The sequence below is a fragment of the Cynocephalus volans genome, chromosome 13 (genome assembly GCF_027409185.1).
Source record: "Cynocephalus volans isolate mCynVol1 chromosome 13, mCynVol1.pri, whole genome shotgun sequence".
Taxonomy (NCBI): Eukaryota; Metazoa; Chordata; class Mammalia; order Dermoptera; family Cynocephalidae; genus Cynocephalus; species Cynocephalus volans.
This window is the reverse complement of record NC_084472.1, coordinates 13,577,632-13,649,720: the sequence shown is the minus strand read 5'-3', so window position 1 is coordinate 13,649,720 and position 72,089 is coordinate 13,577,632.

The following is a 72,089-nucleotide window of genomic DNA, read 5'->3' as shown; positions in this document are numbered from 1 at the left end:
CTGATCCATTCGTTTTTTGGGATAATGTTGTTTCATTTTTATATACTTGTGAGTTTTCTAAGATTCCTCCTTATTGATTTCCAGTTTCATGTCATTGTTTGGTGGTCTAAAATAATACTAGATATGATTTTAGTCTTCTTAAATTTGTTAAGACTTACTTTTGGCTTAACATATGGTCTATCCTGGAGAACATTCCATCTGCACCAAAGAATGTGTATTATGCTGCTGTTGGATGAAAAGTTCTGTATATGTCTGTTAGGTCTATTTGGTCAAATGAGCAATTAAAGTCCAATTTTTCCTTATTAATTTTCTGTCTGGTTGATATATGAAAGTTGGGTATTAAAGTCTCATACTATTATTGTATTGCCATCTATTTTTCCATTCATGTCCATTAGTATTTCCTTGATGTATTCAGGTGCTCCAATGTTGGACACATATATGTTTACAATGATTATGTACTCTCTTGATGATTGACCACTTTATCAATAAATAATGACCTTCTTTATTTCTTGATACAGCTTTCGACTCAAAGTCTATTTTATCAGATATAAGTATAGGCACTCTGCTCTCTTTTGGTTACTGTTTGCATGAAATATCACTTTCAGCCTATGTGTGTCCTTAAAGCATAAGTGGGTCTCTTATAGGCATCATATAGTTTTATGCTGTATTTTAATCCGTTCAGTCGCTTTACATCCTTTGGTTAGAGAATATACTTCATTAATAGTTAAGATTATTTTTGATAGGTATAGACTTACTAATGCCATTTTGTTATTTGTTTTCTGATTATTTTTTAGCTCCTTTGTTTCTTTTTTTCCCTCTTGTCTACCTCTGTGATTTGATAATTTTCTGTAGTGCTAAGCTTTGATTCCTTTCTCTTTATTATTTGTATATCTGTTGCAGTTTTTTGTTTTGTGGTTACCATGACACTTACATAAAACACCATCGACTCTTTTAAGCTGATAACGACTTAACTTCTGTTACATACAAAAATTCTAGACTTTTATTCTTTTTTTCATGAGTTATGTTTTTGATGTCACAATTTGCATCTTTTCATTTTTTGTATTAACAACTTATTGTAGCTTTCATTGTTTTTTATCATTGTGACTTTTAACCTTGATTTACACCCCACCATTCTGGATTAATTCTGCAATATTCAATATACCTCTACCAGTGAGTTTTATACTTTCATATATATTTATGATAGTAATTATCTTCTTTTCATTTCTACTTGAAGACCTCCCTTAGACATTTCTTGTAAGGCAGGTCTAGTGGTGATGAATTCCTTCAGCTTTTGATGGTCTGGGAAAAGCTTCATTTCTCTTTCATTTATGAAGGACATCTTTGCCAGGTATAGTTTTTTGGAAGGTTTGTTTTGTTTTGTTTTGTTTTTCTTGTTTGTTTTTTGTTTTTCCCAGCTCTTGAATATATAATCCCATTTTCTTCTAGCCTACAAGATTTCTGCTGAGAAATCTGCTGATAGTCAATAGAGATTCCCCCTCATATGTGACCTGATGCTTTTCCTTGCTACTTTTCATATTTTTTACTTATTTAATTTTTTTTATTGAATCATAATTGATTATATATATTTTGGGGGTTCAACATTGACATATGTTGATCAAATCAATATTATTACCATATATATTATTACAGATCATACTTATTCTTTATGCTCCTTGTCCAATCGCTCTCTGTCCCCCTCGCCTTCCCCCATCCCACCAGTGATAAACCTACATTTCTTCTCTCCTTCTGAAAGAGTAACTGTTACTCTGTTGATTTGCTGCCTAGATGATCTGTCCAGTGCTGAGTGAGGTGTGTTCAGGTCCCCCACTATTATCATAGAGCAGATGCTTCTTCTGTCACTCTGGAATGAGCTTTGTGGAGAGAGACGTCCTCTTCTTTTCCTTGTTCTCTGCTGGTGACTGTCCTTGTGTTAATGCACTCAAGTGGTTGGCAGGCCATCTGCGCAGTGGTTGTGGCATCTAGCCACATTTGAGGCAGCTGTGGATATTATAGTGGCTGTGATGGGCCACCCACATGGAAGTGGTGTTTTTGGTGTGCTCCTTGCCTGGTTGTGGGAGGAAAGGTAGGTCCCTGGCTCCATACCTCAGGACCCTGGGGGGCAGGGGGGCCCTGTGGCAGTAGCAACATGCCTGGTTGTAGGAGGAAGGGTTGGTCCTGGGATCTGTGTATTAGGACCCTGGGCAGGACCCATGGCAGCAGTGGCATGCCAGGTTGCAGGAGGAGGGATCGGTCCCTGGCTCCATCTGTTTTTACATTCTAAGTTGTTGTGGAGCAGTTGGGTGGGAGGTGGAGAGAGGAAGTGGGTAGGAAATAGGGTGTGAGAATGAGGAAGAAGGGTGCATGGTTGAGGCCCGTGGCATCTCCCTCATTCCTGCAAGGGAGACCAGGAATGCTGTGGTCTATGCTAAAGGAGTTTGTGACAGTGGCTAGTTTGTGGCTGCATAGGTAATTAGGGCAAGGGCTTTAGGGATCCTACTGACACAGTGGGGAGTCTTAGCTGGAGAGATCTCTCTTGGTGTTGGGTCTGACACAGTCCACAGGCAGCAACAGCAGCACTTAGATCCAGGGCACAGGTGTTTGGTCTCCGAGTCTTGTGAAATTACTATAGCACTTGGAACTAGAGGTGAAGCTTTGCTTTCCACGGCATGAGTGGATAGAATTCTCTCACTAAGCTGGTATCTGGTGTGCTCAGGTACACCCCAGCAGCTTGGGCCCAGGGGGCTGGGATATAGCTGTGGTTCTAACCATGGGAAGCAGGGAAGAGCACTGCAACAGTTCTGGATTAAAGGGGGTGTTCCAGAGGATTGGATCCTATGGAGCAAGGCAGAGCTGCAATTTAGAACCCAGAACAAATAGGGCACAGTGGCTGCTCATACTCCAAGTGAAGGAAGTACCACACAGTGGTGAATCTGGACCCTGGGGTGGTGGGATATGGAAGCAGTGCAGGCTCTGTGAGGTCAGGTGCAGAAGCGGCAAGGACCCAGGAATGGTAAGGTGTCACCCTTGATTGGGACCCAAGGGCAGAGAGCAGTGCAGCAGTGACTCCACTTCCCAGAGTGGTGTGACACCAGAGTGGCTTGGACTATGGGGGTTTAGTTCAGTTCCAGGTAGGTGGGGCAGTGTGGCTATTTAGGCTGGAGGGGAGGATAGCATAGCTTAGCCAAGGCTCTGATTTCCTGGACATAATGTACTGCATGTGCTTAGCCTCAGAAAGTGTGGGGCTGCATTTGTCAGTGGAGCCTCTAGATCCCTGGGTACAAAGACACTGTATCACCTGTGGTTCTGGGGGATGCTACTGCTCCAGTGTGCTGGATGCTTGGAGTCCCTGGGGAGTGGGTTGTTACCTCACCTGTGATGTGGTGGGGGGTTGACTGCTCTGGTGTGCAGGAGGCCTGAGGTCCCTAGGGGGCACAGAGCCAATTTAATTCAGCCCTAAGGGAAGGATGCATTAGCGACTAGAATCAGGAGAATGGAGAAGCTCAGTGCTAGCTCGGCCCTAGGGGTAGGGCATAGCAGTAGCTTGGATCAGGGATGGTATGCTACCAGATGGGCATGGTACAGTGGTGGCTAAGCCTCAGGGATGGAGGGGTGCAGTGGCTACTGAACCCTGGAGAAGAATGTACTCTAGCAGTGACTGCAGTTCCAAAATAGTGCAGCACAGTAGTAGCACAGACCACGGGATCCAGGACACAGTGCCTGCACCTTCTCTGGGGTAGCTCAGTGTGTGGACTCCCAGGAGCTCCCTCAACTGGGCTCAGAGCCTGTGAGGGATGCAGGAGCCTCCAGTAGTGAAGACTGCAGGTGTCCTCAGTCACAATGGGGCTGCTACGGTCCACTTGCTTACATTTGTCTTGCACAAAGGAGCCCCTCCTGGTTTGGGCTGATCCCCACTGGGGGGCTGGAGGTGACAGAGGCAAGGTGTTTCCTTTCCTTCCATATGAGGCCATGCTGAGTGTCTGTGCTCCACAGGATTTCTGCTCCTTCTTTGCTGTTATCAGGAGTTCTCCTTTAGTTATTTTGATCAAGATATAGTTGTTTCTTCATTGTTTTGTCTTTTTTGAAATGGAGAAGAGTGCTGGGAGCTTCTAGTCAGCCATCTGGCTGATGTCACTCCTCCAGTAGTTTATTCTTTTCTTTAATTCTTAACAAATCAGTTTGATTGAAGAACAATTTCCCTGCATTTTTCAGTGCTCTTGTATAAAAGGCCAGTCTCCTGTATAGGAATGCATACAATATAAAGATAAGGAATGTTTGCTTTTCCTTCCCCTAGAAACATTTTAGTCTTCAATTACCTAGAGAAGAGTATGTAGCCATATGTATAGTTAACTGCTCTATCCAAAAGGACAATTCAACTTTTTTTTTTTTTTTAAATCTCCCTGAGAGGGCCAAATGGTTACAGCTCAAAAGAGATCCAAAAGCCCCCAAGGTGCCAGGAAATCTGAGTCCCTTCTCCCATGTATTCACATGTCAAAAGAGATGAGGCCCAGACCTTGGAGATATTTCTAGGTCAAAAAAGCCAAGACACATTGGGCTATCTGGCTTCCGGAAAGATTTTATTGACATTTCAGAAGGTTAAAGTCAGAACGCAGGATCTTTTCCATTCTGTTTCCAAGGAGCAAAAGTTTTTCTCTTTGTTTTTGGGAGAGGAGAGGAAGGTGGCTGCTTCTTTATTGTGTATAAATGAAGAGAAACCACTGTATTTTGCCTTTAGTCTACAAGGTGTAGCCCACATGTTGCATAAAAAGTTTAAGGGATTTGAATATAAGGAATTCAAGTATATATGCTTAATCATTTTTTGCCTGTGGTAATCTGTTACAGCAACAAGAGAAAACTAATACAATTCCTCTGTGAGCAGAGTTAGTTGAGTCCTCCTCTGTAATTTCTCTGACACTCATATGATGACGGCATTGCACTTAAGGTGCTGTAATTTTGTTTCTTATCTTAGAAAGCTCATTATTTCTAAGGCCATGTCCCACCTATATTTGGGACCCAGTGCTCTATTCCCAGTAGGAAACTAAGTGTATAGTGAATGAATAAATGAGGTTGGAGAGAATATTGTATATTGGTCATTGCCACCTTTAAGGTTTGATGTCCCCTAGGTCTAAGTCATCACAATAGTGGGCAATGCCACTAACTCTAACCACCCTTATGATTCTCAGCCTCATGTGTCATGATTTTCATCACTTCTAAACTGCTTTGAAACAATGTGGTGGATTGAAAAATATCTTCACAGGCAACATCTTAAGAACACATGCTACATGCATTTATTTTCAAAAGCAGATTTTTTTTCCAGCTAGAAAAGTGTGAACTTCTTTCATTTTTCAGTAGAAGTTAATTTTTAAGTAGAGGATTAGGAATTCAAATACACATGTTTAGTAACTTAAGAACAACTTAATCACGTGTTGAAGAATAAACCCTGACAATTTCACTGTGCAGTTTTTCTATACTACCCCCCAAATATTTTTCAACACCCTATATTAAAAATATTAAGTTAAAAATATACTTATAGCACCCAATACTAACAAGGTTGCAGTAAAACTGCAGTAGACACATACATTGCTGAGGCATTGTTGATTGGTAACAGACTTTGATTAATTCAATAGTCCCAGATTAAGTAATCTGTAGAAAATAAATCAAAATATGTATAACAAGTTACCCTGAGTGGGTATGACCATATCAGTAAGTATTATCTCCTCTTATATGTCATCTACATTCTAGAAAATCTGATACTTCTACAGCTGGAGTTTAGTTATGTACATGTATTTATAATAAATCATGACAGCACGATTTACACTGTAGATTGGTGGGGCCTCTCCAGTAAACCCAGAATACAGAAAGGTAAACCATGGTTCTGGAGATAACTATTTTTGATTACAAATGTCATCCTCAAGGCTAGGTGGCACATGCAGTGATAATTTTGAATCTAAAGGGATGCTGTTCATGGCCCCAATATCCCTAGAAAACCTCTGTGATCTATGAGAGAAAGATATTGTAGAAATAAGGTAACTACATCATTAGAAGCCCAAAGAAAACTCCTAAAACTTTAAGCATTCTCAGAAATATTTGGGAATGGAAAAAAAAAACACCCTAATATTAGTTAAGCCAATGAAATGAGAGAGATTAAAGGACTCAGACATTTTTAGGAGTATTATTAAAAATGTGTTCCATATACAAAAATGTTTATTGTGGTGTTATCTGTAATTAATAGCAATATTCTATTTTGCTGGTACCTTATATCCTTCCTTTGTGTTTTCATGGCATCTTATATATGTCTCTATTTTAGCATTTTTCACTATGTTTCTTGCTTTTTCCCTCACCAGCTGTGAGCTGTCTGAGAACAAGGTGGATGTCATGAGGACACATCAATAAAGTCCCTTCCTTGGATACCCTCTCAACTTCTGTGCTCGTCTATCACTATGCGATCCTAACTTGTCAAAACCACAACCCTGGTTAAAGCTAACTTTGAACCAACTTCACATGCTAAAAATGGCTGTAGGAAAAAAAAAATCACCACCACACAGAGTGCTGTCACTTTTCCTGACCACAAACTTCCAGTGGGCTTTTCACCCTCCCAGCAATTGCCCAATACTTTCCTGGACCGTGCACTGGCCTAACCACCATTTCACATGGTCTCTTCTCTCCTCAAACCTCCACCACCTTCTCCTACATCCCCATTTTCCCCAAGTCCCTTTGCTCTCTACTTTTCTACAGTTATTGAGAAAATTAAAGCAATCAGAGGACAACTCCCACACTCTTCCTCCACCACATCTACCCATCTTCCATTCTGTCCTGTATATTCTGCCTTATGCCTACACTTGCACTCAATTCTTTCTCTCCCACTTGTGCCAGGACATCCTTCCAGCAAATCTCTTCTCTCTCTCTTTTTCTTTCTCTCTCTGTCTCTAACATCATAAGTATTTCTCTTTCTACTGGATCATTTCCATAAGCATACAAATATGTCTTTTCCTTGGAATTAAAACAAAAAAGAAATAGCTCCTCTTGACCCTATTTCCTCTTCCATTCCTTCGTTCAATCTTTTTCACGTAGATTGAATAAATCTTAGCTTCCCTGTTGCTTCCATGGTTCTTAGCACATTAAACCCCCTTGATAAGTATTTTGCAAGACCTAATTGTATAGTTATATAAAATGATAGCTGTGAAACTATGTAGTAATTTAAGAAAATGTATGTACTATTATACTGAATAAAAAATGAGCAAACACATATGCCCACCATCTATGTAAAATGTGAACATATTTTGACAAGAACAGATGCTGTTACACAAAAATGAAATAGTTTTGTCACATTAGAGGGATTAATGATGACCGATTGCTATTCTGTGAAAAGTCCTTCAATTCTTCTTTTTTACATTTACAAAGTTGAGCAAAAGGAAACAGCTCCCTCCTCATGATGACTTTTGGAGAATGAACCCATCAGTGCTTGGTAGAGCCATGTGCAGGGAGGCAGCCTCCCTGAGTCAGGGCAACCAGACACAGCTCACAACCTCAGGCCGGACCCAGGGCTTGCTGGAACTTAGCCCTCAATCTATTTTCCACAAGCTTTTTATTGAGCTCCTGTTAGAAGCCCAGTACTATGTTAGGTGCTGGGGATACAAGAGGGGAGCATAAGTATGCATGACATTTGAAAGATGAATGGAAGAGTCTTGAGCTGCCCTGGGAAGGCCATAGGATAACTCCATGGTCACAGCCAGGAGGTGGTGCCGCATGATTCGGCACCCACGCAGTTTGATTCTAAAGCTCACTATTTGCTATGCTTTGAATGTGTCCCCCAAAAAGCATGTGTTGGAAACTTAATCCCCTGCTGGGCCTCCCCAAGGCTTCTTGAGAGATGACAGCCAGTGCAGGAGAGAGTCGCTGCCTCAGTGGACATCCTTCTTAACCTCCCTTTGCTGTGCTTCCTCCCTCCCCAATAATGCATCAGGGCTTTAATCGTCACCTTGGGCTCCATTTTCTAGAGAAAGCAGGTTAAGAGAGCTCTTCAAAGTCAATGTTTTTAAAAAGAAAAGCAACATTTTTTTCATCACTCAAAGTAGCTCCTGTTTCTGTTAAAAATAACACTATCACTTAAAATGAAAATCCAGTGGTCATTCAGCATCACTCATCCTTTGTTCTGTTGATAAAATTCAGACTCTCAAACCCCGGTGGTTCTTGCTTCATGCTGAGACATCTCTTCAGCAGGGCACCAGGAATACCACTTCGGTCCAGGCCCACACTGATTATACCTTAATTACTGCACAGAAATCCTGCTTTCTCAACTGGATTGTCTGACTCAAGTCTTTTTCCTGTAGATCGTCTTGCACAGTCTACCAATGTACAAGATTGCTCTTCCTTAAATATCACTTTCATGTCATTTCTTCAGAAACACATGCACACAACACACACAACATAACCTTCAATGATGTTTCATGGCCTGTTATAAAAGCCTGAAGCTCTGGATTTGGAGTACTCTCAATCACCCAACATTCCAATCCATTCCTCTATTTCCGGTGCAGTCACAAGCCAGTTTGATTTTAACCTCTGCACTTTTGCTCGTTTTTTTTCTTTGGCCTGAAGCACCTTTTCCTTCTCTTATATAAATCTTCCCTGCCTTCTAAATTCTAGCTTAAAACAATCTCCTTCGTGAGCTTTATAATAAGAACTCTAGAAGGCACTGTCATATACCTCTCCTTGAGTTCCTTTAGCATTAATCATCTGTGAAATGTAATTGCTTAATTGCATATAGCTTTATGCTGCTCACAGCTTGGTTTTATAGTTCTGTTCTCTGAACTAGATCACATTTTGGACTATAGAAACTGTGTATATTTTTTTTAAATGTGGCCTTAATTATATAGAGCACAGAATAGGTGCTCAAGCACTGCTTTATTGATTGTGTTTTTGAAAATGGATAATCCTTAGCTAAAAGCCCATCACTAGAAGTGCCTTGGTTAGTTGAAGGCTAGGTGACATTGCCTGATAACAGTAATCAGTAATGGGGACAGTACAATTTAATGAGCAAGGTGGATATCAGATGTCCACCATACATTCTTGTTTGGATTTCATTCTGTAGTTAGTGGTGTAGCACTGAAGATTTTAAAATAGAAATCTGACCATGCCTACATTATAGAAAGATAATTTTTTAGTGGTATGGCAGAGGCAAAGAGTGGAGGCTTATTTTATGCCTGGTTTCCAAATGGTATTTTCAGGCCACCTCAATGAGGCAAGGGGACCAGAATCTGGCCTCCAATCCAACTTCAACCTGACCAGATCTACTAATATCTGTTGCAACCAGTCTTCTTCTAAGTAAAATTTTGTAAAAAGGAAATATGTTATAGCCTTAAAAATTGGAAAACTCAGGGCTGTCCCATTAATTTAGCTGCTTAGAGTCAGTGTTATAACACCAAGGTCAAGAGTTTGGATCCCTAGACTGGCCAGCCACCAAGAAAAAAAAAAAAAAAAAAATGAAGAAGTCCTAGTTTACTTAAATAGCAGATTGTGTGGCAATTACAGGAAAGATTTTAGAAGCAAGGATTTGCCTAAGAGGTGATTAGAGATTGGAATCAGGAGCTCAGGAATAAGATCAGACATAAGTTTGGGAGTCATATGCATTAGCAGGGCTTCAAAGCCAAGGAGATGGATGATGTCATCCAGTGCAAAAGTAGAGACCAGAAGAGATGAGGCAATAAACTGAAGACCAAGGTAGCATCCAGGACACACACAAAAATGGAAAGCCATTCCTTGTTCATAGATTGGAAAAATCAATATTGTCAAAATGACCATACTACCCAAAGCAATCTACAGATTCAATCCAATCCCTCTCAAAATACCAATGACATTCTTCATAGAAATAATAAAAAAAAAAAAAAACAGTCTTAAAACTCACATGGAATCACAAAAGACCCACATAGCCCATATGGTCCTGAGCAAAAAGAACAAAGGTGGTGGCATTACACTACTTGACTTCAAAATATACTGTTGTCAAATTTTAAAATGTGGTGTTTCTGACTTCCCAGGACAAATCAGAGGATTTAGTAATCCTAGGCTCCTCTTCGCTCATGGCCACCATGGGCCAGACGTGTTGTTCAGTGGCACCCCGGGCAGATGGGCCCATGCTGTCCAGGTGAGTGCCTCCCGTTCCAGCAGCAGCAATGGCTGTTTCCAGTGGGTTCATTTCCTCCCGGCATTTGAGTTTTCAGCCACTGAGGGAGAAGAACACTGACAGTGGGACCCCGGGCCACCAATATTTATTATGCAGTAGAGCCAGCAAATAGGATTGTCGTTGTTGCTTTGATTATTTATTTTATTTTATTCTTTTGTTTTTTGTTTCTTAAACTTATGAGCCCAATAATTAAACTGAAGTTATGTCTTTAGAGTTAGAGAAGACAACAGGGGTTCTTCAGCCCAATGAACCTAAATTATAGTTACTGTTTCTCAATCCTGCTATTAGTACCACCATCATATAAAAATTTAACATTATGTAACATATATAATACAATGTACTAATATATTGCTTACATATTGGTAGGAAATAATACATTAAGCTGTAAAATAACCCAATCTACTCCAAGAAAACATACGTTAGATGTGGCGTCAAGTAGGACAACAGTGTCAAGGTTAAGGGCAGGGACTCTGAAGTCAGAACACCTTGGTTCTGTTCGTCACCCTGCTAATTACCACCTGCATGATCAAGGTATTCTGTCTTTCTGTCCCTTGGTTTCTTCACTTGTAAAAGGCAGCTGTGAAAAGTAAATGCATTACCACATGGAAAGCCCTTCAGACATCTCAGGTGCATAGAGTGAGCAGTAAAGGTTAGTTGTTGTTGTTACTTCATCCACAGTGGTTCATCTGCTAACATCAGCAAATCTAATGAGCCCGTTGAGTTTTTGTAAATCCATAAAAAAGCAAGCAGGAAATAATGAGAAGTTAATAGCGAACATTTAAATATGACAGATCGTTACTGCAACCACAAATCTTAAATCTCTACTAAAAATGGCCCGAAACCTTGAGGGTTAAATATCTGTTGTTCTGAGCATATGGACATAGACATATGTTTCTATTTTTCAAGAGGAAAGGCATTTATTTCTGTTTAGAAGCTGCTAATGCAATTCCTAAAGTATTAGTTGTTCTCTAAATTTGTAATTTTGTATGATTAATGCAGGATAAAACAATGAATCAGAATTTAGACTACTAGCTCCATCAAGATTTATGGTCAGAAAATTACATGGATTTTATAGGAACAGGAATATTTGTAGAAAGGGTTTTCTCCTGTATGGGAAGAACTAAATGATTTAATTACTCACTCATGTAATTGTTATTCACCATCTGAATTTGCTATCTAGCTTCATTTAAAAATCAACCTCAAAATCCCAAGCTTTAATTTTGGGGTCCAAACCTCATGCATATTTATCCTTAGGAAATTGAAAGAGACATTAGACATTTGCAATGAGATAAATAATTGAGTTGAAATGAGGCTTGGGATTAAAAATTTAAAGCGCTTACTTAAAAGCATTTGTCCAGATTGTCCTTGAATTTCTGAGAGACTGGGTTTTGTTGGGATGAAATGAGGAGAATTTGGGAGCCACTAGGTCAAGTCTGCTTTTCAGTTGGAGTCATCTGAGGCGGCCCCTGAGGAGGACACATTAAATCATGTTTCCCTGCCTTTAAATCTTTAATAACAAATGTTTTGGTCGGATGACTCTTTGAATTAGAGTCATAGAATTTTAGAGCCAGAAGAGCCCTTAGAAGTAACTTAGAGCAAGCTTTCATTTTGTAAAAAGGAAACTGGGGCATGACGTTTGGGTTACTATAAGGAGAATGATTTATATGTATCGTCAATTAGTCATATTTTAGTTCTTTTCAGAAAAGCAACGTGTAGTGAGTAGTTAGAATCTTATAGAAAGACAAACTTTGCATAAACCAGTCACAAACAAATTGGCTATTTATTTAGATATTGGCCCGGAATCTGACAGACCACCTGGCATGCAGCAGGAAGCGTTTAAATAGGGAAATAATTTTTACATTCATGAAACAACCTTATTCTTTTGTCAATCTTATTGAAATAGGGTGTGGATGCTTGCATATGAATGCATACATGTGCATGTATATTCTCTTCCCCTTACACAAAGACTTCCAGTAAAAATACAAATGATTAAAGAAGGCTAGCATATCAGAAATGTGCACAAATTATGAGCAGGGAGATAGAATGAGGAATAAAAGCAAAGGCTGGTAATGAGAGTAAAAATGGGCAGGAGTCACCTTCATGCAAAGGATGATGTTAAAGGATGTTAAGCAATTTGTCAGAAAGTGGCAGAGACAGAAATCTAAACAAGTTCTCCAGACTCTTACACTGTCCACTGAGCTATGTCATGCTTCTCAAGCTTCAATGTGTCAACATGTCTCCCGAGGGACTTGTTAAATGCAGATTCCGATTCGGTCTGAGGTTGGACCAGGGATTCACATTTATGACAAACTTCCTGGTGATAATGATGCTGCTGGTGTGGAGTTCACACTCCTAGTAGCAAGGAGATATATTCAATATCAAAAAATTGTTATCTAGAGAATGGTTGTCTTTGGAATGCTAATCTGCAGTTCTCCAGAAAATGCAGGGCCCCAACTAGAGCAGAATCATGATGTTCTGTCAGGTTAATGCCTTGAAGTTCACCTCATGTCTTTCAAACACTTGTTGCCCAGCATGAAGGAACCAGTTCTGGTTTTGCTTTTTCCTCATCAAGACCTACCCTCAGGAACATCATTATTTCACACTAAGGAGTGAATGCCTGATACCAGCTTGAATTCACATGCCAACTGAAAGAAAGCAGGAGTGTGTAGGAAGAGCTTTCAGACTGATGCATGTCCCATACACAGAAAGAGGAGAAAGGAGAGGAGGAAGGAGGAAGGAGGACTGGGCTAGGAAGACTCTCAGACTACAGTGGAGTTCTAAGGAAGTTTCCAGCAGGCTGAGCCAAAGCCATTCACTGTAATGGTCCCACATCCAAGAAGAATGGGCCAGCACCAGTCTCACTTACTGGCTGGAAGCAGCAGGAAGTATTGCCTCTGCATGCATGAGGTGGACTATCCAGAGGGGCCATAGCTCGGCCTGTCAATCAACTGTGTTCCCTGCAGGAAGAGATTAGAGCCATGTGTTTTCATGGATTTTCATGGCTATCACTGTTATCTCCTTGAGCTGCACACATCTTCTTCTCCACACAGGTTCAGGGAGGAGCTCCTCCATGGTTCCCTGGACGACTCTTTCTGAAAGACAACTTAGAAGGGGAAAATTAGTGAAAAAAACTTTAGCTCTTGTTGATGCAGTTGGTCTCAGGGCCTCAACTGGTACTCATCCTTGGCCTTGTCTGTTGTCCATTCTAAATTGCCCCCACTCACAGCTATTTATATGCCTTGACCCAGCTTGTCATCATTCCTGAGAGTTCTGAGCCTTTGGCACTTCTCAGGCTGAGGCTGCAGCATGTGTTCATTAACAGTCACAAGGGAACAAGGAAGTAACAAGAGGGGCCCAAGTGGATCACCTGGTTTCTACAGGTCTTCCTTCCTCCTCTCGTGTGTAAAGGCAGCCCCAACCCCTTCTTCCGATCAGGATCTGCTAGGTTGGTGACACCAATTTTTGCCTATTGGTCAATGGACAGGAGGATTCCAACATGCTCTAGTGGCAGCCTTAGCTTGTGGTTCAATGGGACCTTTCTGTGTCTTTTGGAAAGATGCTCCTTCTTTGGCAACCTGGACCTCCAGTCCTGCAGAGCCCAAAGGTGCAGGGATAAGAAACCTAAAATCCCCCAGTGGGTCATTGGGAGTGGTAGAAAGTGGAACTACTCCATCTTCCACCCTTTGATTTCTATATTAATATAGCCTCCTACCAGAGACAAAATGCCACACAGAGATCTTTGATTAAAGGTATGTACTGCACCCTGTAGGGTAGCACCCCATTCATTCACAGTGCTGCCTCTGAGTGAATGCTTCATTTGTGCCTTTAGAATGCCATTCCAGCATTCTGTGAGGCTGGCTGCTTCTGAATGGTGTGGCATGCACCACAAGCAGAGGATCCCATCACCATAGGACCACTCTCTCACTTCCTTCCACATAAAGTGGGTCCCCTGGTTAGATGTTAAGTGTGTAGTATTCCATGCCTGCAGATCAGGCATTCCGTAAGTCCCAGAGAGTTGTGCCGGCTGAGGTTCTGCAAACGGGAGAGACCAATCAATACCCAGAAGAGGTAAGTGTTCCTATAAGGACAAGCAGCTGGCCCTTCTAGGGTGGAAGGGGCCTCATGTAGTCAACTTCCCACCAAGTGCTGGTTGACCTCAGGAAAGAGAGTTATATCAGGGAGAGTTATATCAGCTGCTGACAGGCTGGATTTTCAGAGGCAGCACCCATTAGGTCAGCCCAGGTAAGTATAAGTTCATGCTTTGGGCCCCATATGTAGTCACCACCTCTGTCACTATGGTCACTCCATTCACATACCCATTATGTTGATGACAAGGTTTAGCTAATTTCAATTGTTTGAGTCATTTTGCTCCTATTTGGTTGTTCAGCATTTCTTTTATTTTGAATGGTTTTTGATAATGCTTTGGATTTCTGAGTATTGGTACCAACTCAGGCCCTCTGTCTGATAGTCTTCATAATGTCTGAGTATTTCCCTTTCCCCAGTATGGTCACCAAAGTAATGACCATAGGTCCCTTTGGGAAAGAAAAAATGGGGAATCATTAGAGGATATACTTTCCACAGTCTTGCAAATTCCTTCCTTCTAGTCAGTGGATTCTGGGTTTGAATAAGGGATTATGATATTTGAGTGGGGCAACTGCCCTCAGTCATTTGCTCCTAAAGTCTTGCCTTTTTCTGGCTACAGACAAAAGCAGCATCCTTGTTGGCCACCTGCATGTTCTGCCTCCGGGGATACTGTGCTCTATTAACCATTTCCTTGCCTCTGTGTGAGTCCACCCATATTGATCGCCCTCTGACTTTTCCAGTCATTACAGGAGTTTCAGCCTCCTGGCTTCTGTTGGGTGAGCACCACTACATGGTCCTCACCACCTCAAACCCTTGAGCCCCATGAGTATTAATGAACCCAGCCCTGTGACAGCTTCTCTTGCTAGCAGCCGCTGCTCAGAGGAGAACCATCATTGCCCTTCTTAGTGATGCAGTGGCAAATCATCAGCCCCCTTCATCAAGCACCCTCAAAATCCATTCCCAGTGGCATGACCTTGGCTATTGCTGCTACAGGCAATCTAATTTTTGCAGTTCTTTAAGCATATAATCTATTTTTTTTCTCACGCCCAGCATGTTTCACTCTGAGTTATGCTGGGTTTTATCAATGTGGTGCTCAGGAAAGGAGGTAAGAGCAGCTCTTGAGGAAGGCGCCACACTCTTGTGGGGAGAGGGCTCTGCAACATCTTCCACTTGGAGGAAGTGATGGCCCCTAGCAGAGAGGGACAGGCTGCGTCAGCAAGCTCTGAGGTTTAAGGTCCACAGAGCCAAACTCCACAGGAGCTTCCATCCAGATGTTCTATCCCATGTTTTAGAGTGCCAGGTTTTCTCAACCAAGGCTCCATACTCAGTAGAACAGCCTGCACTGGCTGAGCATTTAAACTTCTCTGGAGCTCTGTCTCTAGCTATCGAGTGAGTCTGCTCCTTAGCTGAGTCAGACTTCTCACTGCAGGAGATAAGGGTCTCTCTGAAAGAGACCAAAAAGGCCTCCGGATCTCAATCTTACCTTTAATTACTTGTTCATGGCCCTCAGTTTCTTGTAATGCTTCTGCAGGATCTCAACACAGTTTAGCAATAACCAGCTAGCTCTGCTGTCCTTGTAGCAATTATTCCCCATATCCTTGAAATGCCTGAACCATTGTCCTTGAAGGGCATCCCCTCCACCAGGATGTTTTTCCAGGTCACCGATAAGACCTGTGCAGCAGTTTGGGCACTGCTTATGCCAGGGTCTACACGTGCCATGTCCCACTCAGGATGGCATCTACCCTGTCCTCTGGGAAGAGTGAGGCAGTCCCAGCCCCCTCTTCAATCCTTGTTTTCTTGGATCAACTCTGGCACCACTTGTGTCAGTTTGAATCCCCTGAAAAGCAGATATCAGGATGGGACCAGACGTGCAGAGCATTTATTGAGGAATGCCAGGGAAGGATCACAGGAAAAATAGCAATGAACAGGAAGAGGCCTGGCTTGACATCTATGAAAGGAGATGGGGGAATGGGAGTGGAGGAGAGGACAGACACAGAATCAAACCACAAAACTGTTCCAGGAAACTTTGCCTTGGCTGAATCAGAGTCTTCGAGAGAAGTCCCATGTCCAGCAGGGGTGGCCCTGCACTGGTTCCCTACTGCATGGTGGGGGTCCAGAGGGCCAGCAGCCAGGAGTGGCAGTTAACTATGCTTCCCACAGCAGAACTGTGCAGCAGGTGCCTTTCCATGGCGCCAGCAGTGACTGTAATCAATTACAATTCCTCTTAGCATTCACTGAGCATTTTGTTATATGCCAGGCACCATGCTAAGAGCTTTTGAATACACCTCTCCTTTTAATCTTCATGAAAAGTGTAATGATTATCTCCATCTTTCAAAATTGAGCTGAGGATCAGAGAGGTTAAGTAATTCGCCAAAGTCTACAAGGAGTTGATATTCTTAACAAGACTCCAATACAACTTCCCATTAAAACAATCATGTATATATTGACCAAACACAGTCTATTTCTGAAGGTTCACCAAGTTCTTGGGCTATAATAATGAACCACCCAGTGTGGGTCCTAACCTAAGACTTTAAATCTAATGGGTGAAATAGATGTGCAGATATACAATTATACTATGGTTGTGAACTGCACAGAAAGGCCCTCAAGATGTCATGTAAGTCTTCCTGGTGGATGTGATATTTAAACTGTGACTGAAGGATGGGTCCCATTTAGCTAGGTGAGAAAGGGTGGGAAAAGAAGAGTACCAAGTAGAGGAAACATTGTGTGCAAATGCCTACGGACCAAATAGTAACAAAGGATACTTAGTAACAAAGGACAGCACAGCATGTGCTCCACACAGTTAGTAATTTTAAACTTTGTCCTATACAGACATGCATGGAAGCAGAGTAATGAGCAGAAATGAAAGTCTCGATTATGTTGGTATTTTTCAAGATGGCGGCGGCTGCGGCGGCTGGCGCGGAGTAGCTGAGGTGGAAAAGGTGGCCACTGGGCCTCAGGCAGCCGGGAAACTTGTGGACCTTCCTCTCGCCATCTCTTAAGGGAGGACTGCTGCTGCTGGCCGGTCGTGGGGGGTGACCGCCACTTTGCCCCCAGCAGGAGAGGCTGCCTCATTTACAGGCAACAGCTTTGAAGTGTGGAGCAGGAAAAGAACTGTTTCTTAGCTGCAAAAGCGAGTCTCGAAACAGGGAACATGGCGCCAGGGCTGCTGTGGATGCAGCCAGGATCCCAGAGGCTGGGGCCGCGCTGAAGGCGGCCAGCTGCCCTATTCAGGATTCGAGGTTTCAGGCCGGCATTAAAGAAGATTCCTGGGAGCGCCCGAGCCACGCCGCGACTGAACAGCCCCAGGCCGCAGCGGCCGAGAACTGGGAAAGGCGGCAAACCAGATACAGAGAGCGAGCACCCGACCTGGCACAGCAATGTGAGTGATCCCTGGCACAGCTCTGTTCACGGGGTGGATGCCCACGCGGCTCCCGCCTGCACCACCAGGCCACTCACCGCCAGGTGCTGCCTCCATTTTCCCAGGTGCGGCAGCTCCGCCCTGCTCGGCCATCACTGAGCCCTCCCACTTGCTTGGCCTGGTGCCGGGCTTTCCGGAGCCTGCGGACCGGCCTCCGCTCCCACTCCCTCCGCGGTTCTCTGGTGGGGCTGGTGGCGGGGGGTGTCCCGGGCCAGTGTCGGGAGGGCAAGGAAGTACGGGCGGGCCGACTGTCACTCCACCATACCCTGGACTCTGGCCCCAGGTAAACTCCCTGTTACTGGGAGGCAGATACCATCTATGCGGCCACCAGTTTGGAAAAAAGCCTAACAAATTTCTGGTTGGGAATAGTGTGGTAGGAGAGTTCCCAGGTCCGCTTGAACCTGCCGGAGACCAGGCTGCAGGTGGGCGCTAGACTCGGTTTATACTGGGGGGATACAAAGGTGAACAAGACCCGAGAAAGATCTACATAGTGCTACAAAGGCACCCAGAGAGACCGGTCGTCTGTGCCCAGCAGAAACCTGGTAGACTTCCTGGGCGAGGCGGTGCCGAGCAGGGTCTTGAAGGCCCAGCTGATAGACAAGGGGTGCAGAAGACACGCCCCAGCCCAGCACAGTGCGCACACAGTGGGGAGACGTGCGGCCAGGGAGGCGGAGACTCAACAGAAACCACACACCCGGTGGGGTCGCCACTGCACGATCTAACAGCCTGGGCCAGAGCACACGGAACAGGGAGAAGTCCTGCACAGGAAGTGAAAGCTCAACAGAGATCACACACCCTGTGGTACGTGATCCACCAGCCCAGCAGAGTCCAAGCTGACCAGAAAGGTGGCTCCCCGGAGAAGCCCAAGACCCGAGGCAACCACACACACAAGGCACTAGAGGCCAACTGAGCAGTCACGGAGGGAGCCATACGAAATTGGCAACCACAGCAACATCCTAGTTAGTCATTAGTCTCAAACCGGTGAACTGTGAAACCCCCGGCCACAATGAATAAACACCAAAAAAAAGATAACAGAAATACAAAAAATCAAGAAAGTACACCACCAAAAGTTAATAAATCTCAAACTCTAGATCCTATAGAACAAGAAGCCCTTGAAATGACTGACAAGGAATTTCGAGTGATAATTCTAAGGAAACTGAATGAGATACAAGAAAACTCAGCTAGACATCATGATGAAACGAGGAAAAGTATACAGGATCTGAAAGAGGAAATGTACACGGAAATCAATGTCCTGAAAAAAAATGTAGCAGAACTTGCTGAACTGAAGAAGTTATTCAACGAAATACAAAACACAACGGAGAGTTTAACCAGCAGGCTTGTCGAAGTTGAAGAGAGAACCTCTGAACTTGAAGATAGGCTGTTTGAAATAACACAAGCAGACAAAAAGAAAGAAAAAAGAATCAAGGACATTGAAGAAAATCTGAGAGAGATATCAGACAACCATAAGCGATCAAATATCCGAGTCATGGGTATTCCAGAAGGGGAGGAAAATGGAGATTCCATTGAAAACATATTCAACAAAATAGTGGCAGAAAACTTCCCAGGTATAGGAAAAATCACAGATCTTCAGATCCAGGAAGCTCAACGATCTCCAAATGTATTCAACCCAAAAAGACCTTCTCCAAGACATGTCATAGTCAAATTGGCAAAACTCAGAGATAAAAAGAGAATCTTAAAAGCTGCAAGAGAGAAGCGTCAAATCACCTATAAGGGAGCCCCAATCAGGTTAACATCAGACTTTTCATCACAAACCCTAAAAGCTAGAAAGGAATGGGATGATATTTTCAAAATACTAAAAGACAAAGATTGCCAGCCAAGAATACTCTACCCTGCAAGGCTATCCTTCCGAAATGAGGGGCAAATAGTATATTTCTCAGACAAACAAAAACTGCGGGAGTTCACTACCACACGACCACCCTTACAAGAAATCCTCAAGGGAGTACTGGGTTTGGTTCCTGAAAAATAACTACCACTGCCATAAAAACCCAAGAAAAATCTAAACCCGCTAGTATAATAAAAATGGCATTCATGAAGAGAAAACAAGCTAACAAAAACACTATCTACAACTTAAGGAACCAACAAACACAGAAAACAAACAGTAAATCAGAAAGCAAGGAACAAAAGACACCTAAGACAACCAAACAACCAATAAAATGCTAGGAATAAATCAACACCTTTCAATAACAACTCTTAATGTGAAAGGCTTAAATTCCCCAATTAAAAGACACAGACTGGCTGACTGGATCAAAAAGCAGGACCCAACTATACGCTGCCTACAAGAGACCCACCTCACCCATAAAGATTCACACAGACTAAGAGTGAAAGGATGGAAAAAGATTTACCATGCAAACAGAAAAGAAAAACGAGCTGGAGTAGCTATTCTTATATCTGACAAAATAGACTTTAAACTAAAAACCATAAAAAGAGACAATGAGGGACACTACTTAATGATAAAAGGACTGATCCATCAAGAAGACATAACAATCATAAATATGTACGCACCCAATGTTGGAGCAGCCAGATTTATAAAACAAACTCTATTAGACCTAAAGAAGGAAATAGACACTAATACCATAATAGCAGGGGACCTGAACACCCCACTGTCAATATTAGACAGATCGTCTAGGCAAAGAATCAGTAGAGAAACACAAGATCTAAACAAGACTCTAGACCAATTGGAATTAGCAGATATCTACAGAACATTCCACCCAACAACCTCAGAATATTCATTCTTCTCAGCAGCACATGGATCATTCTCCAGGATAGATCACATATTAGGTCACAAATCAAGTCTCAATAAATTCAAAAAAATTGGAATTATCCCATGTATTTTCTCAAACCACAATGGATTAAAACTAGAAATTAATAACAAACGAAACTCTGGAAACTATACAAACACATGGAAATTAAACAGCATTCTACTTAATGACAAACGGGTCCAAGAAGAAATCAAGCAGGAAATCAAAAAATTTCTTGAAACTAATGAAAACAATGATACATCATACCAAAACCTGTGGGATACTGCAAAAGCAGTATTGAGGGGGAAATTTATTGCACTAAACGCTCACTTCAGAAGAATGGAAAGATGGCAAGTGAACAACCTAACACTTCACCTTAAAGAACTAGAAAAACAAGAACAATCCAAACCTAAAGTTAGCAGACGGAAAGAAATCATTAAGATCAGAGCAGAACTGAATGAAATTGAAAACCAAAAAACAATTCAAAAGATCAACGAATCAAAAAGTTGGTTTTTTGAAAAGATAAATAAAATTGACAAACCATTAGCATGGCTAACAAAAAAAGAAGAGAGAAGACTCAAATAACAAAAATTAGAAATGAAAAAGGTGATATTACAACTAATTCATCTGAAATACAAGGAATCATTCGAGACTCCTATAAACAACTGTACGCCAACAAATTTGAAAATCTGGAGGAAATGGATAAATTTCTGGACACACACAAGCTCCCAAAACTGAACCGTGAAGACGTAGAAAATTTGAACAGACCAATAATAATAAAGGAGATTGAAGCTGTTATCAGAAGGCTCCCAACAAAGAAAAGCCCAGGACCAGATGGATTCACAGCAGAATTTTACCAAACATTCAAACAAGAATTGACACCGATTCTTTACAAACTATTCCAAAAGATTGAAACGGACGCAAATCTCCCAAACTCATTCTATGAAGCAAGCATCATCCTGGTACCAAAACCAGGTAAAGATATAACCAAAAAAGAAAACTACAGGCCAATATCCTTGATGAATATAGATGCAAAAATCCTCACTAAATTACTAGCAAACAGAATACAGCGACACATATGTAAAATTATTCATCACGATCAAGTGGGATTCATCCCACGGATGCAAGGTTGGTTCAACATATGCAAATCAATAAATGTGATACACCATATTAATAAACTCAAACACAAGGACCATATGATCATCTCTATAGATGCTGAAAAAGCATTTGATAAAGTTCAGCACTCATTCATGACAAAGACCCTCTATAAGTTAGGTATAGAGGGAAAGTATCTCAACATAATTAAAGTCATATATGACAAACCCACAGCCAATATCATCCTGAATGGGGAAAAGCTGAAAGCTTTTCCTTTAAGAACAGGAACTAGACAAGGATGCCCACTCTCACCACTCCTATTCAACATAGTGTTGGAAGTACTAGCCAGAGCAATCAGAGAAAAGGAAATAAAGGGCATCCAGATTGGAAAAGATGAAGTCAAACTGTCCCTGTTTGCAGATGACATGATCCTATATATCGAACAGCCTAAAATCTCTACAAAAAAACTGCTGGAATTGATAAATGATTTCAGCACAGTAGCAGGATACAAAATCAACACACAAAAATCAGTAGCATTTCTTTTCTTCAATAGTGAACATGCAGAAAGAGAAATCAAGAAAACCTGCCCATTTACAATAGCCACCAAAAAAATAAAATACTTAGGAATTGAGTTAACCAAGGAGGTGAAAAATCTCTGTAATGAGAACTACAAACCACTGCTGAGAGAAATTAGAGAGGATACAAGAAGATGGAAAGATATCCCATGCTCTTGGATTGGAAGAATCAACATTGTGAAAATGTCCATACTACCCAAAGTGATATACAAATTCAATGCAATCCCCATGAAAATTCCAAAGACATTTTTCTCAGAAATGGAAAAAACTATCCAGACATTTATATGGAACAATAAAAGACCACGCATAGCCAAAGCAATGCTGAGCAAAAAAAATAAAGCTGGAGGCATAACACTACCTGACTTTAAGCTATACTACAAAGCTATAATAACCAAAACAGTATGGCACTGGCATAAAAATAGACACACTGACCAATGGAATAGAATAGAGAATCCAGAAATCAACCCACACACTTACTGTCAGCTGATCTTTGACAAAGGCACCAAGCCTATTCAGTGGCGAAGGGACTGCCTCTTCAGCAAATGGTGTTGGGATAATTGGATATCCATATGCAGGAGAATGAAACTAGATCCATTCCTCTCACCGTATACTAAAATCAACTCAAAATGGATTAAGGATTTAAATATACACCCTGAAACAATAAAACTTCTTAAAGAAAACATAGGAGAAACACTTCAGGAAATAGGACTGGGCACAGACTTCATGAATACGACCCCAAAAGCACGGGCAACCAAAGGAAAAATAAACAAATGGGATTATATCAAACTAAAAAGCTTCTGCACAGCAAAAGAAACAATTAAAAGAGTTAAAAGACAACCAACAGAGTGGGAGAAAATATTTGCAAAATATATATCTGACAAAGGATTAATATCCAGAATATATAAGGAACTCAAACAACTGTACAAGAAGAAAACAAGCAACCCAATTAAAAAATGGGCAAAAGAGCTAAGTAGGCATTTCTCTAAGGAAGATATACAAATGGCCAACAGACATATGAAAAAATGCTCAACATCACTCAGCATCCAGGAAATGCAAATCAAAACCACATTGAGATACCATCTAACCCCAGTTAGGATGGCTAAAATCCAAAAGACTCTGAACGATAAATGCTGGCGAGGTTGCGGAGAAAAAGGAACTCTCATACATTGTTGGTGGGACTGCAAAATGGTGCAGCCTCTATGGAAAATGGTATGGAGGTTCCTCAAACAATTGCAGATAGATCTACCATATGACCCAGCTATCCCACTGTTGGGAATATACCCAGAGGAATGGAAATCATCAAGTCGAAGGTATACCTGTTTCCCAATGTTTATCGCAGCACTCTTTACAATAGCCAAGAGTTGGAAACAGCCCAAATGCCCATCATCGGATGAGTGGATACAGAAAATGTGGTACATCTACACAATGGAATACTACTCAGCTATAAAAACGAATGAAATACTGCCATTTGCAACAACATGGATGGACCTTGAGAGAATTATATTAAGTGAAACAAGTCAGGCACAGAAAGAGAAATACCACATGTTCTCACTTATTGGTGGGAGCTAAAAATTAATATATAAATTCACACACACACACACACACACACACACACACAAACCGGGGGGGGGGGAAGAAGATATAAAACCACAATTATTTGAAGTTGATACGACAAGCAAACAGAAAGGACATTGTTGGGGGGGAGGGGGGGAGGGAGAAGGGAGGGAGGTTTTGGTGATTGGGAGCAATAATCAGCCACAATGTATATCAACAAAATAAAATTAAAAAAAAAAAAAAAAGAAATCAAAGTCTCATATTCTTTAAAAGGATGCATTAAATAGCGTAAAATTGCCACGTGGAGGAGAAATAGACACTCTTAAAAAAAAAAACTACGCAATTGAATTGCTTTACATTTAATTGAATTAAGATTTGATGAAACCTGTCCTATTTAATACAAGAGTTTCCTGATTGAAATCTCTCCCCTCCACTGACCCCACATGCTGTTCCACACTAACGTCTTGGAAGTATCACATAGGTTGTTTTGCTCCTAAACTCAGTATAATGGTTTCTAATTGGTCCTCGCAGAGAATCAAACTTTGCATCCTGACCTCCAAGATCCTTGAGAGGAAAGGGATTTCTGGTTAGAGTAGCATGAAGAGGTCAGTAATTCTTCTGTATAATACTGGTCAACACTGTCTAAAACAACCATTTTGTGGTACTTAAAATTGACCTAGGGCAGCAAACAAATTGAAGCATTTATTCTCGAAAAGCTGCTAGACCTTCAGGTAAGAGCAGGTGACCTTCCTGCTGAGGGCAGCCCTCCCCGTCCCCAGATTCTTCCAGCAGCAAGGGGAGGTTTATGAGATGACACTGGCCTCACCGTCAGTGGCTCTACTGCCAGGAGGGGTGTGGACCATTGTGGCTGGAGGCAAAAATCTGTGGATTCGCAGGAAAAAATGGCATATTTTTAGCTAAATGGGAAATAATCCAATCACCCACTGGTGAATTGATAAACAAAATATGGTATATGCAGATAGTGTGACACTACTCAATAATATAAATGAATGAACTAATGATGCATGTGGCCATGCAGAAAAACCTAAAAAATATGCTGAGTGAGAGAAGTCAATCACAAGAGAACATATATTATTTGAGTCCATTTATGTGAAATATCCAGAAAAGGCAAAACTATAGAGACACAAAACAGGTCTGTTGGTTGCCTGGGGTGGAGATGAAGGACTGACTGCAAAAGGCACAAGGGAAAACTTTGGGGGTGATGGGAATGTTATAAACTGGATCATGAGAATACCTACACAGCTGTTTACATTTCCTAAAACTCTCCATGCTTTACACTTAAAATGGATGCATTTTATAGTATGTAAATTATACTTCATAAAGCTGTTTTTAAAATTCTCCAAAATCTTGCTCCATTGCACTCATCCAGATGGCTTCCTGAATCCACCCACATTCCATGTCCAGCAGAGCCTTGTCCACACTGATCTCCCCAGCATTAGGTCTGCTTCTCCCCACAGCAGCTGCACCTGCTCATCCCGTATGCAAGGCGGCCCAGCCAGCATGCTGTGGTCAGACCTGCTAACCTGATAACTACTACTTTGACTGCAAGAAGCCCACTGTTTGCCCCAGTGGGCTGAAGAGATTTTTATCTTTGTTTTACTTTTTCTTTACATTTCTCCTCTCATGAAAACTACAAGGAACGTGGTCCAAGTCTCACTTTCTTTACTAAGCCTTCCCTGACTATGCCAGTTCAATAGCGATGTATAGTTTACTGAGTAGTTATTATCTGATCATTTCATTCAATATTCTCTCAACAAATTTTATTGAAAGCTTACTATGTGCTGGATACTATTAAGGAGCCAGTACATTCTAACAATTACATGTGGTACTGTACCTGTGTAATTAAGACTATGCTAGTTTTGTTGCCTTTGTTATAGTGCAATTCACTCTTTGAAGACAGAGACGGTCATACCTTTTTTCATTATTACTAACACTACCCTGAATACAGTGTAGGCCAATTGGTAGATGTCAAAGAAATATTTGTGTAAGACTCATTCAGAGATGAAGTAATAAGAAACTGTACCAAACACCAAGACTTGACTGTTTGTCAGGTATATGCCAGGTACTGATGTGCTTTCCTTACATGATACTGTTTACGATTCTTGCAATATTTGAGATTTGCATTATTATTTCTCCCTTCAGATGAGAAAACTGAATTTGAAAAAAATCAAGCAACTTTCCTGAAGTCATTGATAATAAAGGGTGGAAACATGATTCAATTTCACGACGGTCTCATTCCAAAACTCTGTTCTTAATCAAGTGCTATCTCCATAGCACATTTCTACTATCTTTTTGCAATTATGTAAACACATTGATTTAAAGCCAACAACATACTAGACTATGTTTCAGTTTCTAAATGGTAAACACTTAATGGTTAAATACACATGTTGAAATTAACTGTTTGGAGACAATTCTCCATGGATCTCTCTTGTTTCTGCATGTCTTATGAGAATAGGCACCATGTCCTAGATAACCTTTCCAAAGCTATCGTATAACAAACAGCCTTGGAAAATAGGAAAACTGTTCCTTTCTGCAGCAGAGGGGATGTTTATTTACTGTCCAGTATAATGACAATAATTTTTCTCTCCAGAACAAATGTCTGTCAGATTCGTATATAGCCTATTGTAAAACATTGGAGTTTCCTAAGTTCGGAGTTCCTCAGCTGGGATGTAAATCCCACTGTGTGTATAGCATCCTCCTGAGTTGCCTCCGCATTGTCTCCCTGGGTGCTGGGGTGAAAGGGTAAACAGAGAAACCTGAAGCTCATGCTCTTTGTGCTGGGCCCTAAGAACAGGCCTTTGTTTTTGACCCGGGAGTCTCATGTCTCCTGCCAGCATCCACAAAATACCATGGCAGCCTAACTTGTTAGTTTGCAATCAGGGTAAAACCTCAGGCTCTTCACAGTTCTTGACATTAATGCCTCTCCTTTTCTCATGGTCCTTATTAGCCTTTAAACTAGGCATTGTTTCTTTACTTTCTGTACTTCCTACGAAAAAATTTTTTTTTGAAATGCTTGAAATATGGACCATATGTTTTAGTACCTTTTTTCTTCTTTCTCTGTATTATTTTCTTATTCCTTTCAGATTCTTATTTTTTCTCGGTTTTCTTTTACCTCTCTCTGCATTTTAGGTGTAGAAATTATATCCATTGTTCACACCTTAGAGTAAAATAAATGTGTTGTCTCTCTCGGGTATATTTGCATTTTAGGTCTTAATTTCACATGTATGGGAAGAAGACTTTGTCTCTAGGAACAGCAATTTAAGAACTTTTAGTAAGGGAGTGGAGAGAGATTTATCTGTATCAAGTAAGAGCCTAGGGGAGATTCTTTCTCTGCACTTCTGGAATTATAAAACATTCAGTGATTTTCAGCTCTGCCTACATGTCAGGAAAGTTCTGGATCTGCTCTACACGTTTCACTCTACATGTGTTACTTGGAAATATGTTTAAAGTTTCATCAGTTGGGGTAAGTAAAGCTAGTGGCTGTAACATAAACCTCTGAAATTCAGTAGTCTAGTAGAAACTTATTTCTTCTTCATGTCAAGACCTATGTGTGCTTGGCATGTGTCCTACCTCATGGTCATTCTGGGACCCAGGTTCACTGGCTCCTTCCATTCAGCTGGCAAAGGATGAGAGGCTCCATGGTGACAGCTCAGCCTCTTTTTAACCCCTTCCATCTGGAACTACACACATTCCTTCCACTCATTTTCTACTGGCTGGGACTCAGTCACACGACCACACCTACATGCAACCGGGCCTAGCAAATACAGCTTTACCCTGTGCCCGGGAGGAAAAGGAAGTAGGCTTCATTGAACATACAGAAATCTCTGCCTCAGAATTTGTACCCTGTTGTTCCATATTAGATCAGTAACCTTAGATATTTCTGACAAATGCTTATGAATAATTCACTTTGACACAGTGGAGAAATGGCATATGCTGGCTATGTTTGTGCTATCTTCAATTTGCATCATGGTTACTTTCTTTTTCATAGTAAAAATAATAATAACTTACATTTTTCACATTACATTAAGTATAAATTGCATGTTATGAACAATTGGTATAGTATGATACCATCTTTGTAAAATGGGAGTGTGTGCATAATGCAAGTCTGGAAGGAAAAATATCAATATGTTAGTAGTGGTTATCCCTTTGAAAATAGGAACATCTAATATTGTTTTCTATTTTCCTACATTTTCTGTAAAGTTTTAGAATAAGCAGATATAATTTTACAATCAGAAAAATAAACATTTCTATTTAAAATAATGGGAACCAACTCACATATGGAGTAGCTGTTAGTATAGGGTACTTCTACCAGATTTGCTGGTCTTGTGGGTTAAGTGAGGCAGCATTGTGTTCATGCCCATTTTGCAGATGAGAGAACTGGATTGTTAAAGTTCAGTGACTTGCTGAAGGGCATGTGGCCAGAAGTAGCTGATCTGGGACTCAGACCCAGATCAAATCCTTTCCAAGTATGTGTTTTTTCCCATAATATCGAGTTGGTTTCGGGAACCCAGAAGTGAGATATTGTGCTATTAAATGTTCGGGTTCCTAGTTTTCAAAGAAGAAGAACTTGCACAGAGCATTTTTAGGGATTCTTCTCCATTCCTGTTAGAAAGACACACCGTAAGGCTCACTGAGACCAGTTCAGTAAAACAACACAGAACCAAGAAAAACAGAGTGCTTGGTGCTCAGTGCTTTCAGACGTTTTCAGTTGAGATCTTTCTGACAGAGAAACTACAGTGTGAGTCACCTTAATTACCTCTTCTACTTGCATAGAATTTGTGTTCTAGGCCCTTGGTAGCTCTTTGCATGACAAGGATCAGAGAAGTTGCCAGGCCACCTCATCTGATCCACAAGGCTCTGCACTCTCCAATTTTAGTCCTATTTTGTTTTCACCTCTTTGGGTAAAAAAGAACAGCCTGTAATGTTGCTGTGAAGAAATTTCTGGAGCACGCTCTGCACAGTTACTGCCCAGGAAAGGCAAGTTGCCACCATTCTGGTGTGCTAATTAACCTCTTGTAATTGCAACAGCCAGCAGCGCCCCAGGCTGCCGGGTTGCGAGCGGTGGTCTATTTCAGGGGCATCTGGTGGGAACCAGCGAGGATGATTGCCGTGTGGATGATTCGAGGTGTGCGGCCAGGCTGGCAAGCTTGGTAAGACGCTCACACACATGCTGAAGGGCCGAGAGAAGGAAGGAAAACACGCCCTTCTAAGTACCAGTGTTGGAAGTGGGCTGCTACCCAGTCATTACATTACCCAAATGGCATTTCCAATTAGAAGCTAGTGACAGGTAAGGTTAGCACCAAATAAGCAAATCTGAAGACATCACAGCCTTTATTTCAGCTGCCCTGACTCCCGTCCCCTCCCGTTCTCTCTTCCTTTCACCTTCACCTGACACTGCTGCACTATGGCAGGGGGTGGCAGAGAGGATGTTATTTTAGGTGGCAGAATAACTCTGGTCATCAGAACCATTTCTCATGTTTTATCAGAGCTTCCTGAGAGTCTGGACATAATGTACAAATCGAGAAAACCAGAGCCTGGCTTCCACCTGTGCAAGTGCTGTGGCTGGGCAGATGATCGAAAGGGTGAATTCTCTGCATCAAAGGGTAAGCATCTGAGGGTCACAAAGAGCAAGAAGGACACATGTCAGCTTCTGCACAGACACAACGTCTCCGATCCTATTCCTGAAACATAGCTTGGAAATTGTTAAGGATACTCCAGAAAAAAAAAAAAAGTTTTCTGGCTAATTAATTGTCAAAAATTTAAAGACGTCACAATAGAAATTATTCTCCAAAGAGGAGATGAAGTATAACAGATACACACAAGCCAAGAAGATTTCAGTCCCTGTCACATCAGCCACTTTAAATATTATATAATTTGTTTTCCCTAATAATTTTCAAGTGTGTCATTAAGTCAGAATGCAAGGGAGAGAGGAGCCACGATCATTCTAATTTCTAGAAGAGAAATTTAAGGCAGATGTTCACACCAGATGTTGTGGAATGGTGGCAGTTTCCACACATATTTATATGAGATTGTGAAATTTTATTATTACAAAACCTCTGTTTACAGCATGAAAATGATATGACCTGCTTGAAAGAAAGAGCGTAAGTTGGAGAGAGTTGGACCTGCGCCAAGGTCAGAAAGAACTTGTGTGTAAGGAAATGGTAATGAAACATTGTCCCTAATCCTTATTTTGAAGAAGCATGAAGAAGACCATAGATGTCTTAGTCCAGTTCCCCCTGCCGGTAGTTAGCTGGCATTTGTAATGAGAGGGCACTCCTAGATGAGTTGCTCCTAAAAGGACAGAGCCAAGGAAGGGCAGAGGCTGAGTCCTTGGAAGACCAGAGGTCTGTGCCCCATGGCTGAGAGTACCCAAATCCTAGTCCTTAGATATTTTCCTGTGAGGTTTCCACCTGACCACTCTGGAAAACATCTCCAGGGAGGCAGTGAGAGGTTTGCAAAGTGCGCAAGACAGGAATCTAAAGACCTGATTTAAAAGCTGTGTGACTCTGGGTTACCCTGGCTAAGCCTCCTTTCTCTGCACTGTTCAATGAGTGTAGTGTAGGGTCAGGGATCAGAACACAATACCCCAAAATTCAGCACCTTGACATAAGCAGAAATGCCACTTTCTCACCTTCTTCTGCCTTTCTCCCCGATACCATGAAAAGAATTCTCTCTTCTCCCCCCTTCATGTGACAGGTGTTCAGCCTTTTACCCAGAGGAAAAGTCCAGGTATCCTTTTACCCAGAGGAAAAGAATAAAGATGCAGGGACACAGAGAAGAATCTGAGCAAACAGACCTTGCTAAGTTCCCCCAGTTTATTACTAATAGATCAGGCCCTTTTTGTTCAATTGTACTTCTGCACAGCAATCCATTTTTCATTGAACCTAAGCATAAAAACACAGTTTTTTCCATTTATTTGGGTCTTCATTTCTGAAGATGTATGTCACATAAAACTTTGATTAAATGAATTTGTTATGGTTTTCTCTTGTTAATCTGTCTTCTGTTATAGGGATGTCAGCTACCAACCTTGTAATGGGTGAGGAAAAGAAATTACTTTTTCTCCTCTACACATAGTAATCCCTCCTATGTTATCATTTTTTAAAAATTTATCTATTTATTATTTTTTTTACAGTCTAAAATATTGTTGCAGAGCAGTTGGGGTGGAGGGGTAGAGAGGAAAGGGGTGGGGTATAGGGCAGGAAGATGAGGACAGGGGAGGAGGGCATGGTCGAGGCCCATGACACCCCTCTCATTCTTGCAGAGGAGCCCAGGGGGCCTCTGGCTGTGGCTTCTTCATGGCTGGCCTGGATGCAGACATCAGGGGAATGTGGCTGAGGCCCTTGGCCCCCCCCACCCCTGCTCAGGAGCCTGGGGCACTTCCAGCAGCAGCTCAGTGGTTGTTGCCGGTCTGGATGTGAAAGTTGGGGGTCATGGCTGAGGTCCTCAGCCTCCCACTGCCCTGGCTCAGGAGCCCAGGATGCTTCCAGTGGCAGCCTCAGCAGCCTGGTGGTCATTACTGGGCTGTTTGTAGATGTTAGAAAGACGTGGCTGAGTCCCTTGACCCCACCCCACCCAAGCTCAGGAGCTAAGGGGGCTTCCAGCAGGGACTCAGTCATTGCTGGGCTGGATGCGGACATTGAGGGGAACATGGCTGAGGCCCTCAGCTCTCTTCCCATGCTGGCTTGGGAGTCCAGGGGGATTCTAGTCCTAGGTTTTATAGGTGTTCTTTGGTGGTGCTAGACCTTTACTGTTTCATATCAAAATATTGTCTCTAATCTTTGGGTGTTCTGTGTTTTCTTTCGGTTTTGTGTTGGATTATTAGCTGCCTCCACCACTTAAACTCTGCACTGGAACTAATTTGTTGTCCTTTGCTTACTTCTAAAATGGGGGACTTCCTGTGGGAACCAGCACTGAGCCCTGTGGTTGAGCTAAATTGCTGCTTTGCTGCTGATTCTCTGGGGAAGGCTTTTTGTGTAGCTCAGGTTTTAATTGTTGATTTTGTAAGCACTTTCAGGTCTTGTGAGGTCTGGTACACCTGGGTTATGTGGAAACTCTGGTCTGAGTCTGAGTCTTTTCAGCAAACTGTTACACCCTGCAGTTCTATATTCCTGACTGGTTTCCACTGAGTGGGCCTGTGCTGATTGGAGGGCAGATCAGCTGTCCGTGTTGTGCCTCAATGTTCCCTTCACCCACTGCCTGCACTCTAAATATTTCCCATGGGATGGCCCATGTGCTGGTCCCAATGACTCGCTAGTCTTTGAGAGGCTCCTTTTTTCAGTTGTTTGTGGCCCCTCATTCCTATGGGTCCAGAGGAACCCTGTTGGTGGCCTAGCTGGCCTGAGGGCCACCAAGGCCTTCTTCTCCCTTGCCGCCTCCAAGCAACTTCATCTGTAGGACACAGAAGTGGCTTTGCCAGCTCCTGCTCCATGCGCTCAACAAGACCAGTCTTGAAGTGGCCATGGCACAAAAGGGTTGAAGTGGTCCTTTATTTCTCTCATCGTGGCTTCTCTGGCCTTCATGCACTCTGCAGGTCTCTCCTCCTCTTCCCCCGAGCTCTAGCAACCCCAGCTTGGCTGTCATTGTTTTTTAATAGTTGTCAAGTGGTTGATTGTGGGAGAGAGTGACTCAGAGTACTGTCTATTCCACCATCTTGACTAGAAGTCTCTCTTATGTTATTATGAACCCTGAATTCCATCTGTATACATTAAATGAAACTTTGTAATACAGGAAATAGTCAGTAACATTAAAATGGAGAGAAATTCCAGGCTCTTTATCCGAGGAAAATAGTGCAGGCCCACATCTGTGAATATAACTGCCACTTGGATAATGATTATACTTTACAGAATAAGGAAGATTGAGTTTGTGGGTTAGAGAAAATGGATTTCTACCACATGCTCCTTAAAGAAGCATATTTAGGTACCAAAATGCAATGGATCGCCTCAGTGTTTGGCTGGTTTTATTACATAGCGGCCCATGTGGTGTTAATTGAGATCCTGGAGGTCTTAGAAGACCTAGTTTTATTCTTTCTGTTGATTCTTACGTTGTATAAGTTGTCATCACTAGATGTCACCCCTAAATACTAACAACGACAGAGAGCTTAGCGTAGGGAGCATTCATTCTTCTGCTATCAGCCTTTCACTCTCTAGGGAGACCAAGGCCCAGTACTGGGAGGGATGAAGAGGAAAAATGAACTTTGTGGAGCTTTCCTGGGTGTCAGCAAGATGTTGTGTAGAGAAGTAAGGCAGCAGCATGAAGATCTTGAAGATCTGAAGGAGAAAGAAGATGGGAGACCTGAAGGAATGGGGGAGAGGAGTTGTGGATTGAGATAAAAATTATATTTACCTCTTTTGCAGGAGACTTGAACTGAAGTAATCCATAAAATTAAGAGCCCCTATTTTTATTCTGTTTCTCAAATAATTAGTGTTTCTCATTATGCATTAAGGTTTCCAGGCGAGTTTTGCTTCTTTTACCTCTAATTGACCTCACTGATTTTTAAGTGAGACTTTTGTTCTTCTAACTTTTGCATTCAGGTAACTCATAGGTACCCAGTGGTCTTGACCCATGTGTCATTATACCTTTAGCTTTGATATGACTCTCTTTTCAAGGTGCCACTTCTTTTGTTTGTTTCCTCAGAAGTAGTTTACTATTTGAATGTTACTATTTCCATATCGGTTGGGAACATCTTCAGTGCTTTAAGATGTGCAGAGTTCTTCACGTTGAGATTGAACGTCAGCCTCCTTGCCTGCCCCAGTCTGCTTCCTTGTGATCCCCACTTACTTTCTCAGTTCAGGAGAATTTACTATTAGTTTTGTGATTCCTCCTAAAATACTTCACCAATTCCTCCTGTACATACAATATTTAGCTTCATTTGCTTTTCTCTGCTTCAATTCACCTCCCCTGAAAGGGTTCTTTTTTCAAACACCCAACTCTTTCCCAAGGGCAACAGACAGCTCTGGTAGTGGTAGTTTCTCAGAGACTGTTTCTGCCTATGTGGAATGTGGAATCAGGGCCGCCCCCAGGCTCATCTATGAATCACATAACTCCAAGCTGTTTGATGATAGCTAGCGTGCATTTAATGCTCCCTGTGCCTCTGACACCATTCTCAATATTTTACATGTATTCAAGCCATATGACAACCCTATGAAGTAAATATCATTACAGATATTGCCCCCATTTATAGGTGGGAAAACTGAGGCCCGAAGGGCTTAAGTAACTTCTCAAAGGTCATAGATGTTGGGATATGAATGCAAATGGTCTGGCTATATAACACTGGGAATTTTTACTGTTAACACTTTTATGTTAATACACTTTAATCTTCTACTTGTGTTCATTGTCCCTAAAGTACCTCTCAGCTTGCATATCACGTTGATCTGGCCTTCTGTACATGTATATTTTCTGCTACTTCATGAAAGCTTACTTTGACTTACTACAAAAATAGTACAAAAATAAATGCTTTGCAAACAGCAGAAGCTAGACAAGAAGTGAAGCAAAAGAGGTATTTATTTAATGGGAGACTACAGGTCTTAGAGAACAAACTAGACCCATATAAAAAGGAGAGGGTCTTGGTCTAAACCACTTTTCACAGTAGAACTAGAAAAAGTAAGTGTACTTTAGTGTTACCAGATCAGACAGGGTGACCAGGTAACAAAAAAATCTAAAAAGGAAGATACGCAATATGCCAGAGAGAATACTGAAATACATTGTACAGTTATGCATTGCTTAACAACAAGAATATGTTCTGAGAAATTCATCATTAGGCAATTTTGTCATTGTGCAAACATCATGGGGTGTCATTATACAAATGTGAATGGAATAGCCATTACAACCTTATGGGACTGCTATTGCATATAGGTCTGTCTTTGACTGAAATGTTGTTATGAAGCATGTGACTGCATGAGAGAACTTCAGGAAGTTTGTGAAAAAGTGGAATTAAAGGATAAAAATTAAAAATATAAAATTTTTCTCAACATAAGCTTCATCAAGTTCAAGACACTTTTGTAAAGCAATATACCAGCCATTTAGTCAATCCCTAAATAACTTAGAGTCCTGGAGATTTAATTGTGTCAATGCAGTCTTTTTTACATTATTAACTAGAGAAAAATGAGTGACCTTAAAGATTTTTTAAGATTAGGAAATAAAAAGTAGTTAGAAGGAGCTAAATCAGGACTGAAGGTTGATGCCTAATGATGTATGATCAAAAACCTTGCAGAATTGCCTTTGTTTGATAAGAATAGTGAGCAGGAGCATTGTCATGGTAGAGAAGGACTCTCTGGTGAAGCTTTGCTGGGTGTTTTTCTGCTAAAGCTTTGGCTAACTTTCTCCAAACACTCTCATAATAAGCAGATGTTATCATCCTTTGGCCCTCCAGAAAGTCACAAGAAAGTGCCTTACGAATCCCAAAATCTATTGCCATGACCTTTGCTCTTGAGCAGACTGCTTTTGCTTTGACAGGACCACTTCCACCTCTTGGTAGTCATGGCTTTGATTGTGCTTTATCTTCAGAATTGTACTGGTAAAGCAATGTTTCATCTCCTGTTGCAATCCTTTGAAGAAATGGTGCAGGGTCTTGATCCCACTTGTTTAAAATTTCCATTGAAAACTCTGCTCTTATTTGCAGCTGGTCTGGGTGCAACAGTTTGGCACCCACTGAGTAGGAAGTTTGCTCAACTTGAGTTTTTTAGACAGAATGGTATAAGCTGATCTAATTAACATGTCTGTGGTGTTGGCTATTGTTTCTGCTATTAATTGTAAGTCCTCTTCAATTAGGTTACCAACAAGATTACTTTTTTTCCTTGCAAATTGATGTGGGTGGTCTGCTGCTGCAGTCTTTGTCTTCAACATCATCTCGTCCCTTCTTAAAATGAGTTCTCCACTTGTAAACCATGGATTTCTTTGAGGCAGTGTCCCAAACCTTTTGGAAAGCATCAATGATTTCATTATTCTTTCCAAGTTCCACCATAGATTTGATGTTTGTTCTTGCTTCAATTTTAGCAGAATTCATGTTGTTCTGATAGTGGCTGTTTTCAAACCAATGTCTTATGCTTCTTAGTGACTCAAATTAGATCCTGTTCAGACATGTTATAACAAGTCAGCATGAGTTTACTTTGGTGTAAAACAATTTTGCAATCCATGATAGTTTTTTCATAATATGCATTTTCCATGAACTTTTTGAAGTCTCCTTGTATTTGTTCATTTATTTAATAAATACTCAGTGCCCAGAGAAAACCAGACTGGGGAAAAGCAGTGAGAAAATAGGCAAAAATTCCATCCCTCATGGAATTTACATTCTAGTACAAATACAGATAAGCTATGTAAGGGACAAAAAATAATATCTTTTCCTTATCCATTGCAAGGTTCACGGCTGATACCTCTATAACAAAAGACAGATTAACAAGTGAAAAACATACAAATTTATTTAATACAAGTTTTATGTGATATGAGAAACTTCAAAACTGAAGACTCAAAGAAATCAAGGGAACTGTGCATTTTTATGCTTACGTTTGACAAAGAACAGACAGTGCTGTAGAAATGTAATAGAAGACAAAAGGTATGATCTAATGGCAATATACTAGGGGAAACTTAGCAAGGCCTGTTGGCTCAGATTCTTCTGTGTTTCTGTGTGACATTCATTTCCTCTGGATAGTACAGTACGTCTGTCACATGAAGGTCTTCAGTTTAAAAGAGAAGAAGAAGGTCACAGAGTGACCTTGTTAGGTTTTATAACTTCCACTCTCACATTCCTGCTTCTGCTTTTTTCTCAGTTTCCAAAGTGCCATATCTTGGGATAGTGAGTCCTGCACCCCTTTACAAGGCAAGTCAATGTAACAAATCATATGCTAGATGGCAATAAATGCTAAGAGAAAAAAGAACTGGGAATGATAAAGAGGCTGTAATTTAAATAGCAGGTCAGGGAAATCTCCCTAAGAAAGTGACATCTGAGTAAAGACCAGGTAAAGTGGAAGAAACACATGAATATCTAGCAGAAGATGGCTTCAGGCAGGTGGGCTATCAAGTTCAAAAGCCTTGAAAGAGAACTATGCCATCATGTTTGAGAAACAACTGGGAGCCTGTGTAGCTAAGCAGAGACAGCAAGCAGGAAGGTTACAGAAGATGAATTCAAGAATGGTAACAGAGTGCTGGTACTGTAAAATCTCAGGCCATTATTAGAAATTTGATGGAAAACGACAGAAAAGAAAGTTTATTGGGAGTTGCTCCCTTAAAGCTGTAGATGGTATCAAATAAAAACAATGTGGGAACCATCCTGTAGAAAATGTGATAACTTTAAACAGATTGGGAAGATCAAAATGCAGCATTTGAAGAATTCTTTTTATTTATTTATTTATTTGTTTGTTTGTTTGTTTATATTTTTATTTTTAAATTTTATTTTATTTTGTCAATATACAATGTAGTTGATTATTGTGGCCAATTACCAAAACCTCCCTCCCTCCCAGCAATGTCCTTTATGTTCACTTGTTGTATCACTTCAAGGAATTATAATTGTTGTGTCTTCTTCCCTTCCACCCCCAGTTTATTTGTGAATTTATTTATTTATTTTGAGCTCCCACAAATAAGTGAGAACATGTGATATTTCTCTTTCTGTGCCTCACTTGTTTCACTTAATATAATTCTCTCTAGGTCCATCCATGTTGTTGCAAATGGCAGTATTTCATTCGTTTTTATAGCTGAGTAGTATTCCATTGTGTAGATGTACCACATTTTCCGTATCCACTCATCCGATGATGGGCATTTGGGCTGTTTCCAACTCTTGGCTATTGTAAAGAGTGCTGCGATAAACATTGGGAAACAGGTATACCTTCGACTTGATGATTTCCATTCCTCTGGGTATATTCCCAACAGTGGGATAGCTGGGTCGTATGGTAGATCTATCTGCAATTGTTTGAGGAACCTCCATACCATTTTCCATAGAGGCTGCACCATTTTGCAGTCCCACCAACAGTGTATGAGAGTTCCCTTTTCTCCACAACCTCTCCAGCACTTATCATTCTCAGTCTTTTGGATACTAGCCATCCTGACTGGAGTGAGATGGTATCTCAATGTGGTCTTGATTTGAACTTCCCAGATGCTGAGTGATGTTGAGCATCCCTTCATGCATCTGCTTGCTGTTTGTATATCTCCCTTTGAGAAATGCCTATTCAGCTCCTTTGCCCATTTTTTAATTGGGTTATTTGTTTTTTTGCTGTAAAGTTGTTAGAGTTCCTTGTATATTCTGGTTATTAATCCTTTGTCAGATGTATATTTTGCAAATACTTTCTCCCACTCTGTTGGTTGTCTTTTCATTCTGTTGATTGTTTCTTTTGCTGTGCAGAAGCTTTTTAGTTTGATATAATCCCATTTGTTTATTTTGCCTTTAGTTGCCTGTGCTTTGGGGGTCCTATTGATGAAGTCTGTACCCACTTCTACTTCCTGAAGTGTTTCTCCTATGTTTTCTTTAAGGAGTTCTATTGTTTCACGATATATATTAAATTCTTTACTGCATTTTGAGTTGATTTCTATATATGGTGAGAGGTATGGGTCTAGTTTCATTCTACTACATATGAATATCTAGTTTTCCCAGCACCACCTGCTGAAGATGCAGTCTATTCCCCAGTGTGCGGACTTGCTGCCTTTGTCAAAGATCAGATGGCTGTAGGTGTATGGGTTGATTTCTGTGTTCTCTCTTCTATTGCATTGATCTATGTGTCTGTTTTTATGCCAGTACCATGCTGTTTTTGTTATTATAGCTTTGTAATATAGTTTTAAGTCAGGAAGTGTTATGCCTCTAGCTTTTTCTTTTCTTTTTTTTCTTTTTTCTTTCTTTCTTTCTTTCTTTCTTTCTTTCTTTCTTTCTTTCTTTCTTTCTTTCTTTCTTTCTTTTTTTTTTCTTTTGCTCAGGATTGCTTTTGAAATGTGTGGTCATTTGTTATTCCATATAAATGTCTGGATAGTTTTTTCCATTTCTGAGAAAGATGTCATTGGAATTTTGATAGAGATTGCATGGAATCTGTAGATCACTGTGGTAATATGGACATTTTCACAGTGTTAATTCTTCCAATCCAAGAGCATGGGATATCTTTCCATCTTGTTATGTCCTCTTTAATTTCTCTCAACAGCGGTTTGTAGTTCTCTTCATAGAGATTGTTCACATCCTTGGTTAACTTTATTCCTAAGTATTTTATTTTTTTGGTGGCTATTGTAAATGGGCTAGCTTTCTTGATTTATTTTCTGCATGTCCACTGTTGGAGTATAGAAATGCTACTGATTTTTGTGTGTTGATTTTGTATCCTGCAACTTTGCTGAGATCATTTATCAACTCCAGGAGCTTTTTTGTAGAGGTTTTAGGCTTTTCAATATATAGGATCATATCAACCACAAACAGGGACAGTTTGACTTCACCTTTTCCAATCTGAATGAATTTTATTTCCTTCTCTTCTCTGATTGCTCTGGCTAGTACCTCCAACACCATGTTGAATAGGAGTGGTGAGAGTGGGCATTTTTGTCTATTTCCTGCTCTTAAGGGAAGAGATTTCAGCTTTTCCCCATTCAGAATGATATTGGCAATGGGCTTATCATATATGGCTTTAATTGTGTTGAGATACTTTCCATCTATACCTAACTTATAGAGAGTCTTTATCATGACAGAATGTTGAACTTTGACAAATGCTTTTTCAGAATCTATAGAGGTGATCATATGGTTTTTGTCCTTGTTTTTATTGATGTGGTGCAATCACATTTATCAATTTGCATATGTTGGACCAACCTTGCATTCCTGGGATGAATCCTACTTGATCGTGTTGTATAATTTTGTGTACGTGTTGCTGTATTCTGTTAGCTAGTATTGTATTGAGGATTTTTGCATCTATATTCATCAAGGATATTGGCCTGTAGTTTTCAATTTTTGATGCATCTTTGTCTGGTTTGGTATCAGAGTGATGTTTACCTCACAGAATGAGTTTGGGAGAATTGCCTCTCTTTCAGTCTTTTGGAACAGTTTGTAGAGATTTGGTATCAGTTCCTCTTTGAAAGTTTGGTAGAATTCTGCAGTGATCCCATCTGGTCCTGGGCTTTTCTTTGTTGGGAGCCTTCTGATAACAGCTTCAATCTCTTTCATCGTTATTGATCTGTTCAGATTTTCTATATCTTCTTACCTCAATTTTGGTAGTTTGTATGTGTCCAGAAATTTATCCTTTTCCTTCAGATTTTCAAATTTGTTGGCACATAGTTGTTTATAGTAGTCTCTAATGATTTCTTCTATTTCTGAGGTATCAGTTATAACATCACCTTTTTCATTTCTAATTTTTGTTATTTGGGTCTTCTCTCTTCCTTTCTTAGCCTTGCTGTTGATTTTTTTTATCTTTTCAAAAAATTAACTTTTTGTTTCATTGATCTTTTGTATCATTTTTTGCACTTCGATTGCATTTAGTTCTGCTCTGATCTTAATTTTTTCTTTCCATCTACTAACTTTGGGTTTGGATTGTTCTTGTTCTTGTAGATCTTTAAGGTGAGGTGTTAAGTTGTTTATTTGCCATCTTTCCATTCTTCTGCAGTAAGCATTCAATGTGAAAAATTTCCCCCTTAGTACTGCTTTTGCAGTATCCCACATGTTTTGGTATGATGTGTCATTATTTTCATTAGTTTCAAGAAATTTTTTGATTTCCTGTTTAATTTCTTCTTGGACCCATATGTCATTAAGTAGAGTGTTGTTTAATTTCCATTTGTTTGTATAATTTAAGAGTTTCATTTATTATTGGTTTCTAATTTTAATCTATTGTGATCAGAAAAAATACATGGAATAATTCCAGTTTTTTGAATTTGTTGAGACTTTATTTGTGACCTAACATGTGGTCTATCCCAGAGAATGTCCCATGTGTTGATGAGAAGAATGAATATTCTGAGGTTGCTGGGTGGAATGTTCTGTAGATATTTGCTAAATTCAATCAATCTAAAGTTTTGTTTAGATCTTTTGTTTCTCTATTGATTTTTTGCCTAGATGATCTGTCCAATGTTGAAAGTGAGAGAGGTCCCCCACTATTATGGTGTTAGTGTCTATCTCATTCTTTAGATCTAGTACAGTTTACTTTATAGATTTGGCTGCTTCAACATTGGGTTCATATATATTTATGATTGTTATGACTTCTTGATGGATAGATCCTTTTATCATTATATAGTGGCCTTCTTTATCTCTTTTTATGGTTTTTGCTTTAAAGTCTATTTTATCTGATATAAGAATAGCTACTCCAGCTCGTGTTTCATTTTCATTTGCATGGTATATTTTTTTCCATCCTTTCACTCTTTGTTTATGTGTGTCTTTACAGGTGAGGTGAGTTTCTTGAAGGCAGCATACTGTTGGGTCCACCTTTTTAATCCAGTTAGTCAGTCTGTGTCTTTTGAGTGGGGAATTTAATCTCTTTACATTTAGAGTTATTATTGAAAGGTGGTGATTTACTCCTAGCATTTTAGTGATTTTTTTTTTAGATGTCTTAAGTATCTTTTGTGCCTTTCTTTCTAATTTTCTGTTTGTCTTCTATATTTGTTGGTTTCTTGGGGTGGTAGATAAACTGTTTTTTCTTTATTGTTAGCACTTTTGTTTTGTTGGTAGGTTTTGTTATTTCTTGAGTATTCATGGCAGTGATGGTTGTTTTTGAGGTACCAAACCTAGTACTTCCTTGATAATTTCTTGTAAGGCTGGTCTTATGGTAGTGAAGTCCCACAGTTTTTGTTTGTCTGAGAAATATACTATTTGTCCTTCATTTTTGAAGGATAGCCTTGCTAGGTAAAGTATTCTTGGCTGGCAATTTTTGTCCTTTAGTATTTTGAATATATCATCCCACTCTTTTCTGGCTTTTAGAGTTTCTGATGAAAAGTCTGATGTTATTCTGATTGGGGCTCCCTTATAGGTGAGTTTCTGCAGAGCCTTGGCTGGGAAGGGAGCCCCACAGGCCAGTGCCTAGAAGGCTGGGCTGCCCTGGCCAGTGGGAGGAGCAGGTGGGTGGGGCTCACATTATTGCACCCATCGTGTGGCCAGCCATTGCTTCCAGCTTCTGCTGTTGTCTTACGTTAGCCTTCCACACTGCCCCCTGGAAATCTGCCACTACTGTGAGTTCTCCTTCAGACACGTACCCCCTGCTTTCTCTGGCACAGACGTTGATATCACACAGGTGTGTCCATAACACATGAGTATAGCTGTTGGTGACTTACCGATGGCTGCTGGTAAAGACACCTTGTCTCTTAGTTTTGTTGCTGTGAGCCATGGCCTTTTGGTTTTGGTACCTTGTTACTTTTGGCAGGGAGATATGTGTGTGCAGGGAGTAGTTTGTGAAGAGTCCCAAACTATGCTGCCTCCATGACTACCATCTCCCCAGAATCTCCTTGAAGAAGTTTTTAAAACAAACACAAATGTGGAAAAGTGAACATTCTAGTTTATGTGTCGAGATGTTTCACCAAGGTTTTGATCAGCCTGCACTGAGGATGGGCTGGAGCAGGTGTAAAGAGCAAGCGCTGCTTCTGCTTGGACTGTGACAGGCACTGGGGGCAGGGAGCCTGCATGCCTTGCTTATGCCCACTCCTTTCCCTGGCTTCACCCTGTTCTCACTTTAACCAAGTCCCAGGGTACAAGCCTCATGGACTTTTGAGAGTAAAAGACGCACTAGCAATCCAATTTAAGCCAAAGGAAAGAAAGGAGTCTTCCGAGTGGAATCAAGAGTCAAGAGTTCTTCACTTCTCCTACTTGGCCAGGCAGCATCGTGCCTATTGTTTGTGTCCTTGGTCTGTTCAGACGTCCTCCTGGGAGGGATTGCAGGTGAGCAATGAGGTCGAGAGAGGACCAGTAAGATTTCCCCCCACACTTTGTTCTTCTCTTCGTTTGTGTTTCCTGGGATCCTAGTGCTCTTTAGATCTGAGCCTGCAACATTACTCCAGGTATCACTCTTGCTGTTCCCCTCTAGGGAGCATCACAGCCAAGTATCAGAAAAAGATCTACGGGTTATCTGAGTGATGCTGTTTCTCCTCCCGTTGCTGTGTAAGCTGTGACTCCTTGACTTTGGCCAGAAAAGCCACTTACATTGATCATTGACCTTTAGATAATTATGCTTACTAGCAGGGCACTTCATATCCTAGAAGTCACCCCACCCCCTACTCACACACACAGTGTGTATATATATATATATATCAGCTTATTTTGTGGTTTTCTATGCTGTCCAGCCAGGCACACATCAGAATTGTACATTTTAGGGCAGATATAAGTGATCTCAATTTCTCTTTAAACTTCTGAGACATTAAAAACCCCTTCTTGTTTCAAATCAATTTTTTCTCCTCTCATATAACAGACCAAATGAATAGACTCATCTTCCTTATTCCCACATGTGATGTCTCATATATGACATTTCATGAGTCAACTTGGCTGGGCCACAGTGCCCGTGTATTTGATCAAACATTATTCTGGGTGTTTCTGTGAGGGTGTTTTTGGAAGAGATTAACATTTACACCAATGAACTTTGAGGGAAACAGACTGCCTTTCCTAATGTGGGTGGGTCTCATGCAGTCAGTTGAAGCTACGCATAGGACCAAATGCCAACCTCCTCAGGCAGGAGGAAATGATGCCTGAAGATGGCCTTTGGTCTTCACTGACATTGGCTCTCCCTAGTTTCTCACCTGATTGCTTTAAAACTCAAACTGCAACCCTTTCGTGAGTCTCCAGCCTGCTTAGTCTGTTTAGTCTGTTTGTGCTGCTGTAACAAAATGCTGTAAACCAAGTGGCTTATAAACAATAGAAAGTTATTTCTCACCGTCTGGAGACTGAGAAGTCCAAGATCAAGGCACCAACAGATTCTGTGTCTGTGAGAGTTTGCTCTCTGGTTCATAGAAGGCATCTCACTGTGTCCACACAGAGTGGAAGGGGCTAGCTCACTCTCTGGGTTGTTTTATAAGTACTAATTCCATTTATGAAGGTACAGCCCTCATGTCCTATCTCTTCCAAAATGCTCCACCTTCATATACTATGACGTTAGGAATTCACTTTCAATGTGGAATTTGGGGGAGACAAAAACATTTACATCACAGCATTTAGATCATGATATTTTGAATGTACTAAGCTTCTACAACTGAGTGAGCCAGTTCCTTAAAATAAATGTTTTTTGACATATATACACATCCTATTGGTCTGTCTCTCTGACTAGTATACTGCAAAAAAACCAAAATAAATAAATAAATAAATAAACTTCCAAATATATACAAAACGTCCTACACTCATTTTTATGTCTTCTCTATTTGCACCTTGCTTTCTCATGCTGGATCTTGATTGGAATGTGTCTCTTTCAGCAGCTCCAGAGGGAGGAATCTTTCACTCTAACCTCAGGACTTCTATTTTTCTATTTTCCCAAAGTTTCAGAAAAGCAACAGGACAAAAAATAATTAATTCTACGTACAAAAATTATGAAACCTTTAAGCCAAAGAATTGTAGCACTTTAAAGTTTAGCATTAATTTTCTTCTACTTTAATATATATCACATGAGAGGCTTTGTCTCCCAGAAACACATAGCAGAATATAGTATTATCTGGAAGAAAATAGTAAGACTTTGTGATCTTTGTCAGAATGCCAGTTAAGCACTGCCTTTAGTCCAAAGTCAACTTCCAAATTTAACACTCAGCCAGGAGAAATGTTCCATGAACAGGTTAATAGTGACATTCAAAGTTTTATTTCCTGATGTGGAGTGAGAAAAGAGGGGTTTCTTCCCCGGCTTCCAGATTGCCTCTTATTTTGGAGGCTGGTATCTAAAGCATTCTTGCCTTTGGAGAGAGTTTAGAAATTTGTTCAGGAGGCACCTCTAACTCCAATGCCTTATGTACAGCCCACCTTCCTTTGGGAATTTTTCCCATAAAGTCTCATTATTTCACTTAATACCCCACATTAGACCCTGTGAATCTGGTACTTTTGTTTTGAGTGAAGCGTGGATGTTATCCAGAATCTCAGCAAACAAAGGACTCTACATTTATAACAGATCACTGTCCAAGCAAAATGCATTCTTGCATCTTCCACTCTGCATTCTTGCATCTTCCACTCTGCATTCTTGCATCTTCCACTCTGCATTCTTGCATTCTCACCTTCTCTTTCTCTGTCCACCGCTACATGAACCCCACCTACCGTGGTTAGTGCTTCTGCATCCCAAGGTCAGTTCCTCTGGACAGCACGGCTTACCCTGTCCTCTTCTCCTCCCCAGACCCTTGTCTGTGCTCAGCTTTTGAATTCTATGGGCCTTGGAAATATTTACTTTTCTGATAACAATATAACCAATTCATTTGCCATTTCTATTTCTCTGGAATAAAAAGGTATTCCTACAAAGTCACCACTGAAACAAAAAAAAAAAAAAGAGGGAAAGAAAGCCTGGTACTGAACAGGGTGCTATTGACCACAGCACAGCACCACCAAGCCAAAGGCATGCCTTCCTTGCCTTGCCTATTTAGACGTGAGCACTCACTAGCCCAGAGAAGACCCTCTCTGGCCAGCAAGAGAAACCTCACTCCCTCTTGATGGAATGCAGCCTGCAGTTCATCAGTTATGCCTATCACGAAAGTCTGACCTGGTTCAGAAATGAAGCCAATTGCCCTGAAGGCAGTGACCAGGATATTCCTCCAGGTCAACAGCTTTACTCTTCCCATAGTCAGCTTTTCCCAGGAGAAATATACGACCTTCCGTGAGCAATTTGAAAACAGATCCATCAACGACATCTTACTTAGAAGCCTAATTGCTCTGGTTCTGGTATGCTTGTCTTGACATTGCTGTGCTGTAGTTCTGGAGCCCACAGTATCCCAGAGGAAATTAGAGCATAATAGAAGAGGGGAGGTAACTCTACAAAAAGTATCTAGAAGTGGATTAAAACCGAGACTCAAAATTCCGGTGGATTTGCTTTTATTTCTTCTTCTCTTGAAAATAGAAATGTTTTGAGGTGAATAAATTTAACTCTGAGATAATATTTCTCCATGAAGCTTGTTCATTTGCTCATTTATACATTCAATATATGCAAATCATGGCAGTTAGCTCATTGCAAAAGACATGACCCCTGTACCCGTGAAACTTATAATTCTACCAAGCAAATGGCTAAGTGCCCTCTTTACAAGGGTACTTCAAAAAGTTTGTGGAAAAACAGAATTAAAAGATATGAGCGTACTGCAAAAAGTTCATGGAAAAACTCATGTTATCTTTCGATTCAATTTTTCCATGAACTTTTTGAAGTACTCTCGTATGTTGAAGATGGGGAAGCAAGATACAAGTAAGAACAAGATGATATAAATATGGTATGGACATGTATGCAAATCCACTCTTACTCTACACAGCTCTTATAGAGGGAAAATGAAAGGGGAGAAAGAAGAAGGAAATGATGGAGAGAAACAGGATAAGTATGACAGGAGGCAGGGTGATTGGAAATGAAGACAGCATTGAAACAGAAGTAGGATTTCCTGTGGGATAAGACCATGCCCTATATCACACCTCAGATCTGGCTAATATCCAGAAGGTGCTGGGATAATATTTGTTGACTAGAATTGTAAGTTCGTGAGCGCAGGGATCCTCTGTCTCCAATGACCATTATAACCTTCATGATAATGAACATAGTGTCTCTGTGGTATCATACAAACAGTGAGTCGTGGACATGCACCATATAAGTCCTCTAAAGTATTCCAATCTCATTCGCTTCAAACATGAATGCCTTACTATAATTCAGGGCAATATTGATTAAAATAGCAAAATTTCCATTTAGAAGATCTTATTTTTGTAAATTTCTGAATTCCATTTTGGTCATCCTATTTTCAATTTTTATTTTTTTAATTGTAGGACTAATACCTAGTTTGTTTTCTGGAAATTTTACAACCTTCTGACTTCAAATAATTGATATTTTCCCACACAGTGCAGTTCTGTGTAGGTGATTGTGTAAGAGGCACATAGGCTGTGTCTAAGCCGAACAGGGTACAGGAGTATGAGTTAGTTATTTGATAGTTTTGTTTGTATAACCCATAAAATTATTTATCAATTACTATAAACAATAAGAGATTTTCCCTGTTTCTATAGCGACGTAAGACCCTAGAGATGTTTTTCAGCAAATCTGTCTCCTAAATTAGTCCCTGTTGTGACTTAAGAAACTGCAGAAGATCCATTGTTCCAATTAGTTTACTAGGAAGCCGTTTAGTGCACTGATGGAAAAAGGTAACTGTAACAATGTAATACAGCATCCCCAGAACTGGCATTTAACCATGGTTTATTGAGTGACTGGTATGTGAAAGACACTGCACTAGATTTTTTGAGAAATGGCAGATGAATTAGACCAGGGTTCTATCCTTCTCAAGGAACCTACAGTTCAATATGAAAGCTTGAAAGGAAATTAATGTAGGAAGTGAATGCAGATGAAACACTGAGTAGGAAAAATTTAGGGGGGGAGAAGATAAGTGCATTCTGACACGAGTCCTACTGAACCTTTAGCAGAGAGGAAGAGTACTTTATTGATTTTTATTAACTCTGGGATCTTAGAAGTAATCTAATCTAATTGACAATCCCCATGCTTATATCGCCTCTAGCGGTGGCTTCAAATGCTGGTTTAGGAATGGAACACAGAGAGATCTTTATTTTTCGAGGTTCTCTCAAGTGATTTTGTTGGATTACTAAGTTGGGAACCACCATCATGGCATCTGGGCTAGGAGGTAAAACAGTCTGATATCAGATTCCCCACTGACAGAGAACTCACTATCTCACCAGGCAGAACATTGCACCCTTAGAAAATTCCACAGTATAGGGTGTTCTTTATGGTTCTGAATAAAACACCTCTCCATGAAATTTCAATTTATTGATCCTTGTTTTACACGTGAAGGCACACAATGCAAGTTCAATCCTTATTCCACTAGAGAGTTCTTCATTTATCATGAGCGGTCCCATAATGGTATTATTATACTTAAGTGAAGTGTTGAATAGCTTCTATTATTTTATTTTATTTTTTAAAATTTAATTTAATTTAATTTTGCTTCTCAGAATACATTGAACTTGATTTTCATGCCCCTTTACATGTTCCTCTCCACCCTGCCACCCCCACCCCCACATTGTATCTGTGCACTTGGCTTAAATAGTTCAAGGAATTTTTGTGATTATTCCATCTTCTTCCCCCCACCCTTTATTTGTTTTTGTGTTTATTTATTTATTAATTTTTAGCTCCCACAAATAAGTGAGAACATGTGGTATTTCTCTTTCTGTGCCTGACTTGTTTCACTTAATATAATTTTCTCTAAGTCCATCCATGTTGTTGCGAATGGTAGTATTTTTTTCTTTTTTATAGCAGAGTAGTATTCCATTGTGTAGATATACCAAAGTTTCCTTATCCACTCATCAGATGATGGACATTTGGGCTGGTTCCAGCTCTTGGCTAGTGTATATAGAGCTGCAATAAACATTGGAGTACAGATATCTCTTCGGCATGATGATTTCCATTTCTCTGGTTATATTCCCAGCAGTGGAATCTCTGGGCCATTTGGTAGATCTATCTGCAATTGTTTGAGGAACCTCCATACCATTTTCCATAGAGGCTGCACCATTTTGCAGTCCCACCAACAATGTATGAGAGTTCCTTTTTTCCCACAACCTCTCCAGCACTTATCGTTCTCAGTCTTTTGGATGTTAGTTATCTTAACTGGAGTGAGATGGTATCTCAGTGTGGTTTTGATTTGCATTTTCTGGATGTTGAGTGGTATTGAGCATTTTTTCATAAATCTGTGGCCATTTGTATATCTTCCTTTGAGAAATGCCTATTCAGCTCCTTTGCCCATTTTTTAATTGGGTTATTTGTTTTTTTGCTGTAAAGTTGTTAGAGTTCCTTGTATATTCTGGATATTAATCCTTTGTCAGATGTAGATTTTGCAAATATTTTCTCCCACTCTTTTGGTTGTTTTTTTACTCTTTTGATTGTTTCCTTGGCTGTTCAGAAGCTTTTTAGTTAGATATAATCCCATTTGTTTATTTTACCTTTAGTTGCCTGTGCTTTGGGGGTCCTATTCATGAATTCTGTACCCATTCCTACTTCCTGGAGTGATTCTCCTATGTTTTCTTTAAGGAGTTTTATTATTACAGGATGGATATTTAAATCTTTAATCCATTTTGAGCTGATTTTGGTATATGGTGAAAGATACAGTCCTAATTTCATTCTCCTACATATGAGTATCCAGTTTTCCCAGTACCACTTGTTGGAAAGGCAGTCTCTTCCCCAGTACGTAGCTTTGCTGCCTTTGTCAAGATCAGATGGCTGTAGGTGTGTGGATTGATTTCTCGGTTCTCTATTCTATTCCATTGGTCTGTGTGTCTATTTTTATGCTGGTACCTTGCTGTTTGAGTCATTATAGCTTTGTAATATAGTTTAAAGTCAGGTAGTGTTATACCTCCATGTTTATTTTTTTTTGCTCAGGATTGCTTTGTCTATGTGTGTTCTTTTGCTGTTCTATATAAATGTCTGGATAGCTTTTTCCATCTCAGAGAAAAATGTCATTGGAATTTTGATGGAGATTGCATTGAGTTTGTAGATCACTTTGGGTAATATGGACATTTTTACAATGTTAATTCTTCCAATCCAAGAGCATGGGATATCTTTCTGTCTTCCTGTGTCCTCTTTAAATTCCTGCAACAGTGGTTTGTAGTTCTCTTCGTAGAGATTTTTCACATCCTTGGTCACCTTTATTCTTAAATATTTTATTTTTTTCATGTCTATTGTAAATGGGCTAGCTTTCTTGATTTCTTTTTCTACATGTTCACATTGGAGAATAGAAATGCTACTGATTTTTGTGTGTTGATTTTGTAACCTGAAACTATGCTGAAATCATTTATCAACACTAGTAGTTTTTTTTTTTTTTTAAGAAGATTTAGGCTGTTCAATAGATAGGATCATATCATCTGCAAAAAGGGACAGCTTGACTTCATCCTTTCCAATCTGGATGTCCTTTATTTCCTTCTCTTCTCTGATTGCTCTGGCTAGTACTTCTAACACCATTTTGACTAGGAGCAGTGAGAGTGGGCATCCTTGTCTAGCTCGTGATTTTAAGAGAAGGCTTTCAGCTTTTCCCCATTCAGGATGATATTGGCAGTGGGATTATCATATATGGCTTTAATTATGTTGAGATACTTTCTGTCTATGCCTAATTTGTAAGAGTCTTTATCATGAAAGGATGTTAAATTTTGTCAAATGCGTTTTCAGAGTCAGTAGAGATGATCATGTGTTTTTTGTCTTTGCTTTTATTAATGTGGTGTATCACATTTATTGATTTGCATATGTTGAATCAACCTTGCATCCCTGGGATGAATCCCACTTGATCGTGGCGTATAATTTTGTGTACGTGTTGCTGTATTCTATTAGCTAGTATTTTATTGAGGACTTTTGCATCTATATTCATCAAGGATATTGGCCTGTAGTTTTCTATTTTTGATGCATCCTTGTCTGGTTTTGGTATCAGGGTGATATTTGCCTCATAGAATGAGTTTGGGAGAATGGCCTCTGTTTCAATCTCTGGGAACAGTTTGTAGAGAATTGGTATCAGTTCCTCTTTGAAGATTTGGTAGCACTCTGCAGTGAACCCATCTGGTCCTGGGCTTTTCTTTGTTGGGAGCATTTTGATAACAGTTTCAATCTCTTTTATTGTTATTGGTCTGTTCAGATTTTCTATATCTTCTTGTCTCAGTTTAGGTAGCTTGTATGCATCCAGAAATTTATCCATTTCCTCCAGATTTTCAAATTTGTTGGCTTATAGATGTTTACAGTAGTCTCTAATGATTCCTTGTATTTCTGAGGTGTCAGTTGTAATATCACCTTTTTCATTTCTAATTTTTGTTATTTGGGTCTTCTCTCTTCTTAATCATGCTAAAGGTTTGTCAATTTTATTAATCTTTTCAAAAAACCAACATTTTCTTTCATTGATCTTTTGTATTGTTTTTCCTTTTTCTATTTCATTTAGTTCTGCTCTGATCTTATTTATTTCTTTCTATTTACTAACTTTGGGTTTGGATTGTTCTTGTTGTTCTAGATCTTTAAGGTGAAGTGTTAGGTTATTTATTTGCCATCTTTCCCTTTGTCTCAAGGAACCATATAATGCCATAAATTTCCCCCTTAAAACTGTTTTTGCAATATCCCATAGGTTTTGGTATGACGCGTCATTATTTTCATTAGTTCCAAGAAATTTTTTTCTTATTTAATTTCTTCTTCCACCCACATATCATTAAATAGAATGTTATTTAATTTCTATGAGTTTGTATAGTTTTCAGAGTTTCGTTTATTATTGATGTCTAATTTTAGTTCATTGTGATCAGAAGAAATACATGGAATAATTCCAATTTCTTTGAATTTTTTAAAACTTGCTTTGTGACCTAATATGTGGTCTATTCTGGAGAATGTTCCATGTGCTGATGAAAAGAATGAATATTCTGAGGTTGTTGGGTGGAATGTTCTGTAGATATCTGCCAAATCCAATTGGTCTAAAGTATTGTTTAGATCTTGTGTTTCTCTGTTGATTTTTTGCCTAGATGATCTGTCCAATGATGAGAGTGGGGTGTTCAGGTCCACTGCTATGATGATATTAGTGTCTTTATCTTTCTTCAGATCTAATAGTGTTTGCTTTGTAAATCTGGCTGCTCCAATATTAGGTGCATATATATTTATGACTGTTATGTCTTCTTGATGGATAGATCCTTTTATCATTATATATTGGACATCTTTATCTCTTTTAATGGTTTTTGCTTTAAAGTCTATTTTGTCTGATATAAGAATGGCTACTCCAGCTCATTTTACATTTTTACTTGCATGATATATCTTTTTCCATCCTTTCACTCTTAGTCTATGTGTGTCTTTACAGGTCAAGTGAGTTTCTTGGAGACAGCATATTATTGGGTCCATCTTTTTAATCTAATCAGTCAGCCTGTGTCTTTTGAATGGGGAATTTAATCCCTTTACATTCAGAGTTATTATTGAAAGGTATTGATTTACTGCTAGCATTATACTGATTTTTGTTTAGGTGCCTTAAGTATCTTTTGTTCCTTTCTTTCAAATTTTCTGTTTGTCTTCTGTATTTGTTGGTTTCTTGGTGTGATAGATAAACTATTTTTTTTCTCTTTTGTTAGCATTTATGTTTTGCTGGTAGGTATTGTTCTGTCTCGTGTGTTCATAGTAGTGATGGTTGTTTTTGTGGTGTCAAACCCAGTACTTCCTTGAGAATTTCTCATAGAGCTGCTCATATGGTAGTGAACTCCATAGTTTTTGTTTGAGAATTATGCTATTTGTCCTTCATTTTGGAAGGATAGCCTTGCTGGGTAAAGTATTCTTGGCTGGCAATTTTTGTCCTTTAGGATTTTGAATATATCATCCCATTCTTTTCTGGCTTTTAGAGTTTCTGATGAAAAGTCTGCTGTTATTCTGATTGGGGCTCCCTTATAGGTGAGTTTCTGCTTCTCTCTTGATGCTTTTAAGATTCTCTCTTTGTCCTTGAATTTTGTCAGTTTGATTATCACATGTCTTGGAGAGGACATTTTTGGATTGAATGTGTTTGGTGATCTTTGGGGTTCCTGAATCTGGGGATCTGTGACTTTCCCTATACCTGGGAAGTTTTCTGGTATTATCTCACTAAGTATGTTTTCAATGCCATTTCCATTTTCCTCCCCTTCTGGAATACCCACAATTCAGATATTTGAGCGTTAAGGTTGTCAGTTGTCTCTCTTACATTTTCTTCAAATTTTTTGATACTTTTTTCTTTTTGCTGGTCTGCCTGTGATAATTCAAACAACCTATCTTTGAGGTCAGAAATTCTCTCTTCTGTTTGTTCTAGCCTGCTGGTTAAACTCTCTGTTGTGTTTTTTATTTAACTGAATGAATCCTTCATCTCCACAAGCTCAGCTACATTCTTTTTCAAGACATTAATTTCTTTGTACATTTCTTCTTTCAGATCCTGTATGTTTCTTCTCATTTCATTGTTTCACTGAGTTTTCTTGTATCTTATTTAATTTCCTTAGAATTGTTCTCTAAATTCCTTGTCAGTCATTTCAAAGAATTCCTGTTCTATAGGATCTAGTGCTTGCAAGTTATTAATTTCCTTTGGTGGAGATGTACTTTCTTGATTTTTCATATTTCTGGTTTCTTTCCTTCAATGTTTTGTCATTGTGGCCAGGGGTATCACAGTTTCCTCATTTCAACCTGATGTCTGGCTTGGATCCTGAAGGGGCTGCTGCTTCTGGACAGCAGAAACTAGCCTGGACCGGAAGTCCCACCTGACCTGCCTTCACCAGCTCATCTGGCTCAGGGCTTGGGAGCCTGGAGTCTCTCAGGTCACTCACGGCGATGGGATGGCCTGCACCAGAAGTCCCAGCCCAGCCCTGCCTGCCTTCTCCAGCTGGCAGGCTCGGGATGTGTGGGCCCAGAAGCTCTAAAGTCTCTCTACAAAATGTGGGGCATCTTGAACTGGGGTCCCGCTGCAGGTGGCTGCTGTCCATTCCAGCACAGATTTTGGGTGCTCTGTTGCTGCTCCTCAAAAACTGCAAATTGGTCACTCTGTGGGAGAGAGTGACACCAGGAACTGACTACTCTGCCATCTTGACCCCTCCCTCTGAATAGCTTCTAAAATAGAAAAGTAACTCAAACTCTAGGGGCACTTCATTATTACTCAGGCATCAACTCCAGTACTGAGATAATTCAACTTATTGTTCTGATGTCCAGTTTTAGAGTAAACAGAAGCATTCTGCTGCTCCTACCACCAGCACCACCACCAATACAATCACTACTACCATTATAGCCCTATCCCTCCCACTTCTACTAATAAAAGTAAAAAGCAATAAATAATAGTTATTGAGCTAATTGCTAGCCACCATGCTATGTAATCTATTGGTTTGCTCAGGCAGAAAGTCATTATTAATGCCTCACTCTATCATATACAAATGGCCACCAAAACCTGTGCATTGTTTCTAAAAAGCTCCCAAACTTTATCCACTCATTTACATCTCTTCTATCACTGCCCAACCTGAGTCCATCTAGACAACTACAGTGGTCTTTCATCAAGTTTGCCCACATTTATTCTTGCTTCCTTTCAATTAATTTGACACATAGCATCCAGATTATTTTTTAAAATAGACTTTATTTTTAGGTCACTTCTAGGTTCACAGCAAAATTGAAAGGAAGATACAGAGATTTCCCATGCAGCCCCTTCCAAGATACATGCACAGCCTCCCCCGTATCAACATCCTGCACCAGTGTTACATTTGTTACAGTTGAAGTACCTTACATTGACACATCATTATCACCCAAAGTTCATAGTTTACATTAGGGTTCACTCTTGGTGTTGTGTGTTCTATGGGTTTGGATGAACATATAGTGACACGTATTTCCAATTAAAGTATCATACAGAATAGTCTCATTAACATAGAAGTTCCCTGTGCTTTGCTGATTTATCCACTCTCCCCCAACTCCTACCAACCACTGATATTTTTTCTCTCCACAGTTTTGCCTTTTCCAGAATGTCATGTAGTTGGACTCATACAGTATGTAGCCTTTTCAGACTGGCTTCTTTTACTCAGTAGCATCAATTTAAGGTTTCAGCATGTCTTTTCATGGCTTGATAGCTCATTTCTTTTTAGCACTGAATCATATTCCATTTTCTGGATTTACCACAATTTATATATTCATTCACCTACTAAAGGACATCTTGGTTGCTTCCAAATTTTAGCGATTAAGAATAAATCTACTAAAAGAATCCTTGTGCAAATTTTTGTGTGCAATTTTTCAACTCATTTTCAACTCGAAGACTATGATTGCTGGATCATATGGTAAGAGCATGTTTAGTTTTTGAAGAAACTGTCAAAACTGTCTTCTAAAGTGGCTGTGCCACTTTCCTACCAACAGTGAATAAGAGTTTCTGTTGCTCTGCATCCTCACCAGCATGTGGTGTTGTCAGAGTTTTGGATTTGGCCATTCTAATAAGTCTGTAGTGGCATCTCATTTCAACTTGTGTTTCACCAAACGTCATATCTTGTGGAGCATCTATTCATATACTTATTTGTACCTGTTTATCTCCTTTGATGAGGTGTCCATTCAGGTCTTTTGCCCACTTTTTAATCAGATGGTTAGTTTTCTTATTGTTGAGTTTTTAGAGATTTTTTTGTATTTTGGATAACAGTCCTTCATCGGATATGTCTTTAACAAATATTTTCTCCTAGTCTGTGGTTTGTCTTCTCCTCTTGACTAAGTTTTGCAGAGCAGAAATTTTCTAATTTCAAGAAAGTCTAGCTTACAATATTTTTTTCCATCGATTAAGTCTTTGGTGTTGTATCTAAAAGTCATTGCTATACTTAAGGTCATCTAGATGTTCTCTTATGTTACCTTTCAGAATTTTATATTTTGAGTTTTGCATTTAGCACTTTGATCCATTTTGAGTTATTTTTTGCAAAGAAGATAAAGTCTAGAGTTTTTTTTTTTTTAGTTTTTTTGCATAAGGATGTCCAGATGTCTCAGTACCATTTGTTGAAAAGATTATCTATTCCCTTTGCTCTTTTGTCAGATATCAGTTGACTATATTTCTGTGTATCTATTTCTGGGCTTTCTATTCTGTTCCATTGATCTACTTGTCTTTTTTTTTTTTTTTTTTAACAATACCACTGTCCTAATGTAGCTTTTAATCAGGTAGTATCAGTCTTCCAACTTTGTTCTTCTCCTTCAATATTTTGTTGGCTATTCTTTTGCTTCTCCCTAAAAACTTTAGAACCAGTTTGTTGATGTCCACAAAATAACTTGCTGGGATTTTGGGGGGGATTGTGTTGAGCCTATAGGTCACATCAGGAAGAACTGATATCTTGACAATACTAAGTCTTCCTATTCATGAACATGGAATATTTCTCCATTTATTTAGTTCTTTGATTTCTTTTATCTGAGTTTGATAGTTTTTAAAATATAGATCTTGCACATATTTTGTTAGATTTATACCTAAATATTTCACTTTGGGGAGTAATAATATAAACAGTATTGTGTTTTTAATTTTAAATGCCACTTGTTTGTTGCTGGTATACAGAAAAGCAATTGACTTTTGTGTGTAAATTTTGTATCCTGTAACCTTGCTGTAATTGCTTATTAGTTCTAGGAATATTTTTCTTGATTCTTATGGATTTTCTACACAGACGATCATGTCATCAGCAAACAAAGAGAGCTTTATGTCTTTCTTTCCAATCTGCATGCATTTTATTTTATTTTATTGTTTTATTGCATTAGCTAGGACTTCCAGTGTGATATTGAAAAGGAGTGATAAGAAGGGACATTCTTGCCTTGTTCCTGATCTTAGCAGAAAAGCTTTTATTTCTCACCATTAAGTGTAATGTTAGTTGTAGATTTTTTTGTTGTAGATGTTCTTTATCATGTTGAGGAAGTTCCCCTCTATTTCTAGTTTTTGGAAAGTTTTTATCATAAATGGGCATTGGATTTTGCCCCATGCTTTTTCTGCAGCTATTGGTATAATCATGTGATTTTTCTTCTTTAACTTGTTGATGTGATGGATTATAGTAATTGATTTTTAGATGTGCAACCAGTCTTATATACTTGGGATAAATCTCCTTCATTGGGATGTATAATTTTTTGAATATATTGACCTGGGATAAATCCCCCTTGGTTAGGATGTGTAATTCTTTTAGTGTATTGTTGTATTTGAATTGCTAATATGTTGCTGAAGATTTTTGCTTCTTTGTTCATAAAAGATATTGGTCTATAGTTTTATTTCTTGTAATGTCTTTGTCTGGTTTTGGTATTAAGGTAATGCTGGCCACATAGAATAAGTGAAAAAGTATTCCCTCTACTTCTATCTTCTGGAAGAGATTGTAGAGAATTGGTATCATTTATTCTTAAATGGCAGGAAGAATTTACCAGTGAACCTATCTGGGTCTGGTTATTGATTATTGATTAAATTTCTTTACTACATATAAGCCTATTCAAGTTGTCTATTCAGATTTATTTTTATTTTAAAGAACGCAATCTTATCTTGTAACTGCTCTGCCTAACATCTTTTTCTTTTTTTTTCTATTTTTGGTGGCTGTCCAGTGTGGGGATCTGAATCTTTGGCCTTGGTGTTATCAACACCATGTTCTAACCAGCTAACATAACCAGCCAGCCTGTCTAACTTCTTTTAATGACTCTCCATTGTTTTTAGAATAAAGTCCATACCCTTAAGATGGATAGTAGCCTATATGATCTTGTCCTTCATTCTTCTACAGACTTGTCTCATTGTTGCTTTCTATATCACAATTATGTAGACCTTTTTTAGTTCTCTGAAGGTTTAATCCTCAGGGGGATTCATCCCTGGCCTTTCATCTGTTCATGGCACCCTTCTCCCAGATTTCTTTACCTAGGTAACAAAAAGGCACTGGCTCATTCTTCAGATCTCTGCTATACTTTCTGATGGCACATGGTGTTCCTCCCTTCACAGTACCTACCAAAACAGAATTAACTCTTTAAGATTATTATTGTCTCTTTACTGCTTATCTTCCCTACCGCACTACCATTCAATGAAGTCTTTATTTATCTTGTTCAGGCTTGTATCTTCCTACCCTTAAAGCAATGACCATCATCCATTAATCATATTTGCTGAAAGAATAATTCTCATACTGTCTCTATTGGAAGGTGATTACATTATCTTCCTTTATGAATAAGGAAACCAAGGCATAGTGAGAACAGGTAAATAGTTCAGTTACATTGCCAGTAAATTAGATGTACAGGCTTGAAACTCAAATCCATGAATCTGATCCACATGTTATCAAAAGCTATGCCTTAGCACAGCCCTTACCTAAGGTTCCTTGTAGATTCAGGATATATGTGACCTTCAGGGAAAGCTTGAAATCATTGACTTCTTTGTATATTATTTTAGATAGGTGAATTTTACAAAAATAAAAAATCCAGAATATTAGCTTCTTAAAATGCTCTGGTTCACAAATAAGTTTTAAAATCACTTTCATTTCAAACATCTTTAAGTGCCATCATTTGTTTTAAACCTATGGAGAAAGTGCTGGCAAATAGGAAAAACTCAATTTCACTAAGAAATACCATAATAATGGCTTTGAACTTTTTGAGAAGAGTAGTGCTAAAATCAATAATTTTGTTTAAAAAAATTAACCTTAAATGCTGTTATAAAAAAGAATGAATTTTTTTCTGAAAAATTTTTGTAGTGTTTTCAACTAACTGAACTAAAGAACTATTTAAATCATGTAAAGAACTCCAAGAAAACTGATGAGGATTTTTTTAAAAATCACTTTTTCACTACTCAAAAATTAGCTAGGACTTACATTTTATATAGAGAAATGCCAAAGAAAGCTACATCTCCTCAGCAGTTCAAATGCGTAAGTGTTTTAAACAATAGTGATGAGCAATTAAGTAATTGCATTAGAATGTTTGGATCCTGGTCCTTTTGTATAAGCTCCAGCAAAAGCCTACCTAGAAGGGAAACAGTTTGATGATTGCAGTCTTTAAACCACACTCCAGATCAAATTCCCCTAAAAGTTGAGAATGCCTTGTGAGAAAATAGATTCTTGGGTCCTGGGAACCTGGAGCCAGAGACACTTGAAAGCTGACTCTGATTTCTCCTCTCAGCTGAGGATATGACGTTGTTGATGGCTAAGTTAGATCAAGAACCATTAGAGACTTAATCATGAAGCAATGTTGAATTTTGTCCAATGCCTTTTCCGCAGCAATTGAGGTAATCATATGTTTTTTGTCCATGGTTTGGTTGATGTGGTGTATCTCATTTACTGACCCGTGTATGCTGAACTAAACTTGCATCGCTGTGATGAATCCCTCTTGATCATGATGTATAATTTTTTTGATGTGTTGCTGTAATATGATTGATAGCGTTTTGTTGAGGATTTGTGTATCTATGTTCATCAAGGATATTGGCATGTAGTTTTCTTTTTTGTTGTTGTATCTTTATCTGGTTTGGGTATCAGGGTGATACTGGCCTCATACAATGAGTTTGGGAAAATGGCTTCTGTTTAAATTTTTTTGAAAAGTTTGAAGAAAAGTGGTATTAATTCTCCTTTGAAGGTTTGATAGAATTCAGCTGTAAAGCCATCCAGTCCTGGACTTTTCTTTGTTGGAAGATTTCTGATTCATGCTTCAATCTCATTGCTTATTACTGGTCTGTTGACATTCTCTATTTCTTCTTGGTTCAGTCTTGGTAGTCTGTGTTCAGAAATTTATCCATTTACTACAGGTTTTTATATTTGTTGGTGTGAAATTGTTTATAATAATTTCTAATGATTCTTCATATTTCTGTGGTATTGGTTGTCATGTCTCCCTTTTCATTTCTGATTTTTGTTATTTGGGTCTTCTCTCCTTTTTTATTTATTTATTTATTTTTGTTAACCTAGCTAATGGTTTGCCTATTTTGTTTATCTTCTCAAAAAACCAACTTTTTGTTTCATTGATCTTTTGTATTGTTTTGGGGGTCTCTTTTTGATTTAATTTTGCTCTGATCTTGATTACTTCATTCAATCTACTACTTTTGGAATTGGATTGCTGTTGTTTTTCTAGTTCTTTGAGGTGTAGTGCTAGGTCATTTACTTGAAGTCTATACATTCTTTTGATGTAAGTGTTTACTGAAACAAACTTCTCTCTTAGAACTACTTTTGCAGTATCCCAAAGGACAAAAAAATGATTATCTCAATTGATGAAGATAAGGCATTCAACAAAATTCAACATCGCTTCATGATTAAGACTTTCAGCAAATTAGGTATAGAAGTAAATTATCTCAATACAATAAAAGCCATTTATGACAAACCAATTGCCAATATCACCCTGAATGGGGAAAAGCTGAAATATTTTCCCTTAAAAATAGGAACAAGACAAAGATGCCCACTCTCAACACTCCTATTTAACATAGTATTGGAAGTACTAGACAGAGTAATCAGGCAAGAGAAAGAAATAAAGGGCATCCAGATTGGAGAAGATGAAATCAAATGTCTTTGTTTGCAGATGACATGATCTTATATATAGAAAAACCTAAAGACTGTACCAAAAAACTCTTACAGCTGATTAACAGTTTCAGTAATGATGCAGGATACAAAATCAACACCCAGAAATCAGTAGTGTCTTTATACTCCAATAACAAACTAGCAGAAAATGAAATGAGGAAAGCAAGGCCATTTACAAAGGTCACCAAAAAAACCAAAATACCTACATATCAGTTTAACCAAAGAGGTGAAAGATCTCTACAATGAGAACTACAAAACACTACTGAAAGAAATTAAAGAGGACAGAGAAAGGTGGAAAGACATAACATGCTCTTGGATCAGAAGAATTAACATTGTGAAAATGTCCATTCTACCCAAAGCAATCTACAGATTCAATGCAATCCCCATCAAAATACCAATGACATTCTTCACAGAAATAGAAAAAGAAATCCAAATATTCATATGGAACAACAAAGACCCTGAATAGCCAAAGTAATCCTAAGCCAAAAAAAAAATAAATAAATAAAGCTGGAGGTGTAAAACTACCTGACTTCAAATTATATTACAAAGGTATTGTAACCAAAACAGTGTGGTACTGGCATAAAAACAGACACTCCGATCAATGGAACAGAATAGAAAACCCAGGAATCAACCAAATTTACAACCACCTGATCTTTGACAAAGGCAACAAGAACCCATATTGGGGAAAAGACTGCCTTTTCAATAAATGATGCTGGGAAAATTGGACATCCATACACAGAAAAATGAAACAGGACCTGTACTTCTCATCATATGCTAAAATCAACTCAAAATGGTTTAGACTTAAATATAAGACCTGAAACTATAAAATTACTAAAGGAAAATATAGGGGAAACAATCCAGGTGAGAGGACTAATCAAAGACTTAATGAATAGGACCCCAAAATCATAGGCAAAATAATAAAAAATAAATAAGTGGGATTAAATCAAACTAAAAAGCTTCTGCACAGTGAAGGAAACAATCAACAGAACAGAAAGACAATCTATGGAATGGTAGAAAATATTTGCAAACTATACATCTGACAAGGGATTAATATACAAAGAATATCCAAAATATACAAAGTACTCAAACAACTATATGGTAAAAAAGCAAAATAATCCAATCAATCCAATCAAAAAATGGGCAAAGGAGATGAATAGACATTCTTTATAAAGGAAGGCATACGAATGGCCAACAGGTACATGAAAAAATGCTCAGCATCACTAGTCATCACAGAAATGCAATCAAAACCACATTGAGATGTCATCTTACCCCAGTTAGACTGGCCACTATTAAAAAGACAGAGCATAACAAATGCTGGCAAGGATGTGGGGAAAGGGGAATTCTCTACACTGTTGGTGGAACTGTAAATTAGCACAGCTATTATGGAAACAGTATGGAGTTCCCTCAAACAACTACAGATAGAGCTACCATATGATCCAGCAATCCCACTACTGTGTATATATCCAAAGGAATGGAAATCATCATGTCAAAGGGATAGCTGTACTCCCATATTCATTGCAGCTCTATTTACAATAGCCAAAATATGGAACCAACCAAAGTGTCCATCCATGGAAGACTGGATAAAGAAAATGTAGTATACATAAATGATGGAATACCAGTCAGCCATAAAAAAGAATGAAATTCTGCCACTTGCAGCAACGTGGATGAGTCTGGAGAAAATTATGTTAAGTGAAATAAGCCAGACAAAAACATAAATACTGCATGTTCTCACCCCTAACTGGCAGCTAGGAAGGAAGGAAGAGAGACAGGGAGGGAGAGAGGGAAGGGGGGAAGAAGGAGAGAACGAAGGAAAGAAAGAAAAAAACCACAACAATACACTGAACTTTCAGAAGCTGAGAACAAACCTAAGGATACTAGAGATGGGGGGCAGGTAGTGAGAGAGGAGGTTTGGGAAATGATAGGTTGGGCAAAGGGTATAAAGAAATATCATGGTCTGTAAAAATGGATATGCTAACAATAAATTTTTAAAAATTTTTAAAAAGAACCTTTAGAGCCTTATATAAGTAAACATTCCCTCAAAAGGAAATGCATGTATTGGGAGTTTGGTTTTTAAGGATTTAGATATAAATGCTAGGTATAAAAGTTCTGTTGTACAACAAAAGTTTGGTATTTCCTTAGCCCAGGTAGACCCTTACCTGAACGGAGAATGTTCTCTAAAATTTGTTCCATTAGGTTAAAGTCATACTGAGACATGCTGTACTAGGTCCTGTGCTATGTAGCCTCCTCTTTTTAAAGTTCTGTAAACTTGGCTAAATAAACCTGACGTATAGAGAGATATGTGCATTGTCTCTTTCCACTTACACGTAGCCAATCTGAAAACCTGCAGAAGCCAAAGTTCAAAATGGGACCCTTGTCTCTATCTCCTTTCCATCTCTCCTGGCTGTCATTCAACAAGTACATACATAACTGGAGATAGAATTCAAAGTTGTACCTGATGCATTCCTAAGCTGATCCCGCTACCACATATCTTACCAGTGGTCTCCTCAGATTATTACAAAGGAGGCAAGATGACTTCTCGTGACAGGATTTTTCTCCAAGTCCCATTTTGAGACTATCTGAGGATACTTCAAAAAGTTCATGGAAAGATTTGTATTATCTTTTAATTCTATTTTTCCACAAACTTTTTGAAGTACTTTTGTATTTCTACCTCAATGAAGAAACCTTGGCTTTAATGCACTGTATGTTCAGCAGAGTGAAAGCTATTTACAAGTCTCACCGTGACTGAAGTCTTAGTAGAAATTATAATTATGCTTCTATTATTGTGGTTAACTTCAAAATTTTAAATGAAATATTTTCAGGGAAATAATTCCAAACTCGCAAAGTTTACAAAAATAAAAATAATACAAAGACGCACATATACCCTTTACCCAGATTCACTATTGTTCATTCACTTGTTTGCTTCATTTCCTCTTCTTTCTCTCTCTCTTCCTTTCTACCTATTATAAACACACACACACACACACACACACACACACACACACACACACACACACACACACACACAATTATTTTCCTGAACAATTTGAGAGTAAATTACATATGTTATGGTCCTTTACCCCTATATAGCGATTAGGAAGATTCACCTACATAACTACGGTACATAAACTTCATAACTTTAAATTGATATAATATTTTGATCTTATCTGTGTCCAGATTTTAATTTGCCAGTTTGCTCAATAATGTCTGTTGTAGCATAATTGTTACTTCCAATACAGGATCCAGTCTAGAGTCAGGTATTTTTTTTAGCTGTCATGATTCTTTAGCCTCCTTTAATCAGAAACATTTCCACAACCTGTTTTTGCTTTTATGACATTGACGTTTTTGACAAATACATTCTCAACCCCACCTTTTTATTTATAGAACATTCAGCAGTTGGCTTTTGCGGTATTTCCTCATAACAAGATTGAGATTATTCTTGGCCAGAATACTGCATAGATGGTCGATGCTTTTCAGGATATCACAGCTGGAGGCTCATGATGTTCACCTGCCCCTCACTGGTGTCATTAATCGGTCAAAATGTGGCCTGATTTCTCCACTGTATAATTGCCCCTTGTTTTTCTCCCTTGCAACTAATAAGTAGTCTGTGGAAAGACACTTTAAGACAATACAATCATCTTGCTCACCATCACAATTTCTCCCTAGATATGGCGTTCATTGTTAGTCCTGCCGTGATCAAATCACACCATGATACCTGCAAAGTTATAATTTTCCTACTCCAGCACTCCCCCCATGATTAGCATCAGTTGTAGCATTCTACTGGAAGCAAGAATTCCTTCTTATCTCTTCATTACTGATATGGACTCATGAAGTTTATAATTCAGTACTATGTATACCATCAAAGGAATCTGGAATTTGAAAATATAACTATTTTGATTCAATTCCTTCCATCATCAGTGGTTCCAAATCTTCAGAATCTGTTTCAATCAACTACCACTCCTCTCACTCCCTGAAGATTAACTTGCCTCCCAATTAATCAAGGAAGTTGGGAACAATCGCTGTGACAACCTCCCTTCTCGCCTTGCCACAAAAGTGTATTTATGTCCACATCTATTTACACGTGTTCTTTCCCACTTTTGTCAAGTCAGAAGATGAAGTAGACTTCCTCATGACTAAAGCCAAATGCTTTATCTGTGTTCTTTTTTCCCCTCCTCTTTTCTGTTTTATATTTTTTGACCTCTGTTGTACAGAATTTGGTTAATCTTATCCTTGTTTCATGAAATACTCTCTGCATTGGTCCATGCTTAGCCTCCTTTTATCTTTCTATCTATATATCTCTCTATTTCTGTCTATTTATTTTAATCAAGTTATGAGAGCCATCACCACAGGGATTTCTGTCAGTTTTCTCCCAGTCTTGGCATTTTCCTGTCATGTGTTCTGTGGCATTGATTTGGAGTGGGCACCAGCAGGAGCTGTTAGTTCTGCCTCCTACTGTAAACCACAACCGGAACTCTTTCTTCTAAGCGCTTGGCCGCCACCTCCTCCCAGCTCTACTATGAATTACCTCTTTCCTCCTTTATGTCATCAACCCCTCCCTCTCTAGTAGCTCTTTTCTCTTATCCTGCAACTGTATTCAAGTTCCTTCCATTTGAAAAAAAGAAAATCTTCTCTTCTTTATCCTTAAAGCAACTGTCTGTGTTTTTGTTTGCAGTCACCACACTTGAATGTGATCAAGAGATCTTCAACACAGTGAAATCTGACTTCTCTTCCCAAGACAGCCCCTTGAAATATCCTAACAAATCTCACCCTTACCTTTCATCCATACATCCAAAAGACACATTTTAGTCTATTTCCCTGGAACTTGGGGCTATCTTTAACATCACTGAACCCCAGTTCCTTCTCTAGAGCCCACTTTGCTTGGCTTCCTGACACTTCTTGAGTTCTCCTTCTGCAATTCCATCCATTTATTATCTGTGCCATTTCTCTTGTTTACTTCCGAAGAGTCGGAGGATTATGCCCTGGAGCTACTGTTCTTCTCTTGCTGCCTGATTTTCTTGCATCATTTATTTAATTTTTTTTTTTTTTTTTTACATTTCTGGATTTAATAACCACATGCTTAACAATAACACCCATATCTGTGCCTCCAAGCTTGAACTCTCCCTTGAGCATTAGTCTGAGAGAGTTACACCTGTATACACCGGAGATACCTGAAACTCAACATGTCCTAAACTGCAATTTTATTTTTCTTCTACCCTTATCCCCTCCAAAAAAATCCCTCAAAAAAACCAGAAAATAAATTTCTTTTTCTCTATTTCATATCTCTTGATCCACCCCCCTACTCGACCAAGTAATCTAAGAAATATTGCAATTCAGTGCTGTCTAATGGAAATTTCTGTGAAGATGAAAATATTCCAAATCTTTGCTGTTCAATATAGTAGCCACTAGCTACATGTGGCTGCTGAGCACTTCAAATGTGGATTTTGAATTTTAATTTTATTTTATTTAAATTAATTTAAATTATGTAATGTGGCTAATGACTACTATACTGGACAATGCTGTTCTAGACCATCATGACCCAAAATATATACATTCCATTTAATGCTGAAGGAAGGAAAGAAGAAAGAAAGTAAGGAAGGTATTTTGTAGTTAATAAGATTGGTTATTGCTGGGTTAATGCAAAATTAATGCTGTTTCTCTTTATGGAGGGGAGTGATCACTCCATATCCTCTGGGCTTTTGTAATGCTATGTGAGATGTAGAGCTTAAGGAAGAGGAGATGGTGAGGGCAGCATTTACCATGTTTGACTACAAAACACTCTTCCTCAGAATATATGTCTGTCAATACTGTAAGGGACTGAAAAGTTGGAAAACAATCCTAAAGTCTTTCCTTTTCTTCACCATTCACATACTCAATTACCAAGTCTTGACAACTCTACCTTCTAAATACTTTACTCATCTATTTTTTCATCTCATTCCTTACTACTTATATTAATTTGCTGGAGCTGCCATAGCAAAGTTCCACAGACTGGTTGTCTTGGACAACAGAAATTTTTCTCACAATTCTGGAGGCTAGAAGTATCTATTTAGTATTTAGATAGTATCAAGGAGGTACTATTAAAAGTGGTGTAATCTGCATACATCTTAACTACTGTGCACCAAATCCCTTTTCAACTTTATACCTTACTACTTTGAAATTTGATATATATATATACATATATATGTATATATATGTATATATATATATTGGTTTTTGTCTTGGTTATTCTATTGACCACGTATACAGTTAGAAGCAACCTCAGCTCAGTTCATAGACTGCTTTAATTTCTTTGCTCATTCATGAATGCTAATTGTACCAATATATGGTATGTTCACTTATGCTACTTAGTTCAGTGAACTTACTGTGTTTCTAGCACCAAGCATCCAAAAATGTGCAAGATAAAACTCCTGTCCTCAAGGAGCTAAAGTCTATAAGTGGATGCAGATATTTGAGAAAATGAGTTACAGTTTACCATGATGAATGCAGATAATGGACATTTTAGCAACTTATCTGATAAATCAGATGATTTAAAGAAAAATTTGGCATGTTCAATCATGAGAGTTTCTATCTCTCTTTTTCTTCTTAAAACTATTTATTTAGAACTTCTTCCCATTTAATTAGTCATTTACTTATTCTCCCATAAATCACTGGGGAAAAGCACCAAAGAATTCTGCCCTTTTGCTCAAATTTTCTGTATTAAATTCAGAGATGAACCCTTAGCTCTAGAAACAAGCACGCTGCTCACATTTCCACACCAGTACTTTCTCTTAGGCTTTGTGTTTTCTTGGTCTTTTATTTGGTAACTTACTTTTGGCTTAAACGATTTTCTCTGTAATTTTTTCCCCATGAAATAGTTGCATAAATATGTTTTTACTGGTACCATCTTTCTTTTTCAGTTTCTTAAACCCATCACCATCTACTGTTCTCTTATTCTTCTTATGTCTTTTCTTTCATTATCTGTACTTCGTCCAGTCAGAATTAACTTCCTTGGATGTGAGGGCAATATGGCTGTGACATCTGTCACCGCATTGATCGCCAAGGTTGATTTGGCTGATCTGACTGCCTACATGGAGTCCCCTTCCTTTGTCACTGCTCCATGTGCATCCCTCCCAAAGCTGCAAGCTCAGTCTAAAAGGAAGACCTTCCCCAATAGAGGAGAGGCCCGTTTCATACCTCAGTCAAGTATGAGTAGCTGCCCTCCCCTGCTGGGGCCACCAAACAGAATCAACTTCCTTGTTCATTGATTTTCATTATTTATGCTCCAACTCCAGCTGAAAATCTTTTCTTTCTTTCCATAAATTCTCTCCATTAAAAACATATAATACTAGAAATATTAGTTTTATTCTTCATCAGCATTGGCATTAATTCTTCCTTCATCTAATTATTTTAACATTTTCTGACATCTATAAAGGAAACAGAGCTATCATCATTTCTCATGGAATTCTTAACCTCGCAGGGATTTTCCCACCTTTCTGTTCTGTCATATTTTCTTTCTTCTGAGAAAGCAATTCTGCTGTTGAACAGTTTGGTCACTTTTTGTTTCACAACCTGTATTGGTTCCTGTGCCTAAATCTTAATCTGATTTACTGGCTCACTTACTGTTTTGGGTTTTGTTTTGTTTCTTTTTTTTCAAAGAAGTTTAGACTGTAGATTTAAATGAGGACACTTCGGAGTCTCTATTTCTAAATGTTTAACTTATTAAAATCAAGATCACTAACGTTCATTCTCTCTAATTCACGAAGCATTGCCACTCTTTCCAAGAGATTTTATCTTCCACATCTCTGATTTTTGGTGCAGTAAACCAAAAAAAAATACACCCTGATGTAAGGAAGTTTCCCTCTTTTGACTGTTGTGAAAGCTCAAAGAAGTGCATTTATCAGTATTATTTTTATATTGTTTGAAAATAAATTTAGTCTGCTTATCTTCTCTCAGAGATATGCTTGCATGTTTTGTGGTGTTTACAGTACAGATTCCTATTTTTATGTTCTCTGTTTCACATTTATGTATTTTCACAGCCTTTCACAGCCAGCCCTTTTCTCTTTCCTTCAGTGAATTCTCTAATCTCATTTTCCCTGTCTGATCACTATGGTGGTAAAACACTACTTCCCTTAGGACTAGAGACTGTTCTCTTGTAATTTCTCTGAACTCTTTTCTATCATATTTGTTTTCTTTTCCTTTGCAAACTTCAGACAAAACTTTCTCTTCTAAAGTCATTTTTACGGTGTGCTCTTCCTGTGTAAAACGGTATCCTCCCTGCTGAATTCAGGCAGGTTTGCATCTAGCCTTAAGTGCTTCATTTTTTTTCATCCTTTCTTCTTCCCATCTCCTCAGCTACTAAATAAGAACACCTATGTCTTTCCTGAAGGTTTTTCCTGCTGTAATTTACTTGCATTTGTTTGATCAGATGCAGTACCATAGCAGAAGTAAAAACCTAGAATTTGAGAAGAGGCAGAACTAAACTTGGGATCCATACTCACAGCGACATTGAGAAGTTCTGTGGTCTTGGGAAAGCCACATAACATCTCTAAGCCTCAGTTTCTTCACCTAGATAATGAAAAGTTTTCAAAAAAAACTCTCAGAGTTTTCTTTTAAAAAGGATTTTTCAGACAATATATGGCAAAATGCTTAACGTAATTTTTTGCATATAGTAAGCACTAAATAAATATTAGTAATGCAATTTCATCTACATCATCTGTCTTGGGTTGAATGTTCCCCCCAAAACTTAATCCCCGCTGTAACCATTGAAGGTGGGCCCTTGAAGAAGTGACTAAGTTTATGGTTTCTTGATGGTTATGGGCATGGTTCTAAGGGCTTTTTAAAAAAGAGGGCATGAGGAGCTATCTCTCTCTCTCTTTCTGCTCTGCCATTTTCTGCCATGTGAGGCCCCTGCATTTCTGTAAAGCCACCAGCAAAAAAGACCCTCACTATATGTGTTCCCTGGACTTTGGACTTTCCAGTCTCCGAGACTTTTAAGCAATAAATTGTGTTTTCTTACAAATTACCCACTTCCGTGTATTTTGTTATACACAACAGAAACATACTATTATATCATCTTCTTCCCTTTTATTCAGACCTTTCCAGATGTCTCTGCTTTACCTAGAAGCACTGTGACTTGTATTGCTACTCATTTGTGATTTTTAAAATTACAATTTTTATTTTATGGAAGGCAATGTAGTATGCCTTTTCTTCTTACCAGAATGCTTTTCCTGGTTAGATCTCACCCAGAAATGATTTCTTGAACTATGTTTTGACTGTACTGTGAACAAAGGTATTCTTCTTTTGTCTTAATTGAAGGTGGTCTAGCATGTGGTGAAGCCCACACTTCCAGTGTTGTAGTTCTCTTGTAAACTTCTAGTAACCTGAGTCAACATCAAACCTACATGCTGACCTTGCTGGAACTGCTCATTTGTCATGATGGAGTTGATGTGGTGTCCCAGGATTCCCTACAGCATCCACCTCAATCCTGAAGCTGTTGAGCAGAGTTTTTGAGGTTGGCCTGTCCTTGAAATCAACACTAACGTCTTCTTACAGTCCGTTTTCCTTCTGGCAGAGAGTCTAAAGTTCATTTAGTAATTGAGTATCTTAGGAAACGGATGAAAATCTAACAAAATCCCTCCTGCCACAGAGCTTATATTCTAGTTGATGGGGGGAAGGGGAGATAAACAAATAAATAAGATAAATTATACAGCATATGTGCCAGAAATATGCATGTTACTGCTATGTAAAAAAATGAGGAAGATAAGAGTGATTTGAGGTTCTAGGGCCTAGAATTTTAAAAAAGATTGTGAGAAAGTGACCTTTGACCAAGATTTGAAGGTCGTGAGGAGTGAGGCATGTGCAAATCTGTGGAAGGATGGCTCAGACAGAGGACAGAGCTCAGGTAAAGGCCAAGATGGAACAGGCTCATGCGTCGAAGCACTGGTAAGGAGGCCAGTGTGGACAGGAGTGCTTTGAGGGAGGGGAAGGTGACGAAAGATGAAGCCAGATAGGGACTGGGCTGTGCAGGCTGCTCTGAGGACTTTGGGCTTTACTCAGTGAGTTGAGACCACTAGAAAATTCTGAGAGGAAAAATGACATATTCTGACATAGGTTTTGAAAAGACTACTTTGGCTGTGGTATCGAAAATACAAAATCCATTTGTACTCTTCTTACAACCTACACTTGTTTAAAAAACCAAAAATGGGATCTTTGTGTCTATATCAATTTTTTTTGTATTTATTTATTTATTTATTTTAATTTTATTTTGTCGATATACATTGTGGCTGATTATTGCTCCCCATCACCAAAACCTCCCTCCCTTCTCCCTCCCCCCCTCCCCCCCAACAATGTCCTTTCTGTTTGCTTGTCGTATCAACTTCAAGTAATTGTGGTTGTTATATCTTCTTCCCCCCCGCCCCGGTTTTGTGTGTGTGTGTGTGTGTGTGGATTTATATATTAATTTTTAGCTCCCACCAATAAGTGAGTGTCTATATCAATTTTAGGAATTAGTCAATGCAATACAAAACAAAATGTAGAGAAAATAAGACCATTACAAACAACATAGGAATAGAAAGCAAAAAGTGATATAATAGGAATAGACCAAATTGTAACTTATTACAACTGCTCACAATAAGTAAATGGGTTCATGTTGAAAATATTTGTGTCACACTTGAAAAGATACATACACAGTCTTGAAAAGAGAAACAAACAAAAAATATTATACAATGGAAAATTTTATCAGGAAAAAGAAAAAGGAAGGAAGGAAGGAAGGAAGGAAGAAGGAAGGAAGGAAGGAAGGAAGGAAGGAAGGAAGGAAGGAAGGAAGGAAGGAAGGAAGGAGCGATAATAATCCATCAGTCAATAAATCCTTGAGTACTTAAGTTCTGGGCACTTGAAATACAGTAGTCAAAGCAGCTTTTCTATACTTTCATTGACATTTTCATGAGAAATAAGGATTGGAGGTTTCTAGGAGGGATAGCTAAACACCATTCAATTAATTTTTCGTTGCTCTGAAACAAGATAGGCAACATGATATAGTAAAAATCATGAGTTAGGGAGTATGACTGACCCGACTTCCAATCCAAACTCCACTGCTTATAGGCTTTGTGACCTTGGGGAGATTTCTTAAACTTTCTAAGACCCAGGATTTTCTTAGTAAGTTAGTGATAGATGGAGTGACTGTGGAGGATTTGGGGGTGGCAGGGGTGGGAATAAATGGAGTAACAGGCACAATGCCTAGCGCCTAATAGGTATTCAATACATACCTGGTGAAAGAAAAAATAACATTAAGAAATGAGAAAATGCTTTGCAATGATTTCCAGTTTTTCAAGTGATATCTAGTATTTCATGAAGTAAGGATTCAAATTCAGCTTCCACTTCTAGTTTCTGTTCTTTCTACTATACCACACCATATCCATGTTAGATAACAACATAGATAAATCAGCAAGAGACATATAATTTTTGTCTTTTCTACTCTTTCTCTTTTTTTTCTTTTTTAACTTCCAATTTTCCTTCTGTCCCAAATCATCAGAGATGGGTTTTTTCCCCCATTTTTTTTCTCTCCAGACTGTTTCTGTTGGCTGCTAGGTGACCCCTACTCTGTTTGACTCAAGAGGAGCAAACTCTGGGCTCAGCCCATTTGAGCTCACCTGCTATGCTTCCTTCCTTGTCTCTCATCAAAGATCCTTTCCTAGATCCCATTCTCCAAGTTTTATAACCATTGTGCTCTTCATTGTGTGGCATATTAAAAGCAAAAAATAAAAATAAAAGGAAAAAAAATTAAAAAGCAATACGAAGAAGAGAATCTAGAGGTTGTGCCACTACGAGTGTTTGAGTAAATAGTGTCATCTAAAATGTAACATATCTACTGTGCTTTATTATAGCATCTTATTTAATTCTTGTAACAATCTTGTATGGATGTTCCTTTCATTATATTTTTTACATAAATTTTCTTTCCTCAATGTAAAATCAAATTCTGTCCATTGTAAAATATTTAGAAGAAGCAAATAAAACAACCAACCCCCCCCCACTACATATAATAAAAATTATTCACATTTCATTGTAAAGAGATGAAAGCTCAAGAGTTTAATTTATCTGGGGTCCATGTTTGCCTACATGGTGCAGCTAGATCTCTATCCAGGTCTCCTTACATTTTATACTTATTTCTCTCCAACAGGCTGCCAATCTGAGATTAGCTCTAAAAGTCTATGGATTTGGGAGACCTGTTGGTCTGCCACCTTGAACTCCACACTATTATACTCTAGGATCACTACCCCAGTCTTTCTCACTTCCAATGATGCTGACCTGGACATACAGGTTGGTTTCAACTGTTGGCTATTGTACATAGTGCTGCAATAAACGTGGGAGTGCAGTTATTCCTTTGACATAATCGTTTCCTTTGGGTATATATCCAAAAGTGGGATTACTGGATAGTATGGTAGTTCTATCTGCA